This window comes from Rhinatrema bivittatum, chromosome 11, assembly GCF_901001135.1.
Source record: "Rhinatrema bivittatum chromosome 11, aRhiBiv1.1, whole genome shotgun sequence".
NCBI classification, from domain to species: Eukaryota; Metazoa; Chordata; class Amphibia; order Gymnophiona; family Rhinatrematidae; genus Rhinatrema; species Rhinatrema bivittatum.
In genome coordinates, this window is record NC_042625.1 from 11,882,870 (window position 1) to 11,954,958 (window position 72,089).

Genomic DNA, 72,089 nt, shown 5'->3' on the forward strand with positions numbered 1-72,089 from the left:
TGCCGTTCCGGACCGCCGCTGGACCCCCAGGTAATTTAAGGCATTTGGGGGGGGGTTCGGGAGGGTGGGGGATTTAATTTAAAGGGTCGGGGGTGGGTTTTAGGGGGTTTTAGTGTGCCGGTTTTCCTGCCCTCCCCCTTCCCCCGATTTACGATTTTTTGACGATAAATCGGGGGAATTGGTATTGTATCGTGGCCCTAACGATTTTTGACGATTTAAAATATATCGGACGATATTTTAAATCGTCAAAAAACGATTCACATCCCTAATCAGCACTGAAGTGCCCCTGCAAATTTAATCTCTAAGCAGGGATAAGACTTTTTCAATGCCATGTCTTTCACTTTCAGTGAGTTTATGTACTATTCAAATACTTTTTACTTCCACTCAAAATGGAGTTTAACTAAACTGAGCACCTGATTCACTTAAAGGTAGATTTAAAAGCCTTGCGCGTGCAAAAATGGCTGCAAATTTTAAATAACTAGGAAGGGTGCGTGGAGAGAGAGCAAGGGAACAAGAGAGCACCTCTTTATGGGGCTCAGACTGATACTCTATATATGGACCATTGGAAGGGGGCTCAGACTGATACTCTATATATGGACCATTGGAAGGGGGCTCAGATTCAGGGTGAGTTTTCAGGAGGTGGGTTGGGGTTAGGGGGGTGGTGTTACAGACACATTCGGAGGTATCCATTGTAAAATTGACATCATTAAAGATTATTTGACCTTATAAGTGATGAAAAGGATTTGATTTGTACAATGCAGCTAGCGGAGACTGCAGTGTACACCACCCCTATAACCCCAACCCACCTCCCGAAAACTCATCCCGAATCAAAGCATGGGCGCCCTACGCATGTAGGTTATAAAATAGCGTGTATTTTAGTGCGCGGCAAGATACATGCGTTTATGAGTGCACGAGCGCCTCTTTTAAAATCTGCCCTTAAGGGTTTTTTCCCCATAGACACAAAATATGAGAAAAACCTTAATGAATCTGGCCCTTAGTTAAGAAGATTTGAATAATAGAGGCAGGGTAATAGAATACAGATTAAAACAACACAGTAGTAATATTCTAACGATCAACATAATACACAGGAGGCAATCTTGCTGTAAAACTCAATTCAAGAATGGATTTAAAAAGATAAAGAATGAATCATCAGTGATGGTTTTGAGGTACAATACACTAAGGCTTGTTCTCTACTTTGAGAAAAATGACTATTTCCATTGTGTAGCCTTGAGCTTTGGAATTAACTTTTGAATTGTATTATGGTTTCTTGAAAACCATATTGGAGGATGGGATCTGTGGAAACATCCAATAATACTAATCTATGTATTAATTAGAACTCTAACACAGCTGTTCACTGATCTGTAAAACAAGTGGCTCTTATTATAATAGCGCTCCTAGGACAAAGGCATTCACTGTTAGAACGTGGCTATTATGAATGCATCAGCGCCAAAGCTGAGACTCAAAAGCTGTGTAATATCACATAGCCCTTACTTAGAAGCCTGGGGTATCATTACCTGTGATGCACTCGCAGTAAAGAAGTGCATGCCTTTTCATGGCCATTCAAGCAAACAGGAAATATTATTGAGCTTTAGTCAACCAGAAAAATCCTACCTCTTTGGCACCAGGCTGACACTTTTTTGTGTGTTGTTGTCACCAGCCTTCTCCGTGTTCATATCCGAGCAAGTTCATTTCCAGTGCTGTTCCTTTAGCTGGCACCTATAGTTTATGTCAGCAGCAGCTCACAGATCAATTGGAAACCTGGAAGCAGAATGGAATAGATATACAAAAAAATCAATCAGCAAGCTAATCGCATTGGGATGAATTCCAAGAGATCAAATTTCTGAAATAAGTGAAATAAGTTAGTTGAAATGGCTTAACTTGTTTTTTTAAAACATATTATCAGAGGAATTATATTGAATACGATTTGAGTATAGGATTATATTTTGCTAAATAATGTTGAATAAAGAACACATAATTTTGATTATTCTGTGGTAATCTAATTTTTTTAAATGTTGCAAAATACCTAATCTTATTATATAGTAGTTAAGAACATAGGAAATTGCCATACTGGGTCAGACCAAGGGTCCATCAAGCCCAGTATCCTATTTCCAACAGTGGCCAATCCAGGCTACAAGTACCTGGCAAGTACCCAAAAACTAAGTATATCCCAAATTACTGATGCTTGGAATAGCAGTGGCTATTTTCTAAGTCAACTTGATTAATAGCAGGTAATGGACTTCTCCTCCAAGAACTTAACCTTTTTTAAACACAGCTACACTAACTGCACTAACCACAGTCCATGGCAACAAATTCCAGAGTTTAATTGTGCATTGAGTGAAAAAGAACTTTTTCTGATTAGTTTTAAATGTGCCACATGCTAACTTCATGGAGTGCCCCCTAGAATTTCTATTATCCGAAAGAGTAAATAACCGATTCACATTTACCCATTCTAGACCTCTCAAGATTTTAAACACCTCTATCATATCGCTCATCAGCCATTTATTCTCCAAGCTAACCTCTTTAGCCTTTCCTAACCTCTAGCCTTTCCTCATAGGGGAACTGTTTCATCCACTTTATCATTTTGGACGCCCTTCTCTGTGCCTTCTCCATCACAACTATATCTTTTTTTAGATGCGGCAACCAGAATTGTACACAGTATTCAAGGTGCGGTCTCACCATGGAGCGATAGAGGCATTATGACATCCTCCGTTTTATTTACCATTCCCTTCCTAATAATTCCGGTTTACTTTTTTGACTGCTGCAGCACACTGAGCCGACGATTTCAAAGTATTATCCACTATGATGCCTAGATCTCTTTCTTGGGTTGTAGCACCTAATATGGAACCTAACATCGTATAATTATAGCATGGGTTATTTTTCCCTATATGCATCACCTTGCACTTATCCACATTAAATTTCATCTGCCATTTGGATGCCCAATTTTCCAGTCTCACAAGGTCCTCCTGCAATTTATCACAATCCGCTGTGATTTAATTACTCTGAACAATTTTGTATCATCTGCAAATTTGATTATCTCACTCGTTGTATTCCTCTCCAGATCATTTATAAATATAGGGGTAGATTTCCAAAGGGTTACGTGCGTAAGATACACGCGTAACCCCCGAAAACCTGCCCCTGTGCACGCTAAGCCTATCTTGTATAGGCTCGGTGGCGTTTGCAAGCCCCAGGACTTGCAAAAATGGGTGGTCCGAGGGCAGGGTTGGGGGCGTGGTGGGGGGCCGGGGGCCTGTGCTGGGGATGGCGAGCCGGTGCGCTAGTTACGCTTGCATAACTCAGCAAGATAAGGTGGGGGGGGGGGGGGGTGGGTTAGATAGGGGAAGGGAGGGAAAGGTGTGGGGGGGGGGGGGGGGCGGAAGGAAAGTTCCCTCTGAGGCCGCTCCGATTTCGGAGCGGCCTCAGAAGGAACGGAGGAAGGCTGCGCGGCTTGGCGCGCGCAAGTTGCACAATTGTGCACCCCCTTGCGTGCACTGACCCTGGATTTTATATATATATATATTTATTTATTTGTTGAGTTTTATATACCGTCATTCGGTAAAGCCATCATAACTGTTTACAAAAGCTCAAAATGCAAGATTTTTAACAATTGAGCAAAAATGCATAACAGTAATTATATTAAAGAAAGGAGAGACTTACAATTGTAAAGATATTAACTGGCATTTGCACTACGAATTGCACTAAGGGGTGCCTGGTGGCAAGGCGCCTTTCAAGGGTCAGAACAGCCTTTGATGACATCGGGGGGCGGGGCTTCCGATCGGGTCACTCCCTCACATTGCTGTTCCCTTTTCAGTTTCTGGTGTTTTTTTCCTTTTTCTTCTCATGGCGGTAGAGAAGTGCTGCAGGGTGCCCAAAGATGGCATGTGCATGTTATAAAATCGGGCGTAGATTTGTTCGCGCCGGGTTGCACTAACAAATCTACACCCGCATGCAGGTTTAAAGATCTGCCCCATATTGAAGAGTATGGGTCGTAGTACAGATCCTTGAGGCACTCCACTGTATTTGATTACCTCACTCATCGTATTTCTCTCTAGATCATTTATAAATATATTGAAAAGTAAGGGTCCCAATACAGATCCCTGAGGCACTCCACTGTCCACTCCCTTCCATGAGAAAATTGTCCATTTAATCCTACTCTCTGTTTCCTGTCTTTTAGCCAGTTTGTAATCCACGAAAGGACATCGCCACCTATCCCATGACTTTTTACTTTTCTTAGAAGCATCTCATGAAGAACTTTGTCAAATGCCTTCTGAAAATCCAAGTACACTACATCTACCGGTTCACCTTTATCCACATGTTTATTAACTCCTTCAAAAAAGTGAAGCAGATTTGTGAGGCAAGACTTGCCTTGGGTAAAGCCATGCTGACTTTGTTCCGTTAAACCATGTCTTTCTATATGTTCTGTGATTTTGATCTTTGGAACACTTTCCACTATTTTTCCTGGCATTGAAGCAGGCGAACTGAACTGGTCTGTAGTTTCCAGGATTGTATAGTACAGAAAGTAAGTACAGTCATATTTATAGAGTGATCCCAAGCTTATAGCCATGAGAAAAGGGATCATGTTTTCTAATTAAAATACTTTTATGAAACTTACTGTAAATCTTTTTAGATTTTACTATTTGCAGAGTAAAAATAGTTAAAATCTCTATATAAAGCACATATCTCATGGGGGACATACAGACTTTTAGTGGTGTTAAATCAGCAATTTGGTTAAAGAATATACCAACAAACTTGCATTTAATAGATTTTGTTTTGCCAGTGCACGAATATGTATATAAATTAAATCATCTTTCTAACCAGCAAAAATGTGTATACTTTATCTGTTATGAAAAATATCAATATCCCTTTTTAAATTAAAATACATAATGGGGACAATACAGGGACATATGATAAATTAGTATCTCCATTGGACAGTAGGGATGATTTGGGATTGACATGAGGTAGAACAATCTCACAGTAAGGTAGCTAAACATTTGAATAAATTACCTACAGAATGGTGAAATGTCGATGACCAGCAGTCATTAAGAATAGATTACGAATAGAAAAGTGTTGGTCTGGAGTCTTCACTAATTTTTAATCAGGGGTCACTTTGGAACCAGAAGGACAAGAGGAGGGCCAATAAAATATCTTCCTGTGCTGGGCTGTGGGCCAATGACACTGCCACCCAGTGCATGCCAATAGCATAGGCCCACCAGTCTGCATTCTCAGCCTCTTACCTTGTATCACCAGTCTCCTGCTCTCTCTCAGCTGCCATTTCTGCCCTCTCCCAAACACAGTGGCCACAGCTGCAGCCTCTGAACCCCCAATCTCCTCATTTCTCTTCAGCATCTCCAACCCTCAACTCCTAACATCATGTAGCAGCTTCTCTTACTTTGGGCTGGAATCTGGATCTGTAGGAGGTGCCTCTCCTGGAGTATGTTCCCTTTAAGAGGCAGCCCTGTGTTTTGTTTATGTTTAATTTACTGCAGATACTAGTCGGCGGCAGAGAGTGCAAAAGCCACTAGCAGAATGATTAAGGCCCACTTTGAGGCCCTGTTCCAACCCTCTTTCCCTTGGATTACGTGTTTGTGCCTCCTCTTGGCACACAGACTGCTGCTGCTCTCCTCCCTACCATTGACCATTGCCTCTTCTGTGTCCCTTCCTCCTCGCTTCTCTTCAGCTAGAATGTGCCCACTGACACTGCCTCCATTTTGGCCCACACCAGCCCACTCAAGAGATGTCAATGGCCTGTCCTGGACATCACCTTTGGTACTATTATGATGAATGGGGGAAGGGGGTGGTGAAGGGAAAAAACATGAACTGAGAGCTGTACCACAGAGGTCACAATAGGAACTGCCAGTGGCTTGCAGGCCTTACCTTGAAAAACACTGGTGTAGGGAGTGGGACAAAGGATTCTGAGGGGGATTAATTACAGGACTTCTTGAGGTCTCTTGCAGCTTCATCTTTCTATGTGTTCTACAGTGTGTCATGAAGCTCCCTGACCACCCCAATTATTTGCCATAATGCTACATACATTAAATAGTAATTTAAATTATGTTTCTCTTCCTAAATAACCAAACCTGTGTGATCTTGCATTTAATGATTGAGTCAGTCATAATTCATTAAACAGAATCATTTATAAAACTTTCTGAAGCAATGCTTTTCCTATGCAATTATGTATCATATGCATTCGCAATGTATACAAGGAAGGTGATGGTGAGAATATTTTCTGACTAGACAGGGCCCTCTTATATGTAGGAGAAAGCATTTATTATTTCTGCTAACACATTGTTGCATTTAATATATTTAAGAAAGGTACAGTACCAGTGACATTTCAGCTGATTATGTCTATTGCCTTATTTTGCTCTAAGAACAATGCTTACAATGTACGTTTGCAGTTAATTAGTGGGTCCTTCAAAGTTCATCAATAATAGATCCTGTGGTGGCTGCTGATTGCTTGCTCGCAGCGGGTGGGCCAGGGCTTGTAAGTCAGGCTGATTGATTGTGGGACCACTCTAGTTTTTCCAGCAGTAATTTAAAGCAATTAAAACGCCTCCCTCAGAAATTAACAAAGTAAATAAGGCACTAGGATTGTAACATACAGCATAAAGTTTCTGTGGGCAAACAGAGGTAGCTGTGGGTGAGCAGGCAGTAGACAATGATTTCCAAACCACTGATTTTTCTCCTAATTGTTGATGAATGAAAATAACAGACTATATTACTGCTACTTGGGAGACGTGTAGCGCTGTTCAATATGGTTTTTACCACATGCAGAGCTCGCAGCATTTTAGAGAAAGCCCAGGTACCTGCAGCAGATATTTAAGGCATATTTTCACCAGAAAACCAGGCATACAAAGAAATGACGTCCTTTAAAAGTAGTTTCCCCTAAAATGCTGTTTTTAAATTATTTTTTGTTTGTAGTCTGGGGCTAAATGCAAAATAACAGTCTTGCTTGACAGAAGTTGACTTCCAGTTAACCACAGGATCCATTAGAGGAACCGCGTTTTACCTTGCACCTGATTTGAAAAGAAAAACCAAGATGCAAGGCATGAACCAAACTATAATGTCTTCTTGACAATGTTTTCTTCCCAGATTTCACCAACATACTGAAACTGTGTCTTGTGCCTGAATTAGTCTGAAAAATATTTGGACTTGAGACAGACGTGGACAGTCTCTGTAAATGAGATTAGCAGTAAATTGGAATCCCCCTGCAGGCTGTGTCTGTAAAATTAAATGAGTGAAAGAGCCTCATTCCAGAGGTCCTTCCGCACAGGGGGGGGTTATTTTGTAAGAGACTTTGGCAGTAAAGAACATAAGAAGTACCATGCTAGGTTAGCCCGGGGTCCATGAAGCCCAGTGGCCCATGCTGACAGTATGCCATTTTACAGGCATATTTAGATAAAGCCTCTTGAAAATTACCCCAAAGATTGTGCATGTATAAGTGAATGTAATGTCACATGTATTTCTATATGTACTTGAAAGAGGAGTTAAGAACATAAACGTGGGGGTAGCTTGCTTACTACGGCGGTTACTACCCTAAACCAATTAAGCCTGATACATCACTCGAATGCATACGCAGCACTACTCTCTGCTTCTACGGCAGGGGGTAATGTGGAAAAGAGGATTAGCATTCAGACAACACCAACAAGGACTAAACTTCATAATCTGGGTAAATAAATAAGCGTGGGGGTAGCTTGCTTATTACGGTGGTTACTACTCTAAACCAATTAAGCCTGATACATCACTTTGAATTCATATACAGTGCTGCTCCCTGCTTCTATGGCAGGGGGAAAAAAGGAGAAAACAGGATTTACATTCAGGCAACAACCAACAAGACATCTATCTGTGCAGCCTGGGTGAACAAGCATCAGGATAGCTTGCTTGATGCGGCAGTTACAACCCTTAAACATAAGCCTTATGCTCACCTTTGATGCAATTCCAACATTACTCTCTGCATCAATGACAGGAAATGGCAGGAAATTTGAATCAAACAGTTACCAACAAGAGCCCTGAAGTTGGTGGTTAGTGAAACAGATAAGCATGGGAAAATAAGAGTCGAAGCTTGCTGGGCAGACTAGATGGGCCGATTGGTCTTTTTCTGCTGTCATTTGTATGTTTCTGTATATAAGAAAATAACAGGCCGATACAGAAAGAAATGCGGGAGAGCGGGCGAGCGCCTGCTCTCCCGGCGCACGCAAAGGCCAGTGTCCTGTGCGCGCGATACAGTAAATAAAAATATGCTAATTAGGGCCTGTGGTAAAAGGAGGTGCTAGGGACACTAGCGCGTCCCTAGCACCTCCTTTTTGACAGGAGCGGTGGCTGTCAGCGAGTTTGACAGCCGACGCTCAATTTTGCCGGCGTCGGTTCTCGGACTCGCTGACAGCCACGGGTTCAGAAACCGGACGCCGGCAAAATTGAGCGTCCGGTTTTCAACCCACGAGCCACGGGCTGATTTTACATTTTTTTATTTTTAATTATTTTTTACTTTTGAGACCTCCGACTTAATATTGCGCTATTACCCCTTACTGAATAAGGGGTAAAGCTAGCACGTCGAAAACACGCGCCAACCGCGGGTTAACTGTATTGGCCTGTAAGAAAATAAGAAGTTGCCATACTGAGTCAGACTGAGGGTCCATCAAGCCCATCATCCTGTTTCCAACCTGGCCAATCCAGGATACAAATACCTGGCAAATACCCAAACATTAAATAAATATCATGCTACTAATGCCGTAATAGGTAGTGGCTATTCCCTAAGTTGACTTATAAATAGCAGTTTATGGACTTCTCCAGGAATTTGTTCCAACCTTTTTTAAACCCAGCTACACTAACTGCCTTTACCACATCCTCTGGCAATGAATTCCAGAGCTTAACTGGGCATTGAATGAAAAATAATTTTCTCTGATTTGTTTTAAATGTGCTACTTGCTAACTTCATGGAGTACCCCCTAGTCCCTGTGTGTTATCTGAATGAGAAAATAACTGATTCACATTTATCTGTTCTAGTCCTCTTGTAATTTTAGACAACTCCATTATATCCCTCCTCAGCTGTATCTTCTCCAAGCTAAATAGCCCTAACCTCTTCAGCCTTTCCTCATAGGGAAGCCATGCCAGTCCTTCTATCATTTTGGTTGCCCTTTTCTGTACCTTTTCTAGTGCAACTATTTTTTTGATATGCAGCGACCAGAATTGAACACAGCACTCAAAGTACGGGCCCACCATGGAGCGATAGAGAGGCATTATGTCATTCTCCACTTTATTGACCATTCCCTTCCTAATAATTCCTAACATTCTGTTTGCTTTCTTTGACTGCTGCAGCACACTGAGCCGACAATTTCAATGTATTATCCACTATGACCCCTAGGTCATTTTCCTGGGTGATAACTCCTAATATGTAACTACAGCAAGGGTTCATTTTTCCCTATATGCATCACCTTGTACTTGTCCACATTAAATTTCATCTGCCATTTGGACACCAGATTTTCCAGTCTTGCAAGGTCCTCTCGCAACTTATCACAATCTGACTGTGATTTAGCAACTGAATAATTTTGTGTCATCTGTAAATTTTATCACCTCACTCGTCATTCCCCTTTCCATATTGAGTAAAATGCATGTGAACATCTATACCTGTTCCTATGCAGGTGTAAATGTGCATGTGCAAGCTGCACAAGGGTTCAGGTGCACCCCTCTATTTTTCAAAGCAGACATATGCAGATAAGTCCACTTTGAAAATTATGGCTGAAGCCCAATTACAGGTTGACTTCAACCCTAAGCACTATATTATGAAATTGGGCTCATTGATTTTAAAAAGTATGCACTGTCAGCAACACTATGGGGTAAATTTTCAAACATACACGTGGGTGTACATGTGCGTGAGCTACCCGGCGAGCACACATGTACGCCCAATTTTATAACAACCCTACTCTAACCCCCCTGACCTCTAGCTTACCTTTTGGGCCTGCCTCTGGGCAGGCGCAAGTTGCGCACAGGCAGCCTGCCGGCATAAGAACATAAGAAATTGCCATGCTGGGTCAGACCAAGGGTCCATCAAGCCCAGCATCCTGTTTCCAACAGAGGCCAAACCAGGCCACAAGAACCTGGCAATTATACAAACACTAAGAAGATCCCATGCTACTGATGCAATTAATAGCAGTGGCTATTCCCTTAGGGGCAGATTTTTAAAAAATACGCGCGTGCATGCTTTTGTTCGCGCACTAGGCGCGAACAAAAGTACGCTGGATTTTATAAGATACGCGCGTAGCGGCTATCTTATAAAATCCGGGGTCGGCGCGCGCAAGGGGGTGCACATTTGTGCAACCTGCGCGCGCCAAGCCCAGCGCGAGCTGCATGTTCCCTCCGCTCCCTCCGATTTCGGAGCGGCCTCGGAGGGAACTTTTCTTCGCCCTCCCCCCACCCCTTCCTCTCCCTTCCCCTACCTAGCCCACCCCCCCGGCCCTATCTAAACCCCCCCTTAACTTTGCGCGCTTCGCCGGCAGCCCCGCTCCGTCCTCCGGTCCCGGGGGCTGGTCCGGAGGCCTCGACCACGCCCCCGGGCCGGCGCCATGCCCCTGGGCCCGCCCCCGAAGTGCCGGGGCATGCCCCTGAAACGCCGCATCGTTTCGGGAACGCCCCCAGACACGCCCCCTCCCTCCCCTTTTTGAAAGCCCCGGGACTTACGCGCATCCCGGGACTTAACGTGCGCCGGCGGCCTATGCAAAATAGACGTGCCGGCGCGCGCGGGCCTTTTAAAATCCGCCCCTAAGTATAATTGATTAATAGCCATTAATGGACTTCTCCTCCAAGAACTTATCCAAACCTTTTTTGAACCCAGCTACACTAACTGCACTAACCACATCCTCTGGCAACAAATTCCAGAGCTTTATTGTGCGTTGAGAGAAAAAGAATTTTCTCCAATTAGTCTTAAATGTGCTACTTGCTAACTTCATGGAATGCCCCCTAGTCCTTCTATTATTCGAAAGTGTAAATAACCGAGTCACATCTATTCGTTCAAGACCTCTCATGATCTTAAAGACCTCTATCATATCCCCCCTCAGCCGTCTCTTCTCCAAGCTGAACAGCCCTAACCTCTTCAGCCTTTCCTCATAGGGCAAACAGCCGCTGAGCCGGAGGTCTCTTGCCCCGGGACTTAGACTCATCCCGGGGCTTTACGCGCATCGCCAGGCCTTTATAAAATAGGCCCGGTGTGCGTCACCCCCGTTACGTGCGTAGAGCTTTTAAAATTCAGCCCTATGTGCATCAAATAGCAGGTATAATTGTGCACACAGTTTTTCCTGGATACTATTTATATTTGACTTGTGCGCGCAAGTCCAGTTTGAAAACTGGTTTAACTTATATGCATGTTTGCCAGCTAACTTATCCATAATATGACAAAATTACTCCCTGAAATTGTGATAAGAGGCGTATTGTGAGCCCTTTGTGCTGTGGCGTAGTTGTTGCAGCTTCACAGGTGAATCTCCAAGGCCTAAGTCGGCAGCTGGCGAATGCTCCCTGTAACGGGACATTCTGGAGTTGGCGGCCAGTAGGACAGACAGGTCCCTTGGGCGGTGACTACTGCAAGAGTCCAATGGCACACCAGGGTCACGGCAGGAAGCACACTAATGGAATCGGACACAGGCCACGTTTGGGGCAGGTTGCAGATAAGGGAGGTCAGGTCCAGGCGGCAGGCAATCATGGTCAGGTCCAAACAAGAAATCAGAATCTGGAAGTTAGGCTAAGGGTGGACGAAGACACAGAAGACACTCACCAATTGGGCTGGACGAGGAATCAGGAATGCAGGACACAGGAACTAGGAACTCGAAAGCACCACAGGAGACCCAATACTGAGGCGAAGTAATGCTGCGAGGCCCTTGGTTAAACGGAGTCATCTGAGGGCTCTGTTCAACGTTTCATGCCAAGGGGCCCATATAATGTGTGCATATGTGTGCGCACTCCTAAGGGGAGGCTGCAGGATGGTGGTTGGTGGCATCTTGGGCTGCAACAGGATGGCATTCAGAGCAGGAGAATGTGTGCTGACCGCGGGACAGATGCGACCATGTTGGGGGTGAATGAGGCAGCTCATAAGGCCCTCCCGTGATCCACTGAATGTAACAAACCAGCTGTCTGCCGTAGCCAAATGGGCTTTCCTAGGAAGTAAAGCACCAAGATTCACATTGTGCTCAAGACATTTTCCATTGTTGCAAGAGTTATTAACTATTATGAGGCTTTTCTCTCTTTAACATACATTCCAGATAAAAAATGTTAATGCTCAGAACCAACAGCTGATAGAATATTTGTACCCTAGATATCATGCAGTCTGCAAGGAAGTAGTAGCCTTTCTGTATTCTAACTTCCTAAAAGTCTTGTCAGTATCTGTATTATTGAACCCTCAATCTATTGGAGAAAAATTATTTCCAGTCAAGTGTTGTAGAGCTTAGTAGGTGCCTACACCGTGACAAAATCCACGCGGGAGAAACTAGAGGAACTTCAGTGCATGAACCACCCAGAAAGGAGAGACCAGAGCAAGGGAAGGCAAAAAGATAAACATCACTGTGGAGTTTGGCATTCTAAATCTTAGAAAAGAAGTCAGAGGAGGGAATTAGATTACACACTCAGTGATATTTCAGATCAGCTCGAGAATAAAAGAAGGAATGAAATAATTAGTTCAGTGGCATAGTTTCTATAGCCTCAGTTTCAAAATTTCTGATCTACAGAAATGACTGAATACCTGGAGGCTTTTGCATCCCTATCATGAGCAACACAGCTGCATTAAGCTTCCCAATGAGACCACAGTTACAAGACTAATGAGCATGTTTTGGACAGATATAGAGGAGTGGTGGAAACGGGGCTGCGAGGTAAGGTAAAAACATGGGAGAAGTGGGAGTGAGAACCAGTAAAACGTTTAAGCATGGACATTTATAAGCTCATCTTCCTAGGTGGTACATAACCAGAAAGGAAGACAACTGGGCAGACTGGATGGGCCAATTGGTATTTATCAGCTCTTATTTACTATGTTACTATATATTTAGCCAATATAATATTTTTTTCCTGTAACAATGATATTTGAGCTGGCTGAAAATCTGTTGAGGTCTGTCCTTTGTAGACCTGTTACAGAATAAAGACTTACTTGGTTTATTAAATTCTGAATTTGTTACATTAAAATTGGTGATTAATAGAACTCCATATTCTATAATATCCTGCCTAAAGTTCCCAAATCTCAACAAAGTAGGAAGATATATACTGCATTTTTAATATTCCAACAAATTAGTGCTATCTGAATACTGTTTATTTCTTTTTTTTTGTATTTTTTTAAAGGAGAATTTTAGTAGACCAAATTGTTAACACTTCCTACTCTTAGGCAAGGTGCTATGAGACCTTTAAGGGTCGGATTCACTAAGACCTTTCTCCCATTCTGTATCTATTGGAAGAAAGTTTAATTAATCAGGCTATTTATGTCCATAGAGTAGGTAAGACTTTGGTTTTACATCTCAGGTTAAAGGGCACTGTCAAAAGATTTGCCCTTTTTTGGTTCAGAAGGAAATGTCCTTTATTGTACCCACCAGCGCCAAGGAGCGTCTTTTAAAAATAAGCAAAGCAATATTGAAGCAAATGGATGAATTTAGCTTGTCTGCCATTAACATGCCTCTGGATTCATGAGCAATTTCTAAATGCAAACTGACAGATAGGCAACATTGTGTGCTCACATACACACACACACACACACACACACACATATACACAGAGTGTAATAAATTTGCAACTGATCAAGAGACATATTCAATCTGACCAATTGCTTGTTTTGCTGCCTTTTGAAAATTGACCCCCGCTTGCTTTCCCTCCATGTGGTGAGCTGTCTCATTCTCACCCAACTGCACATTTTCCACTTAAGTTACACCCAAGTCGTATTTTTACTTCAGTTTCTTAGCTATGACAGCCAGGAACACCAAGAGCACATGTTCTGTCAAATGTTACAAAAGAATGGTCCCCTGTCAAGCATAAAACCATAAACAGCATGTTCAAGCCATTACCTTGCCATCATAATTTGTCTTTCCTAGCTTGAAAGGAAGCCAAACTCAATCGTTTAATCAATTAATCTACGTAGGCATTGTGTGGCTTGGTTTGTAGTCAGGAATTGACTTACGTTTCAGGTCACACATCCAATTAAAACATTTTAATTGCTGTATATAATATATGGTACATTTTAATATTTTTTTATTATCCTGAAACAACTTTGGTGTACAGTATGGTGCCTGCCCTTTTAAGGTGCTGGCAGTCTCGAGTACCCCATAGATATGCTATTGTTGCCATGGCAATTCATTATTGGATCCATTGAGCATAACATGAAGGAAGCATTGTTTCTAATAGCAATAGCCACCTCTGGTTATGTTTTAGCTGCTCTGAGATGGTAAAATCCAGTCATGGGCCTTAATTACCAGGTAATGCCCTGTCCGTCAGTGATTGGGGATTTATTCTGTGGGATGAAAATTATACTATATATGTCTGCCTAAATGTCATGGAGGACAATTTTGAAAGCTGTTTCTGAGGGTAAAATAGTACTTTATGCATAGAAATGATCTTTTGTAAAATGTCACCACTATGTATGGGTAAAAATGCAATCCTGCAGTCTATGATTGTATTATTTTACCTGCATAAGGTTCTGAGCATAGTGCATATGTTTTTTTTTAAGTATGCATGTAAATTTCACGAGGAGAACCATCCTCACATATTACCAAGTTATCAATTTGTGTGGGTAGTTTTGCCTGGGGTCATTTTCAAAACAAAAGTACAAACATACTTCCGTTTTGAAAGTTAGAGTAAAATGTGTGTGTGAAAACTACCTGTAGGCTGCATACTATGAAAATGACTCCAAAGTCCATACTGAAAAACACAGTTTCTTGATATGGAAATGAGCTTGTTCTGTATTAAACAACATAGATTATATATCTAATGAACTGATGTCTTCAGCTCTGCAAGAAGTGCATGTAGAGTCAGGTTCTGAGCCCAAAAAGTGCTGCAAAATAAGCACCTGAAAATGCTCACACCCAGTCGCATGCTTGCCTAACACGTATCTGACTGCTAACCACAAAGGTGCTGCTACTAGTTTTCTCTTTAAAGGCGTGATAGGTTTCTAGCCAAGCTTTGGAAAATAAGATGATGCTCATTGACTTTCGAGCTTGGGCCAAGCAATCAACTTCACGTTGTCTTGTCTTGCCTTCTCTTACATCATGCACTAATTTCAGTTCCTGCATAATGTTTGCTCACACTGGCAGCTCTAAATGCTGGGCTGCAAGTTCTCTGTAGACCTTTAATGCTCTTTTCTGTTGAAACTGTGGAATTGTTCAGTGCAACAACTTAAATATATTGGATGAGGGTTGCTTCCCAATTGTGAGGTGCATTTCCTTGAAATGTGATGGGAAATTTTAATGAAATGTTCTGTTTTCTTTCATTTCATGCTAAAACAAAATGAATGAAAGAAAAATGAAGTGAAATTTCATTTGTTTCATTTTTAAAAATGGAGGCCAAGCCCCAATGCCACTGCAGAAAAATCTCTTTAACCTCTCCTAATGCCACCCAGCTGCCTCAGCCCCTCTTACCCTAATGATGCTTTCATTTTGTTTTAAATCGTCACAGGGAAAGAACGATCCCTGGTCACTCCTAACTTGCCACAGCTGCTATTGTGAATGATGCTAGTAGATCGAGGCCAATGCCATTTTGTACAGAAAAAATAAAAAATGGTGCTGGCCTTGATCTGTCCAAGTCTTTGAAATAGCAACTGCAGCAGCGCAGGAGTGACTGGCGATTGCTCCTTCCCCAAGAAGATATATTACTATTCAGCAAACCAAAATGGTTTTTTTTTTTTTTTATTCATTTTGTTTTCATTTCAAATAAATGAAAAAAACAAAACAAAATAAGACAAATAAAAAACAAATAAGAAAAATGAAAAAACCCCAAATGAAAAACAAAACAAAAAATAATTATGCACACCTTCTACTTCCCAGATAGTCATATAAATAAACATCTGTGACTATTCTCTGGATTGCAACCATTCTAGGCCTTGTGAATCAGACCAATAATCCTGGCTAATATTAACTAGAGATGTGAATCGTGTGATCAATCGTCTTAACGATCGATTTCGGCTGGGAGGGGGAGGGAATCGGATCGTCGCAGTTTGGGTTTTTTAAATATCGTGTAAATCGTGTAAATCGAAACCGGCACACTAAAACATCCCTAAAACCCACCCCGACCCTTTAAAATAAATCCCCCACCCTCCCGAACCCCCCCAAAATGCCTTAAATTACCTGGGGTCCAGAGGAAGGGTCCCGGTGTGATCTTTTACTCTCGGACCTCCGTGCGTTGTAGAAATGGTGCCGGTGCTACCTTTGACCTGTCATATGACAGGTCAAAGGTAGCGCCGGCGCCATTTTGTTTTTTTGTCCCCCGACGTCAGGAGCATAGGAGATCACTCCCGGACCCCCGCTGGACCCCCAGGGACTTTTGGCCAGCTTGGGGGGGCCTTCTGACCCCCACAAGACTTGCCAAAAGTCCAGCGGGGGTCCAGAACGACCTCCTGCAGTCGAATCGTCCCTGGGGGTCCAGCGGGGGTCCGGGAGCGATCTCCTACGCTCCTGACGTCGGGGGACAAAAAAACAAAATGGCGCCGGCGCTACCTTTGACCTGTCAAAGGTAGCGCCGGCGCCATTTCTACAACGCACGGAGGACCGAGAGTAAAAGATCACACCGGGACCCTTCCTCTGGACCCCAGGTAATTTAAGGCATTTTGGGGGGGTTTGGGAGGGTGGGGGATTTATTTTAAAGGGTCGGGGTGGGTTTTAGGGTTGTTTTAGTGTGCCTGTTTTCCCGCCATCCCCCTTCCCCTCCCCCTTCCCCCGATTTACGATTTTTTAACGATAAATCGGGGGAATTGTTATTGTATCGCGGCTCTAACGATTTTTGACGATTTAAAATATATCGGACGATATTTTAAATCGTCAAAAAACGATTCACATCCCTAATATTAACTGAGTTGCTGTTTAATAGATTTTTCTTTGTTTGCACACTTGCAGAGCTGCCCAACGTTTCTTGTTAAAAAGGACAGCTCTTCATTCTGTATGAAAATAGGTTATCTTCTAACTCTATTCTTCAGTGATGGAAAGGAAGCAGGAGAACTAGGGCTCTTGATATGAAGCGCCATGGGAGAAGACTCAGGAACAATGTCAGGAAATACTTTTTCACAGATGCCTGGAATAGCCTCCCAGAGGAGGTGGTTGTAACTGCATGGAGAGGCAGAAGTCATAGGCATAGGCATAATCTGCATGTAGAAGTTGATACACCCTTAAAAACCTTGCTAGACAGACTGGATGGATCTTTTTGGTCTTTATCTGCCCTCATTTACTTTGTTACTATATACCGTATTTGCCGGCATATAGGTCACAGTGGCATATAAGATGCACCCCCTTTTTTAAACATATTTTTAAGGAAAAAAATAATCGGGGAGTGATTCTGCAGGTCCTATGTGCTGGTAATCAAAATTACTAACAGTGTCCGGTGGGGGGGGGGGGGGGAGTGTCGTAGTGGCATCAGGGAGCGAGGGCGTGCCATCTGATTGGCTGGTGCTGGGTTAAAGGGGCTTGCCGAAGCGCGGCTTCCCCAATCAAAATCAACAGTGGCGCATGCAAGGGGGTGAACACTAGTGCAAATTGTGCACACCAAGCCCTCGGAAAGTCCCGCTGGCTTTCCCTGTTCCCTCCCCCCACCTTCCCCTCCCTTCCCCTTCCTGTCCCACCCCCCAGCCCTAAAGACCCCCCCCATACCTTTGTTTTGGAAGTTATGCCTGCCAGAGGCCGGCGTAACTTGCGTGTGCTGGCCAACTGCTGGCGCGCAATCCCCCTGTGCCAGAGTCCTCAGCCACGCCTCCTGGACCACCCCTGGACCGCCCGCCATGCCCCTAGACCGTCTGCCCCGCCCCATCCCGCCCCATCCCGCCCCTTGCCCCCCATTCAGAAAAGCCCCGGGACATATGCGCATCCTGGGGCTTTATGCGTGCCACCGGGCCTTTTGAAAATAGGCCCGGCACGCATAACTCCCCTACATGCGCAAATCCTCCTGGGTTTACTCGCATAGGTCTTTAAAAATCTGCCCCTTTGTGCGTGTACATCTACGTGCACAGAGGAACAACCTGCAAATTTTCAAAGGGGACTTCTGTACATAAATCCACTTTGAAAATTTCAGCTAAAATTTGCAGGTGGCAAGATCTCACAGACTTTAACTTTATATGGGATGTTATAAAATTATCTTCCCTGTCTGCTATTAGGGCTTTCAAATAATATCAACTTTATTCCAGGTGATGATTCAGGGAAAGTGAAACAAATCTCAGTGAACCTGGAAGATGTAATAGAGCAAATTGACAAACTAAAGAGTAGCAAATCACCTGGACCAGATGGTATATATCTCATGATGAAAGAAATTGCAGACCTACTATTAGTAATCTGTACACTATCATTAAAATCAGCTATGGTACCTGAACACTGAGAGAATAACATGATGCTCTTATATTGCTCCATGGTGCGACCACACCTTCAATACTGTGTGCAGTTCTGGTCACCGCATCTCCAAAAAGATCTAGCATAATTAGAAAATGTACAAAGGATGACCAAAATGATATAGGGGATGGAACGATTCCCCTATGAGGAAAGGTTAACTAGGTTAGCGCTCTTCAGCTTGGAGAAGAGACATTTGAGGGGAGATATGATAGAAGTCTATAAAATAAGAAGCAAAATGGAATGAGTAAATGTGAATTAGTTGTTTACTCTTTCTAAAAGTGCAAAGACTTAGGGGACATGCAGTGAAGTTACTAGGTGATACATTTAACACAAATAGGAGAAAATATTTTTTCACTCAATGAATAATTAAACTTTGGAATTCATTGCCAGAGGATATAGTAAAAGTGTAGCTGCGTTTAAAAAAAAGTTCCTGGAAGAAAAGTCCATAAACCATATTAAGGTGGACAGGGAAATGCACTACTTATCTCTGAGATAAGCAGCATGGAATCTATCAATCTTCTGGGATCCTGCCAGGTACTTGTGACCTGGATTGGCCACTGTTGGAAACAGGATACTGGGATTGATGGTCTGACCCTGTATGGCAAATCTTATGTTATTATATTAATTCAAAGTGGACTAAAGCTGACACTTTCACAGGCACACAAAAATATCTACATTGTCTGTATCATCTTTAGATAAAAATGGGTCCTATGTAATCATGAGAGCCAATGTACTGCAATCTTTAGCTTATTCTTACATTGTCAGGATGCTTCAAACTACAGAGAATGCAATGCCGTAGTAAATGCTTATTTTTCATGAAAAAAGTTGAATCTTGCTGCCATGTAGGAGATGTGAGTTTGAGTTTCAAACCTGGCTTTTGCTCCTTGGTTTGGTTGGGTTAGAGAGGGAACCACCATGGTGGCTGTATTGACCATCTAAAGGGGAAGGAGAAGAGGGATTAAATAATCCCATGTAGTTGCACATGAAGGCTCATGGTGTCATAGATTTAGACGAGGCCAAATTTGATTGAGCTAGATGCCCAAAGAAGCAGTGGGGAGCAACCAAGCCAAAAAATGCCAGACTGCATGAAATGACCAGAGTTTTATTACTAATTAATTTATTATAAGTTCATAACAAAAATACATTTGAGAGGTAATATTGGAAATAAATATATATAGCCATCCATCTTATTCTGTTATAATGCCAGTCTGAATTCTTTTTGGCAGGTATGGTTAATTGTACTTGTGTTACCCATTGATCATTTATTATAACATGAGTTTTGATTCACTTAATTTTCAAGGAAAAAGGGGGTAAGGAGGACTAATTAAATCCCAACAACAATTCTTCCCTTATCCTCCACCTCTCCTTAAATAGGCCTATGAATGTAGACCGGTTCAGGAGGAGTGGTCTAGTGTAGTGGTTCTCCAACCTACATTCATGAGCCCTCAGCTGGTTGGGTTTTCAGGATATCCACACTGAATGTGCATGAGAGAGATTTGCAAACAGTTGAGGCAGTGCATGGATATATCTCATGCATATATCCTTGAAAACCTGACTGGCTGGGGTTTTCTGAGGACAGCTTTGAGAACCACTGGTCTAGAGGTTAGACTCTCAGGGAGAAATCCTGGGGCACATGTTTGCTGAATAAAGTCACCGTCTCCCAGCGCCTTTTGGTTCCTGTTGAAAGCAAAGCACATGCATCTTAATTTTCAGGGTCAACAATTAATCATAAACGTGACTTATTGTTAAACCATTTTTTTTCACAGTTTTTAATTTTACTAAGATAAACTGTCTAATGGAATTTCACTGGACAATTCTATTTTTTTTAAATTAATATATACTGTAAATCCAGTACCACATTGGGCTATCAGGTATTGCAGTTTAAATTGCACAATTCATTAATCAATACCCAACATAGTATAAATACAGGCCACCTCATCCATGAAGGTTGATTATCTTTTATGAGTATGAAAGACCTATAACTCATGAGGTGCTGCTGAAAGAAAGTAATGATAGAAAGATAATAACACTTAATGGGTCAAATATTCTATTTATTCCATAGGAAGACTCCTATTTTTTTTTAAATTAAAAACATACTTTCAGGCTCCAATGGCAGTCACAAGTGATGAGACTGAAATTACTTGCAGGTAGTATTTCTATAGTGGGACCCTGGTAAATGTGACAGGAAAAAAGTGTTTCTCCTTTTAAAAGCCCTTATCTTGTCTTCCTGCTGATGGTAGTCTGATGGCTTATCTTGGCCTTTTTGATTACATTTCCTTTCAGCCTTGCCTGCCCTCTTCTGTCCCATTTCTTGTTTGGACATTTCTAGGGCGTGTTGTATTAGTTGTCCTGATCACTCCAGGATGCCAAAGTTTTCTCTTTCCCTATTTCTCCCCCATGTTTTTGTTCAATGAGGAAGCCAAAAAGAACCTAGCTGCAGTACAGACTAAGTAACTCGTGCCATGGACATAAAGAACACCCCAAACACAATATATTTTAAGCCAAATCCATGTAGGGAAGACAAATCTCAAGATCTAATACAAAATATATATGTTTTCATTTTATATGGTAAGCACTTTCAGAAAGGAACTTATTATAGCCTAATGAAAGTTTTATTTACAGAAAAGGTACGGTCTCACCATGGAGTGATACAGAGGCATTATGACATTTTCTGTTTTATTCACCATTCCCTTCCTAATAATTCCTAACATTCTGTTTGCTTTTTTGACTGCCGCAGCACTCTGAACCGACAATTTCACTGTGTTATCCACAATGATGCCTAGATCTCTTTCTTGGGTTGTAGCACCTAATATGGAGCCTAACATTGTGTAACTACAGCATGGGTTATTTTTCGCTATATGCATCACCTTGCACTTATCCACATTAAATTTCATCTGCCATTTGGATGCCCAATTTTCCAGTCTCACAAGGTCTTCCTGCAATTTATCACAATCTACTTGTGATTTAACTACTCTGAATAATTTTGTCTCATCTGCAAATTTGATTACCTCACTCATCGTATTTCTCTCCAGATCATCTATATAAATAAAAATGTTAAATAGTTTGGACAAAATCGCTAATCTCAGAAACCACTGAACCGATTGCTTTCAAATTTGGACACAACCTTCATTTCGCATACAGGAAGGTTCTTCTGTACTTACATTACAGATATGTCACACCTGTGACAGGTAAAATAGGTTTACATTTTTTTTCGAGAAAATAGCGACATCTGCTGGACGTAAGCGCCATCTGTTACACCTTACACTAACACACGCTACACTAATCATTTCGCCAGTCCAGGTCCACGTTTCACTTCCATTTTAACACATTTGCGCACTTTTTTCGCCGGAAGATAACTATTTCCTTTACAGATAAAATACACCCACCACCCTCCTCACACCCCCTACACACATGCCAAATTGATTTACTTCCCAGGCCCTCACAACACACACAAAACCTGACAGAAGTCCGGGAGGCTCCAGCGGGGGGCCAGGACCGGTCCGGGACACATCTCCTGCACTACGGCCGTTGGCTGCCAGCAATCAACATGGCGCTGATGGCCCTTTCCCTTACTATGCCACTCAGGGACACCAATGGCGGCAGTAGCCCATGTAACATAGTAAGGGCGAGGGCCCCTCGACGCCATTTTCAGGACTGGCAGCCGGCAGCCCTTTGCCCTTATATGTCAGAGGACCTACCGCTGCCATTGCTCCACCCCACTGACATAGTAAGGGCAAAGGGCCGTCGGAACCCATTTCAGTGCTTGCAGCCGACGGACCAACGCCAATACATCGCTCCCGGACCCCTCCTGAACGCCCGCTCCACCGACTGACATTTTTATCAGGTCTCGGGGGGTCTGGAGGGTGGGGGGTGGTAATGAATTTATTGTGAACATCTTGGGGAGGGGTCACGAGGGGGGGCAGGTTTCATTCATTCGGCAACTCTGGGGGGGGGGGCGGGGGGGGGGGGGCTACTGTTTTTTGCAGGGCTGGGGGAGGGGGTGATTGACCAAGGGGGAGGAGGATGAGTGACTGAGGTAAATGAGCAAGGGGAAGGGGGAGGGAGGGTAAGGAACCTGACTCTGCCACTGCAACGCGTGGCCGGGTACCGCTAGTTTATAAATATATTGAACAGTATGGGTCCCAATACAGATCCCTGAGGCACTCCACTGAGAAAATTGTCCATTTAGTCCTACTCTCTGTTTCCTGTCTTTTAGCCAGTTTGTAATCCATGAAAGGACATCACCACCTATCCCATGACTTTTTACTTTTCATAGAAGCCTCTCATGAGGAACTTTGTAAAACACCTTCTGAAAATCCAAATACACTGCATCTACGGTTCACCTTTATCTACATGTTTATTAACTCCTTCAAAAAAGTGAAGCAGATTTGTGAGGCAAGACTTGCCTTGGGTAAAGCCATGCTGACTTTGTTTCATTAAACCATGTCTTTCTATATGTTCTGTGATATTGATATTTAGAACACTTTCCACTATTTTTCCTGGCACTGAAGTCAGGCTAACTGGTCTGTAGTTTCCCAGATCGCCCCTGGAGCCCTTTTTAAATATTGGGGTTACATTAGCCACCTTCCAGTCTTCAGGTACAATGGATGATTTTAATGATAGGTTACAAATTTTTACTAATTGTTGTGAGAGCACTAGGGAGCGGTCCCGATTCTGGGGAGAGTGATGTGCCCATGGACCATGGTGCGACTGCAGAGGAGCTCCGTGGAAGCACCGAGGTAGGTAAGACGTATCCATGAATGGGCGGACAGGCTGACCACTGGAGCCCTGACCTCTTTAGAACCTGAACGCATCAGGAGAGACCCAGCTACGTAATGCTGGTCTCTGGAGTAGTGCTCTGACTACTCGATAGCCCTTTCAGACCTGCCGCTTGGGAACGGCAGATGCGACCAGACGGACAGAGGTTGGTGACAGGCAGTGGTACTGGAACTTGTAACAAGACGAGAACTCGGAGACTTGGACAAGGCTTGAAGACTTGAACAAGATATGGATGCTTGGAACTCAGATGAGACGAGGATACTTGGAACTCAGATGAGACGAGGACTCTTGGAACTCAGACGAGATGAGACTTGGAGATTTGGAAGAGACGATGGAACTGGAACAGGAATAAGACAAAGGTACTTGGAGACTTAGGCTGGCACTGCCCCTCAGGGCACCCTACACAGCCCCTTGTGGGCTGGTCATGGACCACCCTGTACCACTGCGCGCCCTACAGAACCTGAAGAGGCTGGTCACGGACCACGCAAAGAGCGGGACATGCGCAGGACTGAGACTCAGGACGGAGGAATCCGGGCAGCGCTCAAAGAAGGATCCAGCCGGAAGAGGACTCCAGTCACCGGAAACAGACACTGAATCGATATGGATTTACTCCCAGGAAGGTCGGCTGGAGGCGAGGTCCGGCGGGCGAGACAAGGCTTGAACCCGGAGCTAGGAACTAGCAGATACATCAGAATCAGGACCGGAACATAGGAAATAAGGATTAGGACTCAGAACTTGGAACATTAAAAACAAGGGTCTTCCAGAGGCTTGCACTGCAGACGAGAAGGACATCAGGATTAGGACTGTAACATAGGACATCAGGATTCAGGACTCGGAACTTGGAACATTAAAAACAAGGGTCTTCTGGAGGCTTGTGCTCTGGACAGCCGGACATCAAGGGGTCTGGACATCTAGGACCTCTGGACATCAGGAAACTCTGGAGATGAGGACATCAGGAATGTCTGGAACACGAAGCATGGAACATCAGGTACTTCTGGACCAGGGACATCAGGACTAGGAACATTCAGAGACAGGGACATCTTAAGACAGGACAGATGAGGACGCTAGGGATGTGCAGACAAAAAGTTTATGTTCATAAGTCCATAAGTCGAAAGGGGGGGTCAATTTCGGTCAATATGGACATATGTAGAATTCCATAAGTTGAGTCTATGTCCATACGTGCACCGATTTCCTAAATAAAAATTTAAAACCCCTCACCCTCCTTAATCCCCCCCCAAGACTTACCAAAACTCCCTGGTAGTCCAGCGGAGAGTCAGGACGCCATTTCTGTATTCCTTTGCGAGGAGCACGTGACGTCGGCGTCACGTCGGAGTGACGCGGACGTCACGTGATTCCCCGCGCGTTCGCTCCGGGACCCTCGTTGGACACAACCGGAACTTTTGGCCAGCTTGGGGGGGGGAATCACGTGACGTCGGCGCCACTCTGACGTGACGCCGACGTCATGTGCTCCTCGCAAAGGAATATAGAAATGGCGTCCTGACTCTCCACTGGACCACCAGGGAGTTTTGGTAAGTCTTGGGGGGGGGGATTAAGGAGGGTGAGGGGTTTAAATTTTTATTTAGGATCAACAATCACGATTTCCAACGTATTCAACATAGCTATGTTGAATACGTTGGAAATCCGATCATTTTCGCCTCACCACTTTTTTAAGTTAAAAAAAAAAAATTACGTTGCGTTTTACATATGCGTTGAAAATGAATGCACACCCCTAGAGGACGCAGGAACCGACAGGAGACCAGGACATAGAATGAATATGAAGACAAGGGCTCAGGAACCACAGATGAAGACAAGGGAATTTCCACGAAGGACGGGGTGCCTTGAAGAAGCGAGGAAGGATCACAGAGGTCTCCTGGATTGAAGAGCTGGAACGGAGAATCCAGGAGTAGACTAGCTCCTTGTGAAGGCAAAGACAGACAGAAGGCCCTTTTATAGGGCTGAAGTGGAGATGCCTTGGAAACGTCATCAGGTGAAGCCAAGAAGGACCACCCAGGCCCTTTAAATGAGGAGAATAGGTGCAGCCTCGTGCCCAGGAAGAGGCAGAACCACGGAGAGCAGCGTCCATGCCACGAGGAAGAAGCAGGACCCGACGTCAGCGGCTCCCTGCCGCGAGAAGACAGAAGATTGATGGCGACTCCCTGCCACGAGAAGAGGAGCTCCAGTGCAGCCTCCAGGCCGTGGAAGAGGACCTGGTCGGCAGCAGCCTCCAGGCCATGGATGAGGAGCATTGGCGGTGGCCTCCTGGGTGTGAAAGGAATGGGGCTGGCAGCGGCATCCATGCCGCACAGGGAGGAGCTCAGCGGTGGCCTCCTGGCCATGAGAAGGACATCGGCAGCGGCCTAGCCGCGAAGAGGCCCTGAAGTTGGTGGCTCCGTACCGTGAAGAGGAGCAATAATAGCGGCACTCCCTGCTGCTGGAGGATCCAATGACTGCGGCTCTGTCCGCTGTGGGAGAGGCTAGTTCGGCGGCGGCTGGCCCGCTGCAGACGGCAGCGGCAGTAACAGCGGGGATGGCAGCAGGCTCCTGGCCACGGTGAGAGAAGCAGACAATGGCAGCAGCAGCGACCTCCAGGCCACATAGAAGGTAAGAGGCTGCTTATGGACATAGCCACAAGCAGCATCGCAACACTAATAGATCTGAAATTTCATTTTTTAGTTCCTTCAGCACCCTGGAGTGTATACCATCCAGTCCAAGTGATTTACTACTCTTCCGTTTGTCAATCAGCCCTACCAAATCTTCTAAGTTCACTGTGATTTGGTTGTCCATCTGAATCATTACCCATGATTCTCTGGTAGGGGTATCTCCCGAACATCCTCTTCAGTAAACAGCCGGCCGGCACACGGAAAATAATTCTGCTCCAGAGGAGCAATAAGTAGTAAAATAAAAAAATTTCGGGTAGCTAGATAGGGGTTAGGGGTCGGGGTGGAGAGGGGAAAGGGGAAAGGGAAGGAAGGTTAGGCAGGGGGTAGGAAAGTTTCCTCCAAGTCCACTCCTTAATTGGAGCGGACTGGGTGGAAACTGGAAAAAAGGCCGTTCGCATCACTGCACAAAATTTGAAAATTCCCTCCCATGCGCGCGAGAGTCGTGGTCTACCTGTGCATTCACGCGCAGATGTTAAAATCCAGCATGCATGTGCAGATGCCAGGAACCCCTTGGCCCGAGGTGCAAGTTGTTACTGCCTGTGGGGAGGAGCCTCACAGGTCTGCACCATTGGGAGGCGAGGTCAGAGACATGGAGAGCTCTGAGTGAGGCAATGGAGAGGTCCCACGGTACCAGGAGAGGACCCCCGAGAGACAGTACCTGGGCAGAGACCCCAAGGGGAGGAATGCCAGACAGACCACAGAGTGGGGGGCGTGAGGCTTGAGCAATCAGGAGAAACTCCGGAGGGCAACCCTGAGGGCAGGAGCTGCACAGCATAGGATGATGAGGAAATGCTGTAGGCCAGCCCTCAGGACAGGGAAGCCCAAACTGAGCCTCTGGTGATGACATAGTACTGAGCCGAGGAGCGGGGAAGTGTAGGCAGTCCCAATGTAGTCCGTGGACACGACCCCGAGGAATGGGGAGGCGCGCAGGTCCAGATGGAACCGGAGGGAGCAACCCTGAGGAGCGAGGAGGCTCCGGTACACAGTGTAACACAAGTAGCGCGGTCCCGAGGAGCGGGAGACGCAACCAGTCCTTGTTCAGAAGGTGGGCACAACCCCGAGGAGCTTGGAAGTCCCTAATAGAACTCACGAGTAGTTGAGGTGACCCAGAGGTAGTCCCGAAGAACAGGAAGCAATACTGATTGGAACCCAAGAGACACTGAGCCAGCCCGAGGAGTGGGGTGGGCATGGGCTGCGAAACCCCAGGGCGTACACTGGCCCCTGAGGAACGGGTACCAGACAGGATTCAAGTCCAGAACAAGCGTAGATCCAAGAACACATAGTAGTAGCCAAAGATGTACGGAACTTGTTGCCAAGTTGGCTAACTGAGGGTGAAGGTGGAGATTATATACGCCGGTCTGATGATGTCATCAACCGGAGACATCCCTGAGGTACCCGCCGAGGAGGCTTGAAGAGAGAGCCCGGTGGCACGAGCGCACGCCTAGGAAGGCCCGAAGTGGAAGAAGATGGCGGCTGCATCCGCACCACTATGAGGAGTCCTGGGGAACGCAGCGGTGAAAACTGGCCCGAGCCACGAGCTGTGCAGGAAGTAAGTACACGCGGTCACAGCCAAGTATGACTGACGGTTGTTACGCATGCCGGCCGCGGCAGACCCGCGGCTTGGCCCCCTCACCTCACTCAGATGAATCCAGTGCCTGGCTCCTAGTCCATGGCGGCGGTGGGCCATCGGCTCCATCCTCGAGACTTCCCTGGTGCCTCCGGCTCAGCTGCAATTCCCTGTGCTCTGCTTCGGGCCTCCCCACATGGTTCGCGGAGAGACACCGTCGCTCAGTACCGCACCTCTCCCTAGGCGCGCGCGCACACGCCACTGAGTCTTAAGTAGGGCCCGCGGCGGTAACCTAGTCACGGCCCCAGATGATGACATCAGCGGAGCACCGGTTCTTAAGGCCGGGCTTTGCTCCTAAGGATTGCCTTTGCAACAGGTCTCCATGCTGGTCATGTACTCATTGCCTCTTGGTAATTCTCCTTCGTTCCTGCTTCCTGATCCTTGCTCCTTGCTGACTCCTGTTCCTGGTTTCCTTGTTCCCATGTTCCTGATTCCTGTCTACCTTCGGATAGCCTCCTTGGATTCCGACTTCTGCTTCTCCTGACCACGCCATTGTCTCTCTCCAAGCCCGGACCTCTGCTTCGCCTGACCATGTCGTTGACTTTCTCCAAGCCCAGACCTCTGCATTGCCTGACTACTCCATTGCCTCTCTCCAAGCCCAGACATCTGCATTGCCTGACTACTCCATTACCTCTCACCGAGCCCTGACCTCTGTATCGCCTGAGTAGACTCTTGACTCTCTCCTCGTCCAGACCTCAGCCTTGCTTGCCACTGCTTCCAGATTGCCGCCGGCTATGACTCCAGCTTGCCCTGTGACGCTCCTTCAGTCTACGTCCTGGACTTGGCCTATTCAGGCTTTGGCCTGCTCTTGCTCGGGTGCCCCCTGTCTGACTGGTTCTATTGGTGCCTGGGTCTCCGGGACTCCGCCTCATCCAGTGCAGACTTCTTCTCTTCACTGTTGCTGCCTCTGTGCTGACCTTTCAATCCTTCCATCGACGTCAACATACGGAGGCCCACCTAAGTCCAGCCGGCCCCGGCACCCAAAGGCTCAACCCTCGGGGAATGAGGGCTGGTATTGGTGTAGTGCCAGCTGGCCTCCATCCATCAGCCCACTCTGCCAATGGGGGGACCCATAGGATCCCTCCTACGAGTAGCATCAACCCCACTTCGGCCCAAAGGTCCACCTCCGGCACAACAGGTTGCAAAGGCATTGGACTCGGCAGAGCCGCGTGCCCTCCAGGTTATTCCTGGCCTGGCTTCAAAGGTACAAGAACAGCAACAGTTTCTCAAGGCACTGGCCTCCTCAGTTCCAGTACCGGCTTCTTCCCACCAACAGCTGTCTCCTCCACTCCTAGAGCCTTGTTGGCCCTACCAGCTCCACCTCGTTTCAATGGTGGCGGCTTACAAACCTATTAAGTGGTCCTAATAACTCATAGAAAGCTCACTGACATCATACTCAGTACCTATAGCACTGATCATAAGTACTATGTTACTATTATATGACAACAGGATGCAGTGGTGGAGTGGCAAGGAGAGGCAATCTCTGGGATTCAAGAGAATTGCAGCAGCATCTCAATATAAACTCAAAGCCTTTGTAGTGCAAATCCAGCTGTTTTTTTTTTTTAATATCAAGAATATGCAATTAAACAGTTCTCTAGTATTAGTGTTTATTTACTTCTACCCAGCTTTAATGTAAATAATGTTAGAAGTGAATTTTTTTAAAAAATCAAGAAAACATCTGGGTTTGCATGCTATGCTCTTTTTGTGTGGCCTAGCTGGGTAGACACACCTTTTCTATGAGGCTCTTTAACCCTTTAGTTTTTTAGAAGCAGATAAAATTCTTACGTCACTGCTGTCCATTCAGGAGTACAAAACTCACTGAGACTGTCTTGAATGCCTTTCCCTCTAGTAAAACTTTATGGCTTTCCAAAGCTGAGCATGGGTGACTGCCAGTCATTTCTTTTTTTGGAATTGACAGTGGCTTTTCCCCAAACATCCCACTGAGCTTCTTGGACATATTATGTCATGTTTTTACAGCATGACACAAAATAGGCATGGGTCATTTTATACTACTTGGCTTTTCATTTACATAGTGATTATAACAGGTTAAAAGCACATTTTGTCATTGTGTGTTGAATGGCTGACTGAGAAAATTATTGCAGTGTTACTGCCAAAGATTAAGTTACTATAGTAAATCATGCACCTTTCCAAACTAAGTCCTTTAATACATACAAAATGCTAGTTTTTGAGACATAAACTCACCAAAAAACATGGGGGGAGGGGCATATATTCAGCAAGTCATTGAACAGATAGCTGGATAACTTGTCCTGGATATTCAGTTCGATAAACGTCCCACTGAATATCCCCAATTAAAGTTATCTACCTAACTGTAGCTGGATAACTTTCAATCTAACCAGGCAGATTTTGAATATAACCGGTTATAGCCGGCTATAATTGGCTGGATAACTTTAGTCAACCGGCTTTATTCAAAAAGAATATAGCTGGTTAAGAGGAGTAGTAAAACTTAAACATAGAAACATACAAATGACAGCAGAACAGGACCAAATGGTCCATCCAGTCTGCCCAACAAGCTTATGGTTGTACCGTGCAGTCTGCCCAACAAGCTTATGGCCGCACCGTGCAGGTTAACCCCATATTTAGTTTCCCAGACCTTAAGTCAGGACCCTCGATGGTTGCTGTCTGAATCCAGTCCCCCGTTACTTCTTGCTACTGAAGCAGAGAGCAATGTTGGCGTTACATCAAGAGTATCAGGCTTATTAGTTAAGGGTACAGCTGTATCAGAAAGTTTCCCCCCTGCTTATTTGTTTCCCCAGACCTTAAAAGTCGGGGCCTTTGTTGGTTGTTGTCTGAATCCAGTTCACCTTTTCCTCTTTTCCCCCTGCTGTTGAAGCAGAGAGCAATGATAGAGTTGCATCAACTGTATGAAGGCTTATTGGTTAAGGATAGTAATTGCTGCACCAGAAAGTTACCCCAATTTATTTATTTATTTAGATTTTTAAATTCCACTTTTTGGCACTTCAAAGTGTACATCAAAGTGGATTATGTTCAGAAACTATAGGTATTTCCCTATCCCCACAGGGCTTACAATCTATCCCCTAGATTCATCAAAATGCTATAATTTCGTATGGGATAATGACGCAATAAGAAAAAGGGATGTGGATTTGATAATTTTAGAATTAGCACACCATGTGCTATCTTACTGCTTTACAGAAGTAGTTTACTGCAACATGTGGACACTCCTCATAAGGTATTCATAGTAGTGAACTATTTATATCACTATAATAGAGACAGCTAATAACTCAAGGTGAGGTTTTGGTAGTGGTGTAGGGTTTTGGGGCCAGTTTTACATGCAGAGTGAGATGTATGAATAGCACAGAAGACCTCAGTGAAGATTTGACATCATTTAGAGTGAGCAAAATCACACAAAGATGAGATTTTTACAATGTTCTCTCACCCTAGCTTGATGGACTCTCTACCAGGGTTCTATCAAGCTAGGGCATGAGAATATTGAAGAAATCTCATCTTTGTGTGACTTCCTCGCTCCAAACCATGTCAAATTCTCACTGAGATCTACTGTGCTGTTTGGAGCTCTCACTCTACATGTAAAAGTAGCCCTAAAACCCTACACCACCACCATAACCTCACATCGAGTTACTAGCTGGCCCTCCTACAGCAGTTTAAATAGGTCACTACTATGTGTGCCATCCCAAAGGTTCTCTCTCTCTTTCTTTCTCTCTCTACTCTACTCCACTCTTCTCCTCTCCCTCTCTCCAAGCTCAAAAATGCCTGAAATATAATTTGCAATCTTTATCGTTAATTGAGTTTCGGCCGTTTAGGGTATTTTGCATAGCTTATCACCAGGAAAAATAATGCCCCTCATTTTCATTAATCTCGTCCAAATCCCTCCCCAATCCCACTCCTTTGAAAAATTTGCATTCGCGCCACACGCTACCATAATTATTGCATGCGTTATGGCATCAATGCATGTGTTATAGTGTTATTGCTGGTGTTAACGCCATAATGCATTTTGATGAATGACCCTGTAATTTTGTACCTGAGGCAACGAAGGGTAAAGTGACTTGCCCAAGGTCACAAGGACCGACAGTGGGATTTGAACCCCCATGCATTCCTTTTTTCACTTCCATCCTCTAGCCTTTAGGGATCCACAGTGTTTATCCCATGTCCCTTTGAGTTCTTTCAGTGTTTTTGTCTTCACCTACTCCACCGGAAGAGCATTCCAGGCATTTACCACCTGCTCCATGAAGAAATATTTCCTGATGTTGGTTCTGAGTCATCCTCCCTGGAGTTTCATTTTGTGACCCTTAGTTCTACTGATTTCTTTCCAATAGAAAAGGTTTGTCGATTGTACATCATTAAAACCTTCCAGGTATCTGAAGGTCTGTATCATATCTCCCCTGCACCTCCTCTCTTCCAGGATATACATATTTAGGTCCTTCAGCCTCTCATAAGTCATTTGATGGAGACTCCCCACCATTTTTATCACCCTTCTCAGGATTGCCTCCATCCTGTCTTTCCCTTTTGAGATATGGTCTCCAGAACTGAACACAATATTCCAGGTGAGGCCTCACCAAGTGTTATAGTTAGTGAGGTTTGGGTAGACCCTTGGACACTGGGGCCACAGGTCAGGCTCAGCTCTGGACACACAAACACAGATAGTTCTTTATTTAGACTGAGAAGCCACCAGAGGTGGCGGTAGTGAGTAGGAGGGACGCCCGAGGTCTGCGCCTGCCTTTAAAGGGCTCACCGGTGCCTGGAGGACGCTTGGATATTGTTATCAATATCTGTCTACATGGGATCTATTTCTGTGCAAAGATGATGTTTTTGATTAAAAATGTAAAAAAATAGCTCCTTTTAATTTGTCTCACTGTTGTTTCACCTCACCCATTTTCTCCCAATCTTCTAGTTCTTCCTCCAAAGTCTATATTTGTGAAATTCAAAACTCAGATCTTTGTGTATCTTCTCTGTATCCTATTCGTGATATCGAACCATACCATCTGATGATCACTAGTGCTCATCAGATCGAGGATTGCACTCCCTCATGGGTTACATTACCATTTGTTTGAGCAGAGCACCTTAAAGGACATTCACAATCTCTCTACTTTTTATAGAATCCACAGAAGGGATGCTCCAATCCACATCCGGCAGATTAAAATTTCCAACGAGCAATACTTCTCCCTTCTTTCCCACCTTTTGGATTTCCTCGATCAAATCTCTGTCCAGTTCATCTTTTTGAGTTGGAGGCCTGTAGATCACACCAATAAAAATGAAAGCACCATCTTCTCTTTTTAGGATGGTCTTTAATACTTCTTCTTTCCCCCATCTCCCTTGTAATTCAGTTGCTTGGATATTGTTTTTGAGATAAAAAGCTATTCCTCCCCTTTTTCTGTCCTCTCTGTCCTTCCTTAACAAGTTATAGCCTGGGATGGCCATATTCCAATAATGAGACTCAGGGAACCATGTCTTAGTAACAACAACAATGTCCAATTCCGCCTCTATCATTAGGGTCTGTAGGTGCTGCAGGCTTGGCCAAGCAGGGCCGAGCTTTGGATCTCGGGTGGTGATGTTAGCGGAAGTAGGCCTGTGATATTTATTTATTTATCTATTTATTTTACTGGTCCTCTTAACCGGCTATATTCTTTTTGATCATGTTCCCAGATAATTTTAGATCTGCTCTCAGCCACGTCTAGAGTTAGGCCAAAAACCTACCCAGGTAAATCTTAATATCAGAGTTAGCCGGATAAGTTATTCGCCTATTTCTGCCCCTCCCTGGAGCACTCCCGACTCTCCCCTTTCTTTTTAGCTAATTCTTAGCTGGATAAAGTCTTATCTGGCTAACAGTCGTATATGCAAGGGAAATATTCAAACCAAGCCATTTAGATGGTTAACTTTGAATACTGACCCCACAGATTTTTGCATGTCTCACTCCCAATGCTTGACTTTGTTGAAAATGTACTGTAGGTTTTCCTGTATTCCTTCTTGCAGAGATAAGAGGGAGATGATACCCTCATGTGCTGCTTATTTAAATTGAAATACAAATGTAGCATGCCAAGGGACTATGCTGTAGTTTAGATTTGACTGGCTCACTTGATTTTTGTTCTTTATTGACCCTGCTTTGACCTGACTTGGATAGTAATTTGAGTGTACTGGAGTGGTTTGGGTTTGCTGGCTTGCCTTCCCATTATTTTTCAGTGAGTAATCTCTGATGTCAATGCAAACCTAGTCATCTTTTCTATGTGAGCCAGTACAGGCTTGCCCTTCTTGCCAGGTAAGGGAAGAGGAAAGATTTCTTGTGATCTACTTAACTTGGACTCAGCAGCAATCTCATATCAGTTAAGTATCAAGCGAGTATCGAATGCTAAGCCACTCTTATCCCAGACTTGAGAAGCAAGTGATAAGAGGAAGTGCAAAAGTGGCACTGTCAGACTCAGAGGTGAAGGGGAGGAATATGTAGAGTCTGACTAGGGAACAGTGGACTTGCTTAACAAGTAATTCTGTTCGGTGTTCACTGAGGAAGGGCCAGGAGTAGGACCACAGAAAACAGACACAAATAGGACTGATCTTGAGGTTAATCTCAAATAATTTTCAAAAGACTGTGTTTTGAGGAACTAGCTAAACTACAAGTAGATAAAGTGATGGGGATGGGTATGATACATCCGAGATATTAAGGGGATTTAAGAGTTCTTAAATTTCCAATCTCTGACTTTTTCAATCCTGCCTTACAGTCGGGAGTAGTTTCAGAGGCCTGAAGACAGTTGGATGTGGTTCTTCTTCCCAAGAATGGAAGAGACTGGGAACTACAGGCTTAGTTTGACCTCTGTAGTGAATAAATGGAATTGCTGCTAAAACAAAGGATAATACAATTTTTTGGAATCTACTAGCTTACAAGATTTGAGGCAGCTTGGTTTTACCAGAGGTACATCTTGTCAGCTGAATCTGATCAATTTCTTTTACTGGGTACATTATCGGCCCGATTTTAAAATCCCCGCGTGCATAAAATCCGGTGGTTACGTGCGTGGCCGAGCCTTGCGAAGGCCGCGCATATTTTAGATCGGGCCCAGCCATGTGCGTAACCCCTGGTACATGCAGAATTGCCGGGCCTTTCAAAAGGGGAGGGCCAGGGGCATGGTCTGGAGAGGGAGGGGTGGGGGCCGGATGGGACAGCGGCCATTAGGCCCTGTCCAGGGAAATGTGCGCCGACATCTGGCTGGCATGAGGAATATACTTCTGCTCCAGAGGAGCAGTAAGTATTGAAACAAAAACATTTGGGGTAGATAGGTAGAGGTTAAGGGTCAGGGTAGAGAGGGAAAAGGGGAAAGAGGAGGAAGTTAGGTAGGGAGGTAGGGAAGTTCCCTCCCAGTCTGCTCCTTAATTGGAGCAGACTAGAAGGGAACTGGGAAAAAGGCCGCGTCACCGCACATAGGGGCAGATTTTCAAAGGGTACGTGCGTAACCCAAGAAAATCTGCCCCTGCACGCACCAAGCCTATTTTACATAGGCTCGGCGGCACGTGCAAGCCCCGGGACGCGTGTATGTCCGGGGCTTGCAAAAAGGGGCGTTCCGGGGTGGGGCCGTGGCAGGGCGCCGGCAGCCGGCCAGTGTGCGCAAGTTATACCAGCCCAGAGGCAGGCGTAACTTTCGAGATAAAGGTCAGGAGGGGTTTTTAGTTAGGGCTGGGGGGCGGGTTAGATAGGGGAATGTGGGGGGGGGGGGGGGGGGGTGGAAGGAAAGTTCCCTCCGAGGCCACGCACATGTTATAAAATCGGGCGTAGATTTGTTTGCGCTGGGTTGCGCGAACAAATCTATGCCCTCGCGCTGTTTTTAAAATCTGGCCCATAATTTACAAAATCCCCCCCGTGCGATGAAGAGCCCATCTGTGCATGCAGATATCATATTTTATAACATGCGTGTGCTGACTCGCGCATGTTATAAAATAGCCGCGTCCATGTGTGCACGCTGTGAACCACGTGCACATGGATGCGCGCACGCAAGTTTTAAAATCGACCCTTTATTTATTTATAAAATGTATATACTGCATAATCAGAAAAAAAAAACCAAAACCAAAAGTAGTATACAATAATACACTTATAATTAAAAAAAACATAACAAGACAAAACTTTGACACCATTGTTGCTGTCCCTTTGATCTTAATTCTCCAGAAATACAGCTCCCAGATCCTAATCATTTTCAAGATTTTACACCTAGGTTGTTTTTAATATATAAGACCCACCAAGCTATCCAGGGAGCCCATTCTGCCCATCCTGTCCATCCTATCAAACTTCATCTTAGGCCTCACTAGGAAACAAATGGACCTTAGCCAGGTTCTGGAACTTCAGATAACTCAATTCAGCTCTTATTGAGATTAGAAGTTCACTCAAAGCCTGTGATACTGGAATTACAAATACCCACTTGGCATGGCGAATAGAGCAAAACTTATACATTTGAGCTACTGCCAAGTGGAACCCCTGAGTTGATTTAAGAGCTTGCTCAGGTTTATATCAACCACATTTATTAAACAAATAGGGCCGGATTTTAAAAGCCCTACGCGTGCAAGTTATAAAATCTGGTGTACATGTGCGTGCGCCGGGTAGCGTGCACACCCTTTTAAAATCTACCCCATATTGATGGCCATTTCCTCTCATACAGTGAAAGACAACAGTCAACAACATAAACAGAGAGTTTGATCAGGAGAGAGCACAAGAAGTAGTATACTATGGAGGTAATTTCCAAAAGGATTTGCATACATAAAAGTTGGATATTTTCAAAAGGCATTTATGTATAGTCCACTTATGGATGTGAAACCTTTTGAAAATTCAATGAATTTTCAAAGAAGTTACTGCATTACAATTTTCTTAGAAACTATGGAAAATGAGATCTCAGAGTACATTAGCAAATGAACAATTTTATTTACAAAATGTATATTCCGCCTTTATCAAAAGCATTGTTCGCAGCATATCAGAACAATCTACATAAATAAATCAATATAGCTTGTACATCACATCAAAATGGCATAAAAACAATACAAACATCCAAACATATTCTGTCAGACCATCTCCTTTTCTATTGGAATCATTAACATGTTTCTTCTGCCTAAGCTTGATTAAACAAGTACATTTTTCATTCTTTACGAAACCTTTTTCCATCCTGCTCTAATTAAGAGATAATGGAAGACCATTTTATAAAACAGGTGCAGCCACAGAGAATGTCTGAGGTTGTGTCTTCTGCAAATGGCACTCCTTATGCATTGGAACCTTTAACTTCCCATGTTCTTATGATCGCAGAGTCTGCACCGAGACATATGGACTTAATAGATGTTTCAGATATTCCGGTCCATCTTCTTGCAGTGCTTTAAAGATCATCATTATAAATTTAAACTGTACTCTAAATATTATAGGAACCCAATATAAGACCCTCAAAACTGGGGTTTTACGCTCTCTTCTAGCAGTGACATTCAAGGCTATTTGAAGCATCTGAAGGTGATTTTTTCTTTGGAAGTCGAAAATAGATGGCATTACAAGAGTCTACAGTTGATCAACAGCCCTTGTGACATAATATAAACCAAAGGTGCCTGACCATTCTTAACTAAAAAACATGTTCCTTAACACATTTCTAATCTGTAGCTTAAAAGTCAACCCTGATTCTAACATAATTCCCAAATTCAAGTTCCTAACTAAAATGAATAATTCCTCCTATTAAATTGGAACTGAGGGACGTCATGAGCCGCTAATATATGGCTAACCCATAAAAATTCAGTTTTTGTCAGCTTCAGGACTAGCTCATTCGGCACCATCCAATTTTCTACTGCCTGCAGACATTTAGTCATCTGTGCAAAAGTTGTCAGAATTGAACCAGAAACTGTGAAAACAAGTTGTATGTCCTCTGCATAAATGTTACAAATGACTTCCATGGAACTAAACAGCAGTCCCAAATGTGCTAAATATAGAAGGTGGCCAATGAGGCCAACCCTTATGGAACCCCTGAAATCAGCAGCCTACGCTCTGAGACACTTCTGTTGACTTTAAACTGGAATGATCAGAAAGAGAAAAAAGAAGCAAACCATTCAAACATGTTCCCCTCAATACCAATTGCAGCCAGTCTTGACAACAAAATCTTATGGGACAGTGTATTACATGGCGAGGTTACATCGAGTGTTATGACAATCACAGATTTTCCATCTGTTTCTCTTATTAAAGAATCAATTAGTGAAACTTATAAGGTTTCTGTACCATGATTTGATCTAAATCCACATTGATTTGGATCTAATAAACCAGTATCTATTAAAAAACCATTTAGCTGATCTAAAACACATTTTAGACAAAATTAGCAAGTTAGAAATAGGTATATAGTTTGACAAATCATGAGTGTCAACTGCCACTCTTTTAATGCTGGCCTCATACTTGGTACCTTTAAGGAAGTGGGGAAATATCCTTCTTTAAAAGAGGCAAACAATGCCTGTAATCAATTCAGCAAATATATTTTTTAGTGACTGGACCAGCCAAAAAGGTCAGGGGTCAACAAAACAATCCCCATGCCTTATATCAGAAAGAACAGAAAATATATCCTTATTCTTCACAGAATGGAAAGTAGTCCACCTTTATTAACCACATTTTTCAAGAAAGGGCCGGCAGCCTCAGAGATGACTTTATTTCCATTAACAGCCATTAACCTCTCCTTAAGACGACTAACTTTCTCAGCAAAACAACCAGCAATTACATTAATATCAACATAGCTGTCACCTGATTGATTGCACTCTATTCAAAGAGAGAAGCTGTTTTACAATAGCAAAAAGCTCAAATGGCTGGTTTAAGTAGTCAATTTTTCAGTGAAAATGTTATTTTTTTTGTTTTATCTATGCAGCTTTTATACTATTTAATCACTTTGTGATACTCTTCTTTATTAGCTGCATTTTTTCTCTTTATGCCAACATTTCTCCATGCGCCTAAGTGTCATTGTATAATTATGTTACTGGAACTTTTAAGTTACAAATCCATGCTTCTTCTAGCACCTACATCTGTCATAATTTAAGACACGGGTTTCTAGGAGCCCTGCGGTGATGAACGTCATGGTAAATTCAAACCTTACTGGTTATTCATGCATATGTACTATGACTTACTGGTAATTTCAGTGCCATTTACTAGTTAAATTTACTTTTCAACATGCCATTCCTATACAATAAGAAATTAAAAATAAGGTCAGGATGTATATCTATATATATATGGATATGCACACACATATACACCCCCATATCAGGATAATTAACTAAAATAAGAATACATTATACTGTTATGTAATGACATCGGTCCAATTTCATTGTCACCCTGTAGTAAAGAGCAATCAAGGGAAGTGATTTAATTAGAACCAGTTAACTGAGCAGAGGCGAGTCGTAAGCCAAGAAGCAGACACAGATCTGAAGCTTTCGCTTTTACTTTTATAGTGGTTTTCAGCACTACAGAGACACTTTTGCTGCTGTTGTAAACATTTTTTATGCGTGTTTTGAAGGGACCATCAGAAAATACCTCTAATTGGTTGTATGCTTTGAACTAGAGGCAGAGCATTGTTTTTTCCCTTTTTGAGACTCTGACATAGTTTGATCTTTGGGAAATACTCTGTCTGGGGTTAGAAAGTAAATCAAGAGGTGAATGTCACTTATTAGAAACTGCCCCTCTCCCCATCCCCAGATTTACATAGAGTCAGATCTAGTGATGATTCAGTTTATATATGCAAGTTTGGAGGAAATCCACATTCAGGGGCTAATTTTCAAAAGGTTTCAGCACATACAATTGGAGTTTGTAGTAACAGAGTCAAACATAAATGTAAACAAAAAAAGGGATGGTTTAGGGTTGTTCCAGGGCAGGGTTCACTAGTTCGTGGATGTTAGCATTTTGTAAGTGGTATATGTGCATGCATTATCACAATTGTATACATGTTTTTACATCTGCTAATTGAGTCATAGACTGAAATTGCACTTGTCTTTTGTCAGTAGTTTTTGATTGGGAGATCTGGGTTAAGTGGTGGAGGTTCAGGGCAGGGCCAACTTAACTATGGGTCAAACTAGCTGATTGCCTAGGATAGCAGCTTCTGGGAGGTTCCAAACAGTGGCTGCAGTAACAGCTGTTTTGGTGTGGCCATTTTGCTATATAGGTACTAAGTGTCCTTTTCAAGGGTTTTTGTGTTATTTTAAAATTATCTAGTAATGGAGGGAGTTTGTGTCACTATTACTGAGATGATAATAGAATTTGACTTTTTTTGTATATGAATAATGGGAAACATTCTAGTTCAGCCTAGCCAGCTATTTCAGAGATTACTTTTAGCCACTGCGGTATGGATTTTTAAAAATTTATACATTTATGTATTTCTTGATTTTATTTGCAGTCTATCCCCAAAATAGCAAATGATACATTCATCAGATACTGTGAGATGTTTTCTGAAACATATTTATATTATGTATTCATAATATAAATATGTTTATATTATATTATATTATTATATTATTATAAATATTTATATATATATATCTAGGTAGATAGATATAAAACAAAATGTAGTATTTAAAAGTTTGATGTTGGTTGATCATGATGGTTGAGTTTAATTATCAAAATCTCAGGGGGAGGCCCTAAGGTCCTGAAAGTAATATATTTTTAGGGGGAAGGGGAGGAATGTAATGTGGAAGGTTCACCTACAACGCCTAGTACCATTGGACCAGCCCTGAGTCAGAGTAAAGTGGTGGAGAGTCTAGGTGAACTGGGGAAGATACCAGCAAATTGATAATTAAAAATATGCACAGGAGTATTTTTATAAGCAGAGTGTGCACATACTTTATAACATACCTGCATCCGTGCATAAACTGTGGTAAATATGCACACATTTGACAATTATTATTTTGTGCTTAAAATACGTGCATGTGCTTTTATAAAATGGGTACAGAAAGTATGCAACTCCCTGCTTTAAAAACATGTGTGCATATTAAAACAGATGTATTTTTGGTGCAGAGATAGATGGTAATTTACGAACTGTGCAAAACCAATTTATAAAGCACAGACATAATTTTGTGTGCACATACTTCGATGTATTTATTTGTTGACTTATGCACACTGTTGACAATTATCCTCTTGTGAGACTATGGGGCCGATGTAATAATGTGTGCGGAAGCTGCTGTTGTGATTCCTCCTGTAGCTGTGCCACAGGAGGCCTCTCACCTTTTCTCTGGAGGCTGCACCGAAGCCGGGGCCTTGCCTGGACAGTCTATCTCGGTTTTGCTCCATGGCCTGGGAGTCCTTCCTTTGCCATCTGGGCCTGCCTGAGGCCTTCTCCGCTTCCTCCTGGACTCTCTGGTTTGGGCCTCGCCCCTTCTTCCTAAGGGGCCAGCCAGCCGGGTGTGGCCCATCTAAACTCCTCCCAGAGAGTTGCCTGCTTCCTGCACTACAAAAGGATTTGCTTTTGGTTCTGCCTCGTCTTGCATTGGAGTTTCATGCTCCTGGATGTCTCGCCTTCCAGCGCTCCATCAGGCCTTCGTTCTTCGTTGGAGCTCCATGTCTCATCTTGATGTCCGTTGCGTGTTCCTGATATCTGTGATCCAGTCCTGATATTCCTCGCCTGTTCCTGATGTCTGTGATCCAGTCCTGATGTTCCTCGCCTGTTCATGATGTCCTGTACCCCAGGTTCCTCATTGCCTCCTTTCTGGTGTGCCATGCTGTGGTCCATGGGTAGTGGCTGTGTAGGGTGCTCATGGTACAAGGCCATCTTCACCTGCGCAAGTACTAGCCTCCGGAAGACTTCCACTTCAGTCTTGAGTTGTCTTAGAATCCTTGCTTGCTTCCGTCACAGTCTTCGCTGTTCCTTGCATTGCGTCCATCCATGCCAAAGACTCTGAATGAACCTGTGCCATTCCAGCGTGGTCCGCGACCAGCCTAGGATGGGCTGTGTAGGGCGCGCCTTGGTACAGGCTTCTACCGAATCTTCGCCATGTTCCAGTTTCAGTCATTCCACACCTCGTCTAGAGCCTGCTTTGCATGCAAGTGTGGTCCACGACCAGCCCATGGGTAGTGGCTGTGTAGGGCGCTCTGCGTCGCAGTCTCAACCAGTACTTGATCCTTCTTCTGAATACCTTTGCCTGCAATACCTCATTCCTGAGTCTTCGTCTGTGCACCCAAGTACCTCATTCCTGAGTCTACGTCTAGAGTCTCTATGTTTCAGAGCCTCCGTCTGCCCTCATCCTCAGTCCGGCCTGCTGCTTCTTGCCGATACCTTGTGGCAGGTCTGAAAGGGCTGGGAACGGTCGGAGGGCTGTTCAATAACCAACACCATTGTGTTGGCTCCAGAAGCATGCAGGTCTGGCAGAGGGTCAGACCGTCCGTCTCCACCCATGCTGGGACACACCTCACCAACCCTGAATGCTGCCTTGGAGTTCTCTGGGGTCTTGCCAAGGCCCAAGAGGACACAATCCCCTCAAGATGGGATTGCTCTCCTAGCGCTCCCCCTTCCGTAACAGAATGCAAGGCCTTCTCGAAGAGGAAGGCCTTCCGTAACAGCTGCTGCAGGTTTGTGCGCGCCTATACTGGGGTTTGTATGAGCGTTTTCCCACATAAAGCCCTATACAATTATGTAATAAGGGTTTAGTGTGTTGGAAAAAAAAGTGCATACAAATGCGCTTAGTGACCTGTGTGTTTTTTCTACACGAGTGCATGCTAATGGCATGCAAAGGAGGCAATTATCTATTCACGGGCAATACAGTGAGCTGCTGGAAACCATTTTTTTTATGCTTTTGCAAGTCAACCAAGCTGTGGATGGAACTGGTAGAGAGAAGGCAGCATTTCAATGAGGCAGAATTGTCGATCTGCATTTCAAGCTCTAGCAGTCGGTCAGCGATCATGAAGAGGTCAGATATTGCTCTATTCACCTTTACAGCAACTTCTTTACCACTAATTTATTCATTTTTTCGAAAAAGAAGGCTTTCACAGCAATCAATCACGAGTGTTCACACGCTGATAGGTATCTGTGTGGATTTCTGCACAGATGTCTGCGCGATGTACTACACAGGGCCATGAGCGTGCGTTACTGCATATTTTATGGTGCGTGTGTTTGGTGTACGTGGATTTTATGCGCACAGCTAATAAGCATACATGGCCTTTATTACATCCCACACTGCCACTGGTTTTTGCCATGCAGACCAAAAAGATCCGTGCAGAAAATCAGCACGGATTTCAGTGCAGGTCTTATTACATTGGCCTGTATACATTTTAATCTAGCTGACCCTTTTAATCAAACTGTGAAGAAGAAATCCTGGTCATAAAAATGTCATAAAAGCGAAATGAAGTCTTTTAATTAAATTAAAATAAGTTTGAAACTAGCAAGATGACAGGTGAAATGATGGAGGATAACTTTCAGACTACATGTGGACCCATATACAAGCATATATGGGCATGCAGAGAGCTACTAAAATATTTTATAACCAATACGTATTTGGTCCATGCAGATGATAAAATATTTGTGTGTCCACCCCAATGTACATGCATATATTTCAGTATACATAAATATCAGCAATGCACTGAAAGCAAGTACTTTTTCTACCTATTTTATAAACATCTACCTTATAAATGGGCTCTGACCGACGGCCCGCAAATGCGCAGTAGAGAGCAGCTCTACCGCGCATGCGCGGGCGAGCACGTCGGTCAGAGTGTGCCCGAAAAAAAAAATGGCGCTGGGTACTTAGGAGCAGGAGCGGCGAGGAGCAGGAGTGGGAGGAGCAGTAGTGGGGGTGAGCAGAAGCGGCGGCAGCGCCGCGCGTGAGGGAGAGAGGGCCACCCCCCACCCGGAGATCTTCCATCTGCTGTTGTGGATGAGCTGAAAGGGGAGGGGATTGAGAGAGGGGGAGTGACTGAGGGGAGGGAGGAGAGAGTGAGGTGAGTGAGGAGAGAGTGAGGTGAGGGGAGGGGGGAGGGAGGAGAGAGGAGAGGGTGAGGGGAATTTGTTGCCAGAGGATGTGGTTAGTACAGTTAGTGTAACTGGGTTTAAAAAAAGGTTTGGATAAGTTCTTGGAGATGCCCATTAACTGCTATTAATCAAGTTGACTTAGAAAATAGCCACTGCTATTACTGTCATCAGTAGCATGGGATAGACATAGGGCCGGATTTTAAGACAACCCGGCGCTCACAAATCTACGCCCGATTTTATAACATGCGTGCGCAGCCGCGCACATGTTATAAAATCCCGGGTCATCACGTGCAAGCGGGTGCACACTTGTGCGCGCGCCGAGCCCTAGCGGAATCCCGATGGCTTTCCCTGTTCCCTCCAAGGCCGCTCCGAACTTTCCTTCCGCCTCCCCCACCTTCCCCTACCTAACCCGCCCCCCAGCCCTTTCTAAACCCCCCCCCCCCCTTACCTTTGTTAAATAAGTTGCGCCTGCCTTTGGGCTGGCGTATGTTGCGTGTGCCGGCCGAGTGCCGGCACACGATCCCCCGGCACAGCCGCTGTGTGAGATAAGCACTGGTGGAACAAGAGGAACTGGAGATCACTCCCGCTCTATTTTCAAACTGTGGGTGGGGGTCAGAGCACCTAGGGAGTGAGAGGTAATGAAGAGAGGGCATGGGGAAAGAGATTTTTTTGGCAATGGCTTCAGGACCTTAACTTTGTAAACAAAAAGAAAAAAGGCAATGACATTTTATTTGCTTCTTGTTTTGCTTTCAGACAAAACAAAATGAGAAATTTTATTGCAATTTCCCATTTTGTTTCAAATGGAAGTACATCCGTAGTCATTGGGGCAATTCCTCTTGCCGACAGTTTAGAAAGAAGTACTTTTCCATTTCCTCTGTGGGTTTCAAATTGCTGTATGAACAGTACCTTGATATTTTGAGTGAGGCATGCAATAATGGGCTGTGATGGTGTTGCGTCCGTCGGTGCTAGATGGCTTCGCCCCGTTTGCCTCACCTTATTCACGGCTCCTCCCACTTACCTTGGGAAAATGGCTACCGCCGCGTATGCAAGCCACCCTCTCCGGCATCCCCGGAATGGCTATGGTGGTGCCTCCCGCCATGCTCCTCCCAAGGGCCTACTAGGGTGCGCACACGCACTATCCTCAACTTAATTCCAGCTTTGGCGCGAACCTCGGGGGCGCCCCCCTCTAGTGATGTCACGCCATCCAGGTATATAGCCTGTACTTTGTTGCTATCTCACCGAGTTAGCAAAGGATTGGTTTCGGCCGGTCTAAGCTACTCTGCTGCTTCCGTGCTGCCGCTGGAAGCTCTCCCTCTGCCCTTCGGGGTATTGACTAACTTGGGTACCTGCTCCTTGGGGGCCCTCTGCTTTATTTCAGGTGCCTTACAGGGATCAGGTACTCACTCCTCGAGGGCCTGCTCTCCCTGCCTCGGTGCCCGTACCATCTACTTCAGCCTGGTGGAATCGCATACCTACAGCTACCAACTAATGAGTAATCTAACTCTCAGTGGGTCTCATCCACAGCATTGCCTTGCTGGGAAACCTGCACCGGAATCTCCTTATACCAACGGGGAGAGAAGGGCCCCCTCTGCCGAGGGACCCGAGACTGCTACCTACAGACTACCTCATTTTGCCACCTCTGTTGGTATACATCAAGCAGTGCAATAAAAGATCTAATTCTGTGTTTGTGCGTCCTGAGTCTAGCCCAGTACTGTGGGCCCAAGGGGCCTCCCCGTGGGTGTGGTCATCTGCCACAGTACCCAAGAATCCACCCAAACACTGCTTAACCATAACAGATGGCAATTGTTTTAAATAAATAAATAAATATCTATGATTCTAGGTGACTATGATAAGTACTATAGCAAAATTCTACTATACTAGCTTGTTTGTTTTAAAATGAAATGGGATTTGTGAATGTCAACAATGTTCAGGCAAATCAAGTATGAAAGAATGACATCCTATACAATGAGTTGCTTTAGGAGAAGACACAAACAGGGTCTGAACTAGCAAGAGGTGGGAAGTGAATGGACAGATCCTTAACAACAGAGGTAACCAAGGAACTAGAAGCAAGTAGGCTTAGAAGCCTTAAGATACCAAGAAGGAAGAAGATGACCACTCCTTTTTAGGAACTGGATTGGCCAAAGCCAGGCTAAAAGGAGTTTCCTGGGAACAGGAAGTTGTTCCCAGCAAACAGAAAACTATTCAAGCTCTTTAGTAAGGTGACCTTCTTTCTTCCATGTTGAAGCTCTGCTACTTGCTTGAAGTTCCAGTCCACCTGAGCTGCAGTTCCATATTTTACATCAAGCTGTAATTCCTTCCTTGCCTTTAAGTTCAGTTTCCAACCTTTCTATCAAGCTGCCAGTCTGGTCTCTGGGCTAAGTTACAGCTTTGGTTTCAGTGTCAAGTTCAAGCTTTGGTTCCCAGGGCTCACTCCAAACCTCCAGTTCCAGTCTCTGCTTGGAGTTTCAGTTCCAGTTACTGCTCCAGCCCCTACTTGTGGCTGTGTCTCAACTCCAGCTTTACATTCACACTTCAGATTCCAGCTCTGAGTTCCAGTTCTAGCTCTGAGTCCAAACTTTAAGCTTCACATTCAGGGTTTGGACTCCAACTCCTGTTCCAGCATAGACTCCAGTTTCTCTTCTGGTTTCAGTTTCTACCATCAACATACCAGGACCTCTCTCTCTGTCTTAGCCTCAGTATCCTACCTATGAGTAACCACATGGCTAGCAAACCTGACAAGTTGTTAGAAAATTTGTATTTAGCAAGTTGGAACTCTAAGGATCTTTTCCCTCTTAATTAAATGGATTTTCTGTAGCAAAGCATTCATTATAATAAATAATGTACTGGAAATTTAAAAAAGACGCTACTTTAAACTCTTACAAATTACAGGGTTTTCTGTTTCCTGAAAGCTCATGAACAGTAAGATAGAATTTGTGACAAAAATATAAATTTCTGTATGATTCATTAGGTAAGACATAATTGGCATGTTCTACAGCTGCAGAATCTGAATGATGAAAATCGCAGCTTTCCTTTACTTGGCTAATAGTAATGTCTGTTGTGTTTTCTATTTTAATACTTATTGTAGGTTACAGGGTTAATCACTGTCACTTGATTTAGAGATTTGTAATATCAGATCTTACAATTCTTGAAACAAAAATTAACATAGAAGTTCTTAACTGGTTTGTTCTTAACTAATTTATGCTGGAAACTTGAGCGGCTGCCTAGTTTTGAAAACTCAAAGTGTTTGTATATATGCTTAATGCGACTGGAATAGTGGCATTTCTGTAATTTGTCGGTGAGAGTGATTCTAAGATGCTAGAAGGTAAAATATCAAGAGTGCTGCTATTCTCATCAATGGCACATGCTGCCATCAATTACCAGTTCTGGCTCATTCTCAGGAGGTGTGTTTTTCAAATAAAATTAAGTCAAAACAACCTTTATGTTAGAGGATTTATGGTATGGCACATTATAGGCTTTACTTAACGACATGTAGGACTCTGAGCTCCTGGGACTTCAGTTCCCACTATCACATTCTTTGTGTGACCTTCAACAAGTCATTTGATCTCCCCATGTATTTGCTTAGCAAAATGCAAATGAGGATGATCACAGTCATATTTACTTGTCCCTCTTTTCTTTGCAAGCTGGCATGAAGGGGTAATTTTGTAATACCACACATAAATTAGACCAATTTTCAAAGCAGACTTGTGTGCACAAGTCCATTTTGAATTATCCTGGCAAAATTATGTGCATACAATTACACCTGCTGTTTGATGTGCTTAGCTTTGCTAAAAGAATTTCTGCGAATACTTTTTTGGAATAAAAAATTAGCAATATAAATACCATCCCCACCCAGACTCCACCCCACCTGGAATGCATCTCCTCTATGCTTGTAAAAGTCTGTACATACAGTGTGTATGCATCTGATTTTGCACACGGTATTGGCTTCTCAGTTTTCTAAAAGACCGCATCTGTAACATTTTGGCTGGTAGCAGGACAACCCGTGACCGGCCACAATTACCCCCAGTTGCTCACGCCACTGATGCAGCCAAAATGCTGTCCTGGCATGTCCCCGGGATCTCCTAAGCACACGAACATGCAGTGCAATGTCTCTTAAAGGCCCCGCAGTGGGAAACCCTTCAGTTGGTGCTCACTGATGACATCATCAACTCTGGTATTTAAAACCCTAGTGCTACAACAAGCAGATGCCTCAGCAACAGGTCCTCCTGCCATGCAGTGCGTGTTGCTTGCTGTCTTTGTGCATTACCTTGCCTTGTTGTTGCCATGCCTTGTCCTACATTGCCCTGCCTGTGTCTTGGCCTCCAGTGCCTTGTCTTGTTTGTCTTTCTCTGCCTGACTCCTAGTTCTGACCCTTTTTTTGGACATTGACTATTCTGGACTGTCACTTGCCCTGTCCTCAGCTTGGAATTTGACCTGCCAGCCTGCTGCTTGCTCTGACCTTGACCTGAACCCAGGTACCGTTTTCTTGCTGCCTGCCCTGACCACAGCTTGGACTTCGGCCTGCCTGCTGCCTGCCCTGACTTTGACCTGGATATTGTTTGCTGACTGCCTGCCCTGACCTCTGCCTGAGGCTACTATGTCTGAGCACTCATTACAGAGCTCTTGCCTATACTCTGCTGGCCCCTAGAACCCAAGGACTCAACCTTCGAGGAAAGGGGTTGGTATAGGTGAAGCCCTTGATCCAGTCTATAAGAATGAGTCCACCAGCTGTCAGTGTGGGCCTAGTAGATTCAACTGCTTGGCTGTGTCAACCATGCCACAGCCCAAGGGCTCACATCCATGACAGTTTCTGAGGCCATGAGCTCAGTCGGCTCCAGCTCTGGCTATTTTAGGGTTGGCTCTTCAGATCCAGAACCAGCTATCATGCACCTCACCTACACTGGCACGTCCTCTTATTGCACTGATCTGGCATCTGAGACCCATGTCACATCTATCACCAGTATTAGAGGGATCCTAAGGCCCGCCGAGGCTTTTTCAATCAGTGCAGGATGCACCTCAAGCAAGATGCTGCCAGCTTTCCTTTGAACCAAGCCAAGGTGACTTTTATGCGGTTTCTCCTGGTGGGGCCTGCCCTAGCCTAGGCATCACTTCTCTACGAATGGAATGACCCCCTGCAAGGGAATCTGAACAGCTTACTAAAACAATTCCAGAAGATATTTGATGAGCTTGGTCGGGCCTCTTCTGCTGCCACTGAGTTACTTTGAATCAGAAAGGGTAGCCACATGGTGGGAGATTACGCTATCCAGTTCTGAACGCTGGCTTCAGAACTCTGTTGGGGCAAAGACAGTCTCACCACCATCATTTGGCAGGGCCTTGCAGAGCACATCAAGGATGAGCTAGCGGGCTTGGACCTGCCACCTGCACTAGAGTATCTCATTGCCCTGGCCATTTCAGTGGACTTCTGCTTCCAAGAGTGGGCTCGATAGAGGGAGGCTTCTCATTGGCACTTCAGGCTGGTGCCCAAGTTTCAATGTCCTCTGGTCCCTACCACAGATGCCCCACCTGCTGTCTCCTCTGAAGAACCCATGCAACTCGGCAGAGCCTGACTCACCAAGGAAGAAAAGAAGAGGTGTTGGTGCCTCAACCTCTGTGCTACATCGCCCCAAGAGGGGTCCGAGCCTGCTACATCACCCCGAGAGGGGTCTGAGCCTGCTACATCGCCCCGAGAGGGGTCCGAGCCTGCTACATCACCCCAAGAGGGGTCTGAGCCTGCTACATCGCCCCGAGAGGGGTCCGAGCCTGCTACATCGCCCCGAGAGGGGTCCGAGCTTGCTGTATCGCCCCGAGAGGGGTCCAAGACTGCTACAACGCCCGGAGAGGGGTTCGAGCCTGCTGTTTCACCCCGAGGGGTCCGAGCCTGCTGCACTACCCCGAGAAGAGCCTGCTGAACCGGCCCTGCTGCCGCCCCCGGAGGGGTTCGAACTGGCCCTGCTGCCGCCCTCGGAGGGGCTTGAACCGGTCCTGCTACCGTCCCCTGACGGGTCCGAACCGGTCCTACTGACAGACTTTCTGACCCAGCCATCTGAGCCTGCCGAACCGGTCCTGCTGCCGCCCCCGGAGGGGCTCGAACCAGCCCTGCTGCCACCCCCGGAGGGGTTCGAACTGGCCCTGCTGCTTCCCCCGGAGGGGCTCGAACCGGCCCTGCTGCTGCCCCCGGAGGGGCTTGAACCAGTCCTGCTGCCACCCCCAGAGGGGTTCGAACTGGTCCTGCTGCCATCCCCTGAGGGGTCAGAACCGGTCCTGCTGCCGCCCCCGGAGGGGCTTGAACCGGTCCTACTGACAGACTTTCTGACTCAGTCATCTGAGCCTGCTGAACCGGCCCTGCTGCCGCCCCCGGAGGGGCTCAAACTGGCCCTGCTGCCGCCCCCGGAGGGGCTCGAATCAGTCCTGCTGCCACCCCCTGAGGGGTCCAAACTGGTCCTGCTGCCATCCCCTGAGGGGTCCGAACCGGTCCTGCTGCCGCCCCCGGAGGGGTTCGAACCGGTCCTGCTGCCGCCCCCGGAGGGGCTCGAACCAGTCCCACTGACAGACTTTCTGACTCAGCCATCTGAGCCTGCCGAACCGGTCCTGCTGCCACCCCCGGAGGGGCTCGAACCAGTCCCACTGACAGACTTTCTGACTCAGCCATCTGAGCCTGTTGAACCGCTCCCGCTGCCATCCCCGGAGGGACCTGAACTGCTCCAGCTGCCGCCCCCGGAGGAACCTGAACCGCTCCAGCTGCTGCCGCCCCCGGAGGGGTCCGTACCGGTCCAGCTGCCGCCCCCGGAGGCGTCCGGACTGGCCCTGCTGTCGTCCCAGGAGGGGTCCGAGCCTGACGCCTTGCCCCAGGAGGGGTTATGGACTATTTTGCTGCCCCAGGTGGGGTTCGTGTCTACTGTATCACCCCAGGAGGGGTTCTGGACTGCTTTGCTGCCTCGGGAACGAGTTGAACCTGCCGCATCGCCCTCGGAGGGGACTGATTTCATTATTGAGTACCCCCTGCACAAATGGGACCCAGGAGGAGGGGGAGGCCTTGAGGAGGGGGTACTGTTACGGCTATTGGCTGCTGTGCAACCACCTTACCAACAGGGGTCCCTCTAGAGCTGGCTCTCCTGACAGACCCAGTCCATCTCCCTTGTTCACTCTATCTTCTAGTCTTGCCTTTATAACCCTGCCTGACAGTTCCCTCGGTGCTTCGGCATCGAGCTCACCTGGTTTCCCTGCTCTAGCCTTCCTTGCTTGCTGTGCGTTTGGTCCTTGGACCTTGCTTTGCCTAGCCTTGCGCGGCCTTCGGGCCTTCTTCCTTGCTTTCCTTACCTGGCCTATGGGCCTTCTGATCTGCCTTGCCCTGCTTGCTATGTGTGGCCTACGGGCCTTCTGACCTGTCTTGTCCTGCTTACTGTGTGTGGCCTACGGGCCTTCTGTGTGTGTGTGGCCTACGGGCCTTCTGTGTGTGTGTGTGGCCTACGGGCCTTCTGACCTGCCTTGCTCTGCCACCTGCCCTGACTCAGTCTGGACGTTGACACTGCTACTTGCCGTCTGCCCTGACCCAGCCTGGACCCAGACACTCCTACTTGCCACCTGCCCTGAATCAGCCTGGACCCAGACACTGCTACTTGCCGCCTGCCCTGACCCAGCCCGGACCCAGACACTGTTTCTAGCCATCCCTGTCTCTCTCCACCTGGAGCCACTCTTCTGGGTGGTGCTCACTACTCCAGAACTCAGCCCAAGCGTAACACTCTGCCTCTATTTTGTTGCTCAGGAGCACTTTGCGGATTGTTGTCCTGAGATGGAGTTGGAGAGGCAACCCTAGGCTGGCCCTTATCCTCTCCTTAGTTGCTCGTGCCTATTTGTCTCACCTCCCATAATACCAAGGTGCATACCGAGGCATTCCTGGACTCAGGTGCCGGAGGCAACTTTATCGAAGAAGCCTTGGTTCACCGTACAACCTTCCCACAGCAGCCCTGGATAAGCCTGTTACCATATCCTCAGTGTATGATAAACCCCTTTCTGGCCGGCTGTCCTTGGCTACCCTACCACTCACACTTCAAACCGGGTTCCTTCACAAAGAAAGCATATCTCTCTATGTGCTATCCAAGGCAGTCAGTCTGAACTTGCTTAGCATAACTTGGCTGATGCTAATCAATCCCACTATAGATTGGCTGGAGCTGCAGATTGTCCACTGGGGATCCTCCTGACAGCAACAATGTCCACTTGAGTCATTCCACCTATGCTTCTAGCCCAGACTCAGATCTCAGCCATCCCAGGATTTCCTTCTCTATAGATGGTGTTTGCCACCCCACAGGTCTTACGACTGCCTGATCAATATGCTCCAGGGTAAGATGCCCCCTATCCACTCCTGAAACAGCAGTCATGTCAAGCTACATCCAAGAATATTTCGAACGAGGTTTCATCTGCCACTCTTCAGCAGGTGAAGGATTCTTCTTTGTTAGTAAGAAGGATGGCTCCCTCAGGCCATGTATTGACTACAGGGGCTTTAATGCTATCCACATCTACAGCTAAAAAATCCATGTACCAAGTTCTCACCTCATTTTGTTGGGCCATTCCAATCACTCGGCAGATTGGACCAGTGGCTTATCAATTAAAACTGCCACCTAACCTCAAGATCCACAACATTTTCCACATATCATTCCTCAAGCCTCTACTTTTGTCTTGGCCCTCATGATCTCTTCCCAAACTAATAGAGGTAACTTCGGGGGAGGATACGGAGTATGAAGTCCAGGAGATCCTCCTGGACTCCAAACACATCTGAAACAAGCTCTACTACTTTATATCCTGGAAGGGATTTGGCCCCAAAGGGTACTCTGACGTCCAAGCTTCCCATCTTATCTGAGAGTTCCAGCGCCTCTTCCCATGTAAGCCTATAACCAGGGCTTTAGGGAGGAGGCTTAGGAAGAAGGGTACTATAATGTTTTGGATGGTCACACTCGCTTCCAGCTCCTCATGGCACTGAACTGATGCAACTGAAACACTGACCTGCCATGCCTCTGAGGCCTCCTAGGTGCGCGCGCACACAGCACAACACCTCTTAAAGGCCCTGCGGTGGGACACCCATCAGCTGCTGTTCAAATATGACATCATCAACTTTGGTATTTAAAACCCCGGCACTTCAAAAAGCAGATGTCTCAGCAAAAGGTCCTCCTGCCTTGCAGTGCGTGTTGCTTGCTGTGTCTTTGCATTACCTTCCCTGTCGTGCCTTGTTGCCCTGCCTTGCTCTGCCTGTAACTTGGTCCTCAGTGCTATGTTTGTCTTGTTTGTCCGTCTCTGCCTCCCTCCTGGTTCTAACCCTTGCTTCAGACATTGACTACACTTCTGGACTAATGCCTGCCCTGACCCCAGCTTGGAGCTTGAATTGCTGCCTGCTGTCAGCCTTGACCTTGGCCTGGACTCAGATATCATTTGCTCATAGCCTGCCCTGGCCTCTGCCTGAGACTTGACTATGTCTGACCACTTGTTCAGGACTCTTGCCTAAGCCCTGCCAGCCTCTGGAACCAAGGGTTCAACCCTCAGGTAATGGGACTGGTATAGATGAAGCCCTTGATCCAGTCCCTGTAAGAGTGAGTCCACCGGCTGTCTGCATGAGCCCAGTAAGTTCACCTGCTAGGCTGCATCAACCATGCCACAGCCCAAGGGCTCACATCCTTGACAATATCTGCAGTAAAAGCATTAATTTACTCACAGAAGTCCCATTGAAAATTATCCTCTCTTTGTTAAACACGAGAATCTCTGCTCCAGTTCAGTATAATTTTGAGGTGCTATTGTTGTTCTCAATTCCAGTTCTCTGGTCTAGTTTTCAGGGTATCCCAGCTATGTAAACTAGCCTTGTTGTTATACCATATGTAGGAAAATATATCTGAATAGTCAGAGGAAATATCCTGAAAACCAGAACTGAGTGTTAGTCGCCCCTGCCCTGGAGTGGGTCAGGCCAGGTCCCCTTACTCTGCAGGCATAAGCCTGCTCCAGCGTCCCCCGCCACTGCCGCATTCCAGCGTGGTTCGCCGCCATTGTGGCCTGCTCACAGTGCTCCTGACGCCGCGATGCTGCAGTGATGCTTGGGCCCCCTAGGTGCATGCGCCTGGGCTAGATTTAAAGGGTCAACGGCGGGAAAGTTCCCTGTGGCCCGGGATGATGACGTCAGGCAAGGCAGGGTATAAATACCCTGCCTTGCCACTTCCTCCTCACCTCGGCAATAGGTCCAGCTCCTGGTGAGTGCGTGTTGTCTGCATCCTGATCCTGCGTTCCTGTGGTTCTTCTGCCTCCTGTTCTGGATCCTGCTCCTGCTCCAGCCCTAGTCATGTTCCAGCTCCTGCTTCCGTCCAGCTCCTCCTCGTGCCTGCTCCCTTGGATTGATATTCTGGCTCAGACCCTGCTTGTCTCCTGGTTTCTGCTTGTCCGCTGCCTTTCCTGATCTTCAGCCTGGTGCTATATCTCTGCTTGTTCTTTGCCTGCCCAGACCTTGGCTGGTCTCCACTTCATGTAGCCTGCTGCCTGCCTCGACCCTTGGTACATCCGACCTGCCTGCCATCTGAGAGACCCATGCCTAAATCCTGTCAGCCCCGGCACCCAAGGGCTCAACCCACCGAGAACATGGACTGGTATAGGTGAAGGTCCTGATAGGTTATCTCTCCTAGAACCGCCTCCCAACGACGAGGACCACCAGGGGCCTCCCATTGGTGGTGGCAACAACCTCGTCTCAGCTCAAGCATCCACCTTCCTTACACTGAAGAGCCTTTGGTATATCACATTGTGAGCCTGTTGGGATAAAAGGTTCTAATTAAAGACAAACTTTTATTAATTTAAATGTTTGTGTGCGCTCTCTTCCATCCAGTATAAGTGCCCAATATTTTAACTCTAAATGAAAATAATAGTGTAGACAAAAAGATATCTTAAACATCCTGGAGCTAAATAAGATTTATCCTAATTAAAGACAGACTTTCAATGATAAGACTTATTCTTGCCAGAAGGATCCATGATAGATAGCTTGCTACTACCAGTTTGCTTTAATTACTTTACCATAATGTAAAGTGATCAATAGTAATTCAAGGTCATGTCTTGCAATTAAATTTATGAACTTTATAATTGTTAGAATGACTGGGCCTGCAATTATCATTGCTTAATTCTGCCTAAGCACAAAAGGAGTAATTTTTTTTGCAACAGCCTGCATACATTTTAAATCAAATATGTGCATACGCCGATGGGAAAATATGTGTGTACTTTCCTTTCAAAAATGATTCCACCACCTGGAGGTCTTGGCTTTGCAACATCTGATCCTCTTGAAGCATCCAGATATTGACCTGATAGGAACTATGGTGTTTGTGCAGAGTTGGGAGTTGGCTTCTTCAGCGAGAATTTCTGATTCTTGCCGAGGATCTCACGTTTTTCTACATAATGTTAAGGAACAAGGTACTGTTCTACCTGGAAGTTTCTCTTTGCCTCTGCCTAAACAATTCAACATGGGATCTTTATGGGAAGCATTGGAGGCTATGGGGCAATCTCTTTTAATGCAAATCTCTCAGATTTCTTTGAAAATTGATTCTGTTACGGTTTCCATGGCTCAGCATGAGGTGATGAGGGAGGAGGAGGAAAAGCCTAAGCCTAGTGGTTAGGGCAGTGAGCTATGAACCAGGAGACCAGGGTTCAAGTCCCACTGTTGTTCCTTGTGATGTTGGGCAAGTTACTTTACCCTCCATTGCCTCAGGTACAAACTTAGGGGTCATTTATCAAAATGCAATAAGGTGTTTTTGCATGCGTTAAGGGCTTATCGTATGCGAAAGGGCTTATCGTATGCGAAAAGCCCCGTTAACGCATGCGATAGGCTCTTAACGCATGTGAAAATGTTTAACGCATGCGATTGCACCATATCGTATGGTGCAATTGCACCATATCGTATGGTGCGATGCAAATTCAGAAAATAGGAGGAGTTAGGGGCAGAGTTAGCCTGTCTGCGAAGAGCTATCGCACAGGCTGTGCGATAGCTGCTGTGACCGTGCAGTAAGGTTTCATTGCCATTTGCGATGTCTCCTGTAAGTCCTATTTCAGGTGAATTGACAGGTCCGGGGGGGGGAGAGAGCCTGGCCATAATGTCATGGCCCATAGGTAGGTATTTGTATCCCTATGGTAGGCCCACCTAGTAACTCTAGGTGGGGTTTAGGTAAGAGTGTAGGGGGTTAGGGGCCACTTTGACATTCTACGTGACACCTACGAACAGAACAGTGGTCTCTTGTGAAGATTTGCTGGCCTTCGGAGTGAGGAAACTAACTCCAAGATGAGATTTGGGCCCAAATCTCATCTTGGAGTCAGTTTCCTCACTCCGAAGGCCTCTCTCTCTCTCTCTCTCTCTCTCCTGTGTGTCTAGGACCATTAACAATGGTCCCCTGGTGGTTGAATGAAGGAAATACACCAGGTCTGGCACTTATCGCAGAATCTGAAAATGGTATCGCAATTTGCACTAACTTAGCTCTTCGCACAGGTAATTAGTGCAAATTGCGATAAATGCTATATAAGCATAAAACACACCCTTTTGCTATCGCATGCGGTACTTACCGCATTTTGATAAATCCACCCCTTAGATTGTAAGCCCTCTGGGAATAGGGAAGTACCTCCAGTACCTGAATGTAAACCAATATGAAATCTCAGATCAAATGTTGGTATATAATAAATAAATAAGAAGGTAGAAAATAATTTTGGGGAACAAAAAGTTTTGAAAAGTCACGTGGTCAAAGATAATACAAATATGTCTAGGAAAACTGAATTTTTGGAGAACTTTGCTAGACATTGTAATCTTCGACTTGTGAATTTTCCTAAACTTTCATCAGCCACGCCTAATGATATGTTTAAAAGTTTTCTTAAAGAATGTTTAAAACTTACCGATCAGTATATTCCTCCTATTTCCAGGATTTATTATGCTCCCCAGTCCAGAAGAGATGATCTGCCTAGACAAAATTCTGCTTCAGGACATGATATTGATTTCTTGAATTTAACAGAATTTTGGCTAAACCTGAAGAAGAGACTGTCTCAACAGCCACCCTGTTGGTATCCCTTGCCTTGGACTTGAATAGGGACTTATTATTGCATCTCCTTCTTCAAGTCAGGAATGTTTCCCTTATGAATTGTGGTGTTAGAATGTTTCCAGATATATCTAGGAGCACTCAGAAGTGGCACAGGCACTTTCTATTGATGCGTCCTGCAGTACTACAGCTTGGAGCATTATTTTTCCTAAAATATCTTTGTAAATGCATTATTAAATTTCAGTGAAACAAATATATATTCTTTGATCCTCCCCAGTTAGCAGCATTTCTTGATGCAAAGAAGAATATGAGTTCCCCATTGGCTGAGTGTTCTGCTTTAGAAACTGCATATTGAGCCTACATTTATAATGTCTTGTGCTTGACCTTTCATCATCTGTTCTCTTCCTATCTTTGGGGCCGATGCAATAAAAACGCGTAGAAAACAGATGCTCACATTGAGCGCCAGTCTTCCTAACATGCGCCCATCTGCCTCTGCTGGGCATCCAATACAATATGGTAATGAGGTGCCCTCTAAAAAGGACGTGCCAGGGATAAATTGTGCATCCTTAGCACATCTTTGGCATCGGGCAGCCAGGAGATGTTGCTTTGTGGGTTAGGAAAATGGACGCTCAATTTACAAGCATCCATTTTCCTAACTGGCGCACATCCACAGGTTAGGAAAACGGACACTGGCAAATTGAGCGTCCATTTTCCTGATATGACTGCTGTCAAGATTTTATTTTTTCGTGATGCTGCTTTCTGTGGTTCCTCCTACTTAGTGTCGCAATGATATTAAGTTGGAGGAACAACAGAAAAACAGTTTTTTTGGGCTGTTTTATTGAGCCTTGGGGTGCCTCATAACTTACTGCCAGCTTCTGGGCTGTCATTAATTTTTACAGGTTTAAATGTGTGCATCAGATGCACAGTGATTTTTTGCAATTGGGTTACCAGCTAATAGCCTTATCTACATGGCATTTACTTATGATGAGTTCTATTAGCTACGCACTGGTTTGGATACACTAATCCCATTATTGTATCGGGAGTTATTCTAGTGCCTCCAAAATGCATGTCAAACCACATGTCAAGCTGTGCGCTAGGCTGAGCACACTATATTGCATTGGCCTCTTTGTTTTTTTAGGTTTCTTTTGAAGTATTGGTAATTGGAACCTGTATCTTGGGACTTGAGTTTACAGTGTTATGACTTAAGTAAATTTCCTTTTAACTTTCCTGATTCTTATGTAGCATATCATTGTTATATTTCTTGTTTTTTATTTTGTTTGTTTAAGCATAATTTTGAAATAATAAGAAAAATTATCCCACCAAAATTTCCTGCCACATTTTTTGCCAATAGGGCATACTAATTGCTAATAGTGCGTCCTATTTTCTAATAGGGCACACATTTTACACTTTTGTTTCAAATGAATGCACATCCCTAGTAATCTATACTGGACAGGAATATTTGCTCCCAGTTAATATTTTGTATAGGTTTGAGACCCCAAAGACAAGATCTCTCAGACAGAGCATTATCTGCAAATAAATACTCTACTCATTGGACATTACTGCAGAGTGTAAACTTGGATGGAATGACCTAGAACATGAGATGTAAATCCTGAATTCTAATTGGCTAATTACTGATTATATACCAGAGATCAATTCTTCTTGTTACTAGAAACCACACAGATGAGTTGAATGTTTGGAAACTTAATTTAATTTATAATAATGATTTTAAATAGAAATATGCCAATCCATCTCTTGTGATCCGGGATGCTCATTTTAAGAAATTTTGTTTTTAATGTTTTTGATCTGGCCCTTTGTTCTCAGTATTGCGAGTGTGGATGAGCATTCAAGAGCATGAGCCCCTGTGCCACAATGTGACCTGCACAACACCGGAAATAACCATGGTCCACGCCGCTGGTGGGCAAGTGCATCTGGGCACGGGCTGGTTGAAATAGGAACCCTCTTGGCTTGGAAACAGGAACATTTGGATGTCCAACACACTTGGAACTGAGAACCAGCAACCCATGCTGGTCTCAGGGGTAGCCCTCCAGCCACTCTGAAAGCCCTTTCGGTCTTCCACTTGAAAGCAGTTTGAGCGTGAGGGCAGTCGGAGGCTGAGGACTCAGAAGATGACTCTGGCAATGAGGAAAAGATGCTGAAAACTTAGACAAGACAAAGGATCAAGACTTGGAGCAAGATGAAGTCTCAGGACTTGGAAACATGATGAAGGCTCTGAGAGAGTCTGGCGCTGCAGTGCTCCCAACACAACCCCAGGGGCTGGTGGCGGACTATGCCAATAGCAGCACAGGCACTGGACTCAAAGACTTGGAACAAGAACTCTGAAGACCAGGGACAGGACTCAGGGAATTCAGACTCAGGAACAAGGAATTCAGACTCAGGAACATAGAAATGCTTCCGGAGACTTGAACCAGTAGCGAAGACTCTGAAGACTGTAGACATGACAAAGGCTTGGAAACAGGAACAAGGCAAGAACTTGGTTTCAGGAACAAGGCGACAACTTGGATTCAGGAACAAGATGAAGAGACCATAGGAACCAGGAAACCTGGAACATGAAACAGGAACCATGGAGGACCTTGAAAGTGCTAACAGACATTTGCAAAGGCAACAAGGAAGAGTTTGAAAGGCCCTTTTCTGGGCTAATGGAAGGACGTCATCAGAAGGGGCTGCAGGGATTTTCCTGCAGTGGTCCCTTTAAATTCTAAACAGTGGCGCATGCTCATGCCTAGGGAGACAGTGCCAGTCATTAATGGAGATGGATGGTGTCATTGGTGGCAGTTCTCAGCCACAGGAAACTGGCATCTAGGCCCAAGTGGTGTCAGGAACAGCAGTGCTCCAGGCCATGGAGAGTGCTCCAGGCCCTCTGGCTGTGCAAGAAAGCAAAGGCTGTGGCATTGAGTGGTGAGTGAGGCTGTTTGTGGAGCCCTCCCCTGCTCAAAACCCCTCCCTCCAGCCTCTTCTCTTCAGCTACGCAGGGGACCTAGGTAATCCCTTACCAACAGGGCTCGAGGGATCCGAAGGTACTTGGTTTCAGGAACTGAAGCAAGGAACCATACAGGACAAACTGAACGAAGATATGGCTGCAGTACTTGGATGAAGACTAAAAGCAAGGCTGAAGAACTTGAACAAAATCTAGGTGCAGGTACCTCCTGTGGCTTGTAGGCAAAAAAAACAAAAAAAACCCTCTAGAAGGAGCAAGAGTCAATGAATGAAAGACCCGTCTGCAAGCTCAGATGGGCGCTCAAGAGAGTGAATCCCTGTTCCACAATGTGTTCTGCACAACCCCGGGGCTGGCCGTGGTCCACGCTGCTGGCGGACGAGTGCATCTGGACATGGACTGCTGCTACAGGAATGCTCTTGGCGTGGAAACAGGAAGACTCTTGACTCAGAATACTTGGATATCCACCACTCTCCCGGAACTGAGAACTAGCAACTCATGTTGGTCTCTGGGGTAGCCTTCCAGCCACTCTGAAAGCCCTTTTGGACTGCCACTTGAAAGGGTTTGAGCGTGAGGATAGACAGAGGTTAAGTACTCAGAAGATGATTCTGGAAATGAGGACATGACACTGAAGGTTCAGGACTTGGAACAAGACAAAGGCTCAGGGCTTGGAAACATGACAAAGGCTCTAAGAGAGTCGGTGCCACAGTGCACCCTACACAACCATAGGACTGGCCGTGGACCATGCCAGTAGCAGCACAGGCACTGGACTTAAAGTCTCGGATCAAGGCAGAAACTGGAACAAGAACTCCAAAGACCAGGGACAGGGCTCAGAAACTCAGATTCAGGAACTCTGGAACTCTGATTCAGGAACTTAGAACTCACTCTGGAGACTTGAATCAGCAATGAAGACTCTGAAGAATCTAGATAGGATGAAGGCTTGGAACCTGGAGCAAGGCAAGAACTTAGATTCAGGAACAAGGTGTTGGATTCAGGAATAAGGTGAAGAGATCACAGGAACCAGAAGACCTTGAAGACGCTAGCAGACCTTTGCAAAAACAACCAAGCGTTTGAAGAGCCCTTTTATAGGACTAGTGAGTGGAAGGACATCATCAGAAGGGGCCACGAGGCTTTTCCCGCCGCGGTCCCTTTAAATTCTGGCGAGTGCACGCCTAGGGAGACAGTGTCGGGCAGGATCAGAGATGGAAGGCAGCATTGGCGGCAGCTCTCAGCCGCAGGAAATAGTGGCCAGGCCCAGGCAGCATCAGGGACAGCTGTGCTTCAGGCCACAGAGGGCAAGTGCAGTGGTGGCGTATCTCCCGCTGCGGCCTGTGGCAATGAGGCAGTGGCAGTGTCGGGGACAGCGGTGCTCTAGTTGCGCAAGAAAGCAGAGGTGGCAGCATTGAGTGGTGAGTGAGGACCCTCGCGGGGCTCTCCTGCAAATGGAATCACAATAAGTTAAGATCAAGGATCATCATTTCCACTGTGGAAATATATTTTTCTTTTTTGGCTATTTATTGGAGGAATGATTAGTCTTCTCTTCCACCCCCCCCCCCCTTCCCCAAAGACAATTAAATGAAGTCTGTTCACTTTAAAAGAATATATATTTGAAATAAATAGCAAAGCAAATGTAAGAGTTTCCTTTGAAGAAGCTAGAAGGGTAACAAATGTGGCAGCTTGTTTGAGAAAGCTGGTTTTGGTGCGTATTCAGCACAAAAGATATCATACAGTTTTAGCATTCTTCAGAAACAGGTGTTTGAAAACCCACATACTGTGAGATGGAGCCTACATCAACATCTACATTTTTGTGATTCATTAGGCAAAATATAAATGATTGAATGATAATATAGGAACAGGGGATGAACCATTTCTCAGCATGACGCTGTGCTTAGAACTTAAACAAGTAGTATGCACCATAATACATCTTTAATAAATATTATTTTTAAATTTACACTGGTGAGATATGCCTGTGCTTGCTTATTAAAAGGTTTTTGCAGGGACTGCTCAAGGCAAGCTGCTGTCAGAGGCAAGAGATGAGATGGTGCTCCCTCTCTCCACCCCCCTAAGGCATGGCACAGGTCAAGTCACTGAGAGAGCCAAGGGAGGGTCCTTTTGGAGTCTGGTCCTTTCAGTGATTTGAAATGTTGCAGAAGGGGAAAAGCAGGGTCAGAGTTCTCAGAGGAGTAGCAGTTAGTGATAATATTTCTAGGAAACTGGTAACCCTGCCACACTCCAAGGAGCCCTACCATGACCTGCCTCTCACATTTCTCCAGTATTTGCCCCATGCAGCAGTGGGAGAGAGTGAATGGGGGGTTCTGTGTGAGGACTCTCTCCAGGTTGGTGCAAGGGTATTAGGCATCCTAGATGAACCTTACAGCTTTGTGCCCCCTCCCTCCTAGCACTCACCACATACAATTAAAAATTATGCATTTATAATATATTTTACATGAAAAAGGACATTCATAGTCTTCTGAGACAAAAATATCACAACATGTATATTATTTTTACATGCACTGCACTTGGAACCCATATGATATTAAGCATTTTATAAAGTGCATTTGATGTGGGCCTTCAGAAAGCCATGAGTAAACTGGATTACAATTACAATAAGTAAACCTCCCATAACAAAACAACACCAAATGCCAGCATTCAAACAATAACAACTCTACCTATAAAAAGACAACATTGATATTTTAGGATCTGGTGTAATATTTGTAATTTACTTCCTATTGGGGAAAACAGAGCAAGCCAGGCTGCTATAGATCCCTACATAGAAACGATGCGGTCCATATTCAAAAGCATTTAGGTGAAATGAATATTTGGGCACTTATCTGGATAAATTCTAGCTTGCTAAGTTAGGGGTGTTCCCAAGTGTAACTGGGAGGAGTTGAATTTGCCGGATAACTTAGCTGGATAGGTCTGGTCAGGCCAAAGACCTGTCCTAAAGATAGCTGGCTATATTCAATAGTGCAACATTCATTAAATACAGAATAAAATACAGAATAAAAGCACCATAAAGTATAAACATACACAGAAAAACAACTGGAAACCTCAAAAAGGCACTCTGTATGCAGTGCAACAATGGAAAAACAAATACCATTATTTCTCAAAAAACAATAATAAAATCAAGAAATCTAACACATCAATTATAATAGTATAATTATACTAATGGAAAGAATAAATATTTCAAAACAGCTGACAAACTGAATATCGTTCAATAATTAAACAATGACATTTTTAAAGTGTTCTAAAAAATAATTAATTTCAAAACAGGCACATAATGTAAAAATAAAAAAATTCCCCGCTCTCCATACCTGGGATCTTTTGATTTCTAATCACCCTGGTGTAGATTGGTTGTGTGGGAGAGGGATGAGGAGGCAACACACACAAACTTTATCCTCTCTTACAATACACACTCTTCCTCTCATACATACTCCTATGCTCACTCAGTATCTCTCACACACACTCACACACTATCTCTCACACACACACATTCACACAGGATCATATCATCTCTCTCTCTCATACATACATACATACATAGACTGGGCAGACTAGATGCACCACTTTAGTCTTTATCTGCCATCATTCACTATTTTACTGTTACCCAAATGCATTTACAGGTAGATTTTCTAACGTGCGTGTGGCTCCTGGCATGCACACAGGATGCGCCAATTTTCTAACAAGCGCCTTGACACATGCATGTTAGAAAATCTACTACCCACACGCACATGCACGCCTGATTTTATATTGGTGCGCGCATGTGTGCGCCAAATGCCGATACACATGTGCAAGGGGGGGATTTTTTAAGTTGCACACGACGACGTGAATGGCCATAATTCCCACTTCCTTCCCAGTCTGCTCTGGTAAAGGAGCGGACTTCCTAAACCCGCTAACTAACCTGCCTCCCTTTTCCCCTAATCACCCCCACCCCTAAAACCCCACTGCCTATCCTATTTTTTTGTTATTTTTTGTTTTGCTATTTACCCGAAGTCCGGAGCAGCAGCAACTTGGGCGGCCCCGTTGATCCTGGCACGCATGGCAATGGGACAGTGCTTTAATGGCGCTGACCCAGCTCGCCCACACCTAGCCCCCGCCTTGGCCCCCCCTTTTTAAAAATAACTTTGTGTGTGTACCGGGAGATTTGTGCATGGCCACAAGCATTTAAAAATGTGTGCGGTGTGCGCGTGGCATGGTCGTGCTTATATCTCCCCATTTTGAAATGTGCCATGCTTTAAAAATTAGCCCGATAGGTTCTCTCTCTCACACACATATTCCTATATCCATACAAGTCCTCTTTCACACATCCCACATAGACACTCACACCTTCTCTCTCTTACACATACATACAAACACATGAGCATAGGCTCTCATTTACACCCTTTCTCTCACACACACATGCTCACACATGCAAACAGGCTTGCTTACACACTCTTTCACACACACACGCAATCCCACCGGGCCTCTCTTTTGGCTACTGTGAAATAAGGTCTGCTGGGCCTCTCTTCAGGCTGTGGCTTTGTCGGGCATGTCCTTGGATTGCGGCCCACCAGGCCTCTCATCGAGCAGTAGCAAGATGGGGTGAATGAGAGAGCCTGTGTGAGTCTGTGTGTGTGTGTATGTGAGTGAGGGAGAGAGAGAGATGGTGGGAGTAAGTGTATTTGTGCATGGGTGCCTGTGTGTGAGAGAGAGTGTGTTTGTTAGAGCCTTTGTGCTTGTATGTGCTTGTGTGTGTGTTTGGCCTCAGTGCTGCCCGGCACCATTGTCAAACCAAGACCCCAGCAGGATCAAAGACCTTTGAGGGAGAATGGAGTTCTTATGAAGAAAGCTTGAGGAGGGGTTAATTATGCTGTTAATTTGGTTCTCTGTTCCAAAATAAAAGTCAACAGGAAAAAAATTTCAGAGGGTTTTTATTCTTTTAATTTAAAAAAATACGAAACAAGATTGTTTTGTCATGTTTCCATCCCTATCGTACATTTGTAGTGCTGATACTGCCTGAAAATCTTCATTAGGTTACAACTAAAAAAATCCCTAGACATTCTGGGCTGGTATTTACTATTAATACTATTTATCATTTCTAAAGCACTACTTCACATGTGCAGTGCTATACAGATACACATATGTGACAGTTCCTGCTCCATGGAGTTTACTGTCTGGTGAAGACAAACATACACGACAAACAAAAGTCTATGGGAAGTATATTAATTATAGACCTTACAAATTAAAAACAGCTCCACAAAGGTATTTTTTTAAACTGGATTTTTTTACAACCAAGAAGGAGCCTGGTGCACTAATTCAGCAAGGTGGAAAGCAAATAGAAAATTGGTGAAGGAGGAGAAGGGCACAGATAAGAGTGAATTGCTGAATGAACAGAGTTCACAAGGAAGGATGTAGGGCGAGAGATCAGATATTGAGGGGCTGCAGCGTTAATGTATTTATAGATGAGTAAGAGAAGCTTTAACTATATGTAAACATGACAAAGAGCCAATACAAAAACTTGAGAAGAGCAGTTACATGGTCATATCAGTGCTGAAGGAGGATAAGTCATGCAGCCAAATTTTGAATAGATTGAAATGGACCTTGCCGTCAGATGCCAACGACTTAGCCAGCACTGGGGCTTCTGGCTTGTCAGTCACTGAGTTTTCACTCAGCTTGTTAGAGCAGTCCACACAGCAGCTCCCAGGAGTGCCGCTCATGTGAGGATTTGCAGGCTGGGACCTGAACAGGATGCTGGTGACATCCCCGCTGTGTTGAGTGAAGTCGGAGTTCCTGCCAAAAGGTGGAGAGTCAAGACAGGAGCCTGCAGAAGCATCTTTCTCTCCAGGAACTGGGGAGTTCATTAGAAGGTGTCACTTTTGGAGAGCGGTCCATCGATGTGATCCCTTCAGCGTTGGAGGTCCTGAGTGCCGAGTTGCAGGAGGTACAGATAGCCATTTATTCCCTTCAGGTTGGACCATCTATTATCAAGCCTGCTTTGGTGACTCTTGATAGCCTATGGTGTGTAATTACAGCTATTGAAAAATCAGTTTCATCCTTGGTCTCAGTAACCCTTGACATTCACTCCAAAATCTTGCATTAGGATATATGTTTACAGCAATGTGAAACTAATATATCCAATTTGGAAGACTCTGTTTCTATGGTTCAAGAAGTGCAGTCCAAGCAGTTTGTAGAATCCGCACTGGTATCTTGTAGACTAAAAAATTTGGAGAATTTGTCTAAAAATTTGAATCAGCGCATCATAACATTTCCTCAGGTACCCTTGATCTCTCCTTTGGAAATGTTTAAAACTTACTTAGAAGTTTTACAAACACCAGAGACAACTTTTCCTACAATTCAGAAAATGTTTTATTTAGCATCTACTAAGAAGATTTTGGCTTGTGATCACCAGGACAGAGTTACTCAGGATACTTCTTTTAATTTAACTGATTTTCTTGAAAACTCTGGTGTTCAACCTCAGTCTTTTTCTCATGCTACTTTCTTAATATCATTTATTTTTTTACAAGATAGAAATAAAGTCCTGCGTTTGTTCTTCTCTCGTCATAATGTTTTATTTCAAGGAGAGAAAGTTTGGATTTATCCAGACTTAGATAAATCTTCTTTGTATAGAAGAAGGAAGTTTCTTTCAATGAGACCTGAAGTTATTTCTCTAGGTGCCTCATGCATCATTAAACACCCATGGATAAAGTGCAAAGAACATGTAAAGAATTTTATCGATTCCCAACTCCAAGCACCCTCCTCTTCCTCTTAATGGACTGGTCTATATAGAGTTGGCAGGTTCGATCAGAGTGCCTTTCTTGTAATTATCTTTAAGTTTACATTCTGGTGTTATTTATAGTCTTGCCCTCAGAGTATTTTCTAAATCCCCCTGTATTAGGTGATATATAATGGAGATACTGTATAATTGTTTTTCTTCTTTAATATTATTGTATTTTCCTTTTTTCTCAGTATTCTTTGTTTTTTCCGTTGAATATGTTTGTATTTGAATTAATGTAAATTTCAATAAAAATAAAGTAAAAAAAAAAAAAAGATTGCAATGGACAAAGATAGTTCACAGGAGGCAGAGCTAGAGCAAGGGTATTGGTGCCCAAAGCGAAACTATAGCCTGCAGCCACCCTCCCCTTCACACCCTCCCCACAAACAATTAAAAATTATGCCTTCATAATAATAGGTTTTACATGAATAAAAACATTTAAAGTACAGGCTTCTGAGGTAAAAATATCACTTACAACATGCATATTATATTTGCATGCCATGTAGTAAAACCCAGTGTCAATTAATCAACAACCAACCTCGTTCCCTTTATTCAAGAGATGAACACCACCCAACATCAAGGGAACCCCTTGATATGTGGTCATGTGCGGTTGCTATCTTAAGAACAGCCACTTTGTGACTGTCCTATTCAATAGCTGCCATGTTTTATTCTTTTTAATTCTCTATTCAAATACTTTTTGCTTTTTTTATTTTTATAAAACCTGTATGTGCTTAATTTTCCCCGGTGCTCTGTCTGACCCACTTATCAATTACATAGAAACATAGAAACAGAAATGACGGCAGAAGAAGACCAAATGGCCCATCCAGTCTGCCCAGCAACTTCATACTTTTTTTTCTCATACTTATCTGTTTCTTTTGGCTCTTAGTAACCTTTTGGTTCTATTTCCCTTCCACCCCCACCATTAATGTAGAGAGCAGTGTTGGAACTGTATCTAAGTGAAATATCTAGCTTAATTAGTTAGGGGTAGTAACCGCCGCAATAAGCAAGCTACACCCATGCTTATTTGTTTACCCAGACTATGTAATTCAGTCCTTGTTGGTTGTTGTCTGTATATAGATCCACTTTTCTTCATCCCCCCTGCCGTTGAAGCAGAGAGCTATGCTGGATATGCGTGAAGTATCAGTTTTTCTTCTCTCCTGCCGTTGAAGCAGAGAGCTATGCTGGATATGCGTGAAGTATCAGTTTTTCTTCTCCTCTGCCGTTGAAGCAGAGAGCTATGCTGGATATGCATTGAAAGTGAAGTATCAGGCTTATTTGGTTTGGGGTAGTAACTGCCATAACAAGCAAGCTACTCCCTGCTTTTTTGTGAATGCAAATCCTTTTTTCCACATTTCCTCTTGCCATTGAAGCTTAGAGAAATGTTGGAGTCGCATTAACCGTGTGTATGTTTATTGAATAAGGGTATTATCTCCAGGTAGTAGCCGTCATTCCCGCGAGCCACCCACTCTTCATTCACGTCCTCTAGACTTTATGGATCCACAGTGTTTATCCCACGCCCCTTTGAAGTCCTTCACAGTTCTGGTCTTCACCACTTCCTCCGGAAGGGCATTCCAGGCATCCACCACCCTTTCCGTGAAGAAATACTTCCTGACGTTGGTTCTGAGTCTTCTTTCCTGGAGCTTCAAATCGTGATCTTTGGTTCTGTTGATTTTTTTCCGTCGGAAAAGGTTTGTCATTGTCTTTGGATCATTAAAACCTTCCAAGTATTTTAAAGTCTGTATCATATCACCTCTGCACCTCCTTTCCTTCAGGGTGTACACATTTAGATTCTTCAATCTCTCCTCATAAGTCATTCGATGAAGACCCTCCAACCTTTTTGGTCGCCATTCTCTGGACCGCCTCCATCTTGTCTCTGTCTCTTTGGAGATACGGTCTCCAGAACTGAACACAGTACTCCAGGTGAGGCCTCACCAAGGACCTGTACAAGGGGATAATCACTTCCCTTTTCTTACTCGATATTCCTCTCTCTATGCAGCCCAGCTTTCTTCTGGCTTTAGCTATCGCCTTGTCACATTGTTTCGCTGACTTCAAATCATTAGACACTATCACCCCAAGGTCCCTCTCCTGCTCCGTGCACATCAGCCTTTCTTTTTCTTTCTCAAGTACTTATCTGAGAATACTGATTGCTGCCGCTTTTATGGGTTTGGAAAAAAACAGCCGTAGTCTCAACTGTCTTATGAATCTATAGAGATATTTCTCCCCTTCAAATGCTGAATATTCGTTCACAGGGGCAAAAAACAATCCCTTGTTAAGGAGAGATATTTGTGGTTCAGTTAGCGTAGTCGATGATATATTAATGACTTCCATCTTGGGATGTTCCTTTATCGGTTCCTTGTTTGTTTGGTTCTCCCATAGGGATGTCATGCATTCCCTGCTCCTAATCAGTTAATTAATTAATTAATTAATTAACTATATTAAACGCGGGAGATGTGAGTGAAGGAAATCAAAGAAGATGGAGAAGCAAGAGATGACTGTTTACCATCAAGTCCACCAGAGACAAAAAAAAAAGGACACTGACATGAAAAACAAATCACCATCAGGTCCGCAAAAATAGTCAACCAGTATTTCAGCAATAAAGTGGCCTTTTAAATGCATATATAAACATAGAGAAACATTGGGGTTTTAAGAATCAGGCAAAAAAGGTTAGATAACTGAATTGTGGCAAAAGGGAGTAAAATGTGAAGGAAAAGATGCAATTGATAATTAATTCAATTACAATACATGTCAAAGGAGGAAAATTCAAAGATGGCAACGCGAGAGATGACTGTTCACCTCCAAGTCTGCAAGATACATGCAAAAGGATATTGGCATGAGAAACAGATTTCCATCAGGTCTGCAAAAACAACCCATTGGTATTACAAGGAAAAAGAGGACATTTAAATAAAACGTAGACTGTAAAAAAAGATTGAAAACGGAGAAGAGGTGAAAGGGAGTATAATTTGCTATGAGAAATGTAGCAGACCCAATAGGCAACAGTCCACCATCGGCATTACACATTAACGCGATCATTAGGCACCCTAGGGTGCTAGCTCCCTCGATCTGAAGGGGACCACAGGGATTGGTCCCAGGTAGCTTTAAAAGATGCGGAATAGAGAGAGACGCCGGATTGCAAAATGAAGGCGCCGCTCACTTAAAGAAGTAGACACGCAAAGACAGTAAGTACCAAACACTTGAAAAGTGGGGAATAACTTTTTATTAAATATAGATTTTTTATTAAGTATAGAATTTGAAACAAAAAATGTTAATCTTTTCAAAGAGAAACTATGTGCTTTTTCAATGGTGGACCTGATTAACGGACACAGCAGATATTTTCCCGAGGTCCCTGAAGCAGGCAGAGTTTTGCCGAGACATGGCCAATGTCGGGCAGGCGGATCCGAACCCATAAAAGCGACAGCAATCAGTATTCTCAGATAAGTACTTGAGAAAGAAAAAAAGAAGTAGTTGATAAGTGGTTCGGACAGAGTGCCGGGGAAAATTAAGCACATACAGGTTTTATAAAAATAAAAAAAGCAAAAAGTATTTGAATAAAGAATTAAAAAGAATAAAACACGGCAGCTATTGAATGGGACAGTCACAAAGTGACTGTTCTTAAGATAGCAACCGCACATGACCACATATCAAGGGGTTCCCTTGATGTTGGGTGGTGTTGTGCTGTAAAACCCAGCAAAAAGTAAAAAGGACCCTTGGATTTTATTAGGTCTATTGCAATGTGTGCTGGGTATGGGCTTGGCCCTCATAAAGCCAGAAGTAAACTAAATTAATATTTCAATATATTAAATCTCCCATACCAAAACTGCAATAACTGCCAGTAGTCAAACATTTTTGTGGAGGTGGACTCCTGGGCCTTGGTAGAGTTACATAGAAATATAGAAACATAGAAATGATAGCAGAAAAGGACCAAATGATCCACCCAATTTGCCCAGCAGGCTTATGCCAATATTTGCTGCACTGTGCAAGTTTCCTTCATGGTTATCAATTTCCCAGTCTGTAAAAGTCAGGGCCCTCAGATGCTGTTTGAATGGAAGCAGAGAGCAATGTTGCAGGTGCGTCAAAAGTATGAAGCTTAAAGGTAGATTTTAAAAGCCTTGTGCGTGCGTGGGCCGTACAGGAGCTATGTGAATTTTAAACAGCTGGGAAGGGCGTGCATACCTCAATGTACGTATGCCCATCACTGAAGCATGTAAATACAAATTTTCCTCACCCACCATGTTACACATGCTAATTTGCTACAGCTCTGCATTGGGTGTAGGAGTCTGGTGAACACTGAAAAAGAGAGAGAGAGAGAGTGAATACCTCTTTTTAGGGCTCAGTCTGATACTCTATATTTGGACCATTATAAGGGGGCACTTTGATTCGGGGTGCCTTTTCAGGAGGTGGGTTGGGGTTAGGGGGGTGGTGTTACAGACACATTCGGAGGTATTCATTGTAAAACTGACATTAAAGAATTTTAGACCTTATAAGTAATGAAAAGGAGTTGATTTGTACAATGTAGCCAGGAGACACTGCAGTGTACAAATCTATTTTTATATTTCTATCTAGTCTATTAATAAAGCTGTCTTTTTGTCCTCACGTGGTAGGAATGCTCAGAACCCTCAACAGGTTTCCTTTAATGTTATAGATAATTTGTCACAATTACTTGAAATTTCTGGTGTTGAGGTGAATGACCGTTTGATTTTTCTTGTTTCTTTCCTTTATGAGCAAGATCTTAATGAAGTAATGAGAAGATTTTTCAGGCAGCAGATGGAGATGGAGTCAGGTTTCAAAGCTGTTGTCACCCTAGATGACACCCCTGTGGTGACCTCAGCCCTTCAGTATTTCACCATCTTTAGCAGATGTGGACATGCTTTTCCTATGGAGATCACTGTACTTTTTGGAAGAAGAAATTCTACTTTTAAATTAAAGAAAAGATTGAGCCCCGCTCTCCTGCGGTGATACCTAAAGTTCCCACCCCCAGTTGAGAAATCCTGAGGTGATTTCTGAGATCCCTCAGAGGTGTGCCTTGGTCCAGTAGCTGATTCCTGGCGTGGACTTTGCTGCTGAAACAGCTGAAAGGCAGCGGGTGCAGGAAGCTGAGCATGACTGTGATGGTCAAAGCCCTCTCCCCCGCAGCCAGAGACAAAGTCCCTCATGAGAGGCTTCGAAGAAAACTAAAAAGTCATGGGATAGGAGGCGATGTCCTTTCGTGGATTACAAACTGGTTAAAAGTCAGGAAACAGAGAGTAGGATTAAATGGTCAATTTTCTCAGTGGAAAAGGGTAAACAGTGGAGTGCCTCAGGGATCTGTACTTGGACCGGTGCTTTTCAATATATATATAAATGATCTGGAAAGGAATACGATGAGTGAGGTTAGCAGATTTGTGGATGATACAAAATTATTCAGAGTAGTTAAATCACAAGCAGACTGTGATACGTTACAGGAGGACCTTGCAAGACTGGAAGATTGGGCATCCAAATGACAGATGAAATTTAATGTGGACAAGTGCAAGGTGTTGCATATAGGGAAAAATAACCCTTGCTGTAATTACATGATGTTAGGTTTATTTATTTATTTATTTATTTATTTATTTATTTGACGGTTTTATATACCGACATTCATTAGGGATATCACATTGGTTTACAGTAAACGAGAAACTACTCTTAAGTGGTGCTTGACAGGTAACATGTAAAACAAATACATACAATGGCTTGAACAATATATATGTCTATATGAATATATATATATGTATAAATGTATATATATGAGGATATAAACGAGTAGGGTAAATATCAGGGACCTATATTCACAGCACTAAAATTACTTACAAGGTTGCTTACAATATGCTAAGAGGATAGTTAGTTA